The sequence below is a fragment of the Capricornis sumatraensis genome, chromosome 4 (genome assembly GCF_032405125.1).
Source record: "Capricornis sumatraensis isolate serow.1 chromosome 4, serow.2, whole genome shotgun sequence".
Lineage (NCBI taxonomy): Eukaryota > Metazoa > Chordata > Mammalia > Artiodactyla > Bovidae > Capricornis > Capricornis sumatraensis.
The window spans coordinates 16,500,296-16,572,384 of record NC_091072.1 but is presented as its reverse complement, the minus strand read 5'-3'; the positions used below and the strand labels follow the sequence as shown (position 1 = coordinate 16,572,384).

The following is a 72,089-nucleotide window of genomic DNA, read 5'->3' as shown; positions in this document are numbered from 1 at the left end:
AATGACACCCCACTCCAGTACTCTTGCCTGGGAAATCCCATGGATGGAGGAGCCTGGTAGGCTGCAGTCCATGGAGTCGCTAAGAGTCAGACACGACTGAGCGGCTTCACTTTCGTTTTTCACTTTCATGCACTGGAGAAGGAAATGTTCTCCAGTGTTCTTGCCTGGAGAATCCAGGGATGAGGGAACCTGGTGCGCTGCCATCTACGGGGTCGCACAGAGTCAGCCACGACTGAAGCAACTTAGCAGCAGCAGTAAGACTATTGGAGGCATCGCCATAGCCTTGGATTTGCAGGTGTTAATCTGTTTCTGGGAGAGTGCAGAACTGTGGCTGTGTGGATGCTGGGGTGGGCTGGATGTTGTGCTTCTGGGGATATTAGAGCCAGCCTGCCAGGTCACATGGCGCTAGGATGAGTTTGCAGTCCTCCCTTCATCCTACATTTGGTTCACCCTCCTTGACTGCCAGCTCTGTTCAGGAGCCCAGGTTCCATCACAGGTATATGTCTACCAGTCTCGCCGTCTAAATAGAGATCTTAACTGCTTCTTATACTTTGACTTTGCTACTGAAATTTCCCACCTTCTCAGAAAATTACAGATACACATGAAATATAGCCTATTGCAAAATCACAAATGTATGGTTCTCAGTAAAGAGAGTTGGAATTGCCAGGCTGTTGGCTTTATAGATAAGGCAGAATAGTTTCTCAAAGTGGTACCCATTTACATTGCTATCTGCAGCTCCTGAATTTCAACTACATCTTCATCAACACCTGTTCTGCCTGAAAAATAACCTTTGGTAGTACCATGAGAGCTCATCTGATAGTAATGAATTACCTTGTTTTTGCCTAACTAAAAATATTTTTTATTTTTCTTTAAAAAAATTTTATGAAGGTAAATTTACATATGTTCACGAGTACACATGTTAGGTCTCTTCAGTCGTGCCTGATTGCAGCTCTATGGACTGTAGCTCACCAGGCTCCTCTGTCCATGGGATTCTCCAGGATAGAATACTGAAGTGGGTTGCCAATCCCTTCTCCAGAAACTCACCTACAGATGTTTAAAATATGTAAATCTTTAGTGAATAGTGTGATGTTTTAATAAGTATAACCATGTAATATCCCAGTTAAGATCTACAGCATTGACATCATACTACAAAAGTTCTTCAAATCTCTTTCGAGTCTACCTTCCCCATCTCCGGAGCCCAAATGAACTACCATTTGGATTTTAATAACTGTAGATGCTGCTGAAAAGTGGAATAACATAGTATGTACTCCTCTGCGCCTGCTTTCTCTTGCTCAGTATGCTGTTTTGAGATTTCTCTATAATGCCACATGTATCCATAATCTGTTCCTTTTTACTGCTGAATACCAGTCCACTGTGTGAATGTACCACAATTTATTCATTCTCCTGTTGATGGACATTTGGATTGTTCCCAGTTTTTTCTATTATGAATAAAAATGCAATACATATTTTGTGCCAGTCTTTGGATGGACATGCGCTATCATTACTTTGAGGTGAATTAGTAGAAGTGAAATTGCTGGCTTTTAAGATAAATATATGTTTAATTCTATAAAAGCAAATGCTAATAACTGTCTCAACTTGTTGGACTGTTTTATATTCTCACCATATTCTATAAGAGTACCAGTTGATTTGCATCCTTTTCAACAACTGAAATTTATAGTCAATTTAAATTCAGAGATTCTAATGGGTATGTGCTTTTAATTTGCATTTCCATATTGACTAAAGATGTTAATATGTTTTATGTGTTCATTGGCCATTTGTACATTCTCTTTTCTGAAGGGTCTATTTTAATATTTTTCTTATTTTTAATGAGTTGTTTACTTTTTCGTATTGATATGTAGAAGTTTTGATTTGTACAATCTTGATGTGAGTTCCTTGTGTCATATGTCTATTTTGAATATTTTCTCCCCATCTGTGCCTTGCCTTTTCATTTTCTTAACAATCTATTTTGATGAACAAATTGTTTATTAATTTTGACAAAGTCCGATCTCTCAAGTGTTTCATTAATTGTTAGTGATGTTTATATTCTAAGTAATCTGCTTCAGTGTAGCAAAGATAATCTCCAGGTAGCCAAGAGCTTTTTATGCTAAGCTTTTGTATTTAGGTTTATAAACCATCTTCAGTTGAGATTTATGCATAGGGTGAAATATAGGTCAAAGTGTACTTTTTTCTGCTACAAAGATATCCAGTTGGAACAATAAGATCGAGAAGATTTTTCTTTCCGTAGTAGATAACAATTACCTTTGTAAAAAAAAAAAAAATTGATTCTATGTGTGGATCTATTACTTGACTTTCCATTAGGTCTCTTTGGTCTACTTCTCTGTCCTTAAACCAGACTATGCCAAAGCCTTTGACTGTGTGGATCACAATAAACTGTGGAAAACTCTGAAACATGGGAATACCAGACCACCTAACCTGCCTCTTGAGAAACCTGTATGCAGGTCAGGAAGCAACAGTTAGAACTGGACATGGAACAACAAACTGGTTCCAAATAGGAAAAGAAGTGCATCAAGGCTGTATATTGTCACCCTGCTTATTTAAATTATATGCAGAGTACATCATGAGAAACACTGGGCTGGAAGAAACACAAGCTGGAATCAAGATTGCCGGAAGAAATATCAATCACCTCAGATATGCAGATGACACCACCCTTATGGCAGAAAGTGAAGAGGAACTAAAAAGCCTCTTGATGAAAGTGGAAATAGAGAGTGAAAAAGTTGGCTTAAAGCTCAACATTCAGAAAACTAAGATCATGGCATCTGGTCCCATCACTTCATGGGAAATAGATGGGGAAACAGTGGAAACAGTGTCAGACTTTATTTTGGGGGGCTCCAAAATCACTGCAGATAGTGATTGCAGCCATGAAATTAAAAGACATTTACTCCTTGGAAGGAAAGTTTTGACCAACCTAGATTGCATATTAAAAAGCAGAGACATTCCTTTGTCAACAAAGGTCCGTCTAGTCAAGGCTATGGTTTTTCCAGTGGTCATGTATGGATGTGTGAAGAAAGCTGAGCACCAAAGAATTGATGCTTTTAAACTGTGGTGTTTGAGAAGACTCTTGAGAGTCCCTTGGTCTTCAAGGAGATGCAACCAGTCCATTCTAAAGGAAATCAGTCCTGGGTGTTCTTTGGAAGGAATGATGCTAAAGCTGAAACTCCAGTACTTTGGCCACCTCATGCGAAGAGTTGACTCATTGGAAAAGACTCTGATGCTGGGAGGGATTGGGGACAGGAGGAGAAGGGGACGACCGAGGATGAGATGCCTGGATGGCATCACTGATTCGATGAACGTGAATCTGAGTGAACTCCGGGAGTTGGTGATGGACAGGGAGGCCTGGCGTGCTGCGATTCATGGGGTCACAAAGAGTTGGACACGACTGAGCGACTGAACTGAACTGAACTATCTTGATTATAGTATTAACACCTTTATATTAAATCACAAAATAAGGTAACAAGAATATTCAAACATTGTTTCTCTTTTTCAAGATGCTTTCACTATTTCAAGACCTTAAAATTTCCATATAAATGATATTATCAAGAAGTTGTATACACCAACTAAGTGCATCTATAGTTTTCTAAATTTTACGTTTAGGTATATGATTGGTATTGATTTATTTGGCTGCCCTGGATCTCCATGCTGCTCAAGGGCTTTCTCTTGTTACAGTGAGTGGGGGCTACTCTCTAGTTGCAGTGTGCAGGCTTCTCATTGCAGTGGTTTCTCCTGCTGTGGAGCTCAGGCTCTCGGGCATGCAAACTCAGTAGTTGGGGCTCACAGGCTCCACAGCACAGGCTCAGTAGTTGTGGCTTGAGGGCTCTGGGCTGAGGGCTCAGTAGTTGTGGCACATAGGCTTAGTTGTCTCACAACATGTGGAATCTTCCCGGACCAGGGATCAAACCTGTGTCCCCTGCATTGACAGTTCAGTTCAGTCACTCAGTCGTGTCTGACTCTCTGCAACCCCATGGATTGCAGCACACCAGGCCTCCCTGTCCATCACCAACTCCCAGAGTTTACTCAAACTCAAGTCCATTGTGTCGGTGATGCCATCCAACCATCTCCTCCTCTGTCATCCCCTTCTCCTCCTGCCTTCTATCTTTCCCAGCATCTGGGTCTTTTCCAATGAATCAGTTCTTCACATGAGATGGCCAAAGTATTGGAGTTTCAGCTTCAGCATCAGTCCTTCCAATGAATATTCAGGACTGATTTCCTTTAGGATGGACTGGTTGGATCTCTTTGCAGTCCAAGGGACTCTCAAGAGTCTTCTCCAACACTACAGTTCAAAAGCATCAATTCTTCAGTGCTCAGCTTTCTGTATAGCCCAACTCTCACATCCATACATGACCACTGGAAAAACCGAGGCTGATTCTTAATTAGCCAGGGAAGTCCTATGATTGCTTTTGAATTACCTTTATATATATAATCAAATTTTATTTTTCTTTTTTCCTTGGTAGTGGTGGTTTAGTCACTCAGCTATGCCCAACTCTTTGTGACCCTGTGAACTATAACCTCCCAGGCTCCTCTGTCCATGGGATTCTCCAGGCAAGAATACTGGAGTGGGTTGCCATTTCCTTCTTCAGGGGAACTTCCTGATCCAGGGTTCAAACCTGGGTCTCCTGCATTGCAGGCAGATTCTTTACCAACTGAGCTACCAGGAAGCCCTAATTGTTGCTACACTATATGTTGAAAAGACTATGCTTTCTCCATTACATTGCCTTCATATCTTGGTCAAAAATTCATTAATCAAGTGACATTAGCCATATGGAGAACTAGTAAGCTACAAGCCCTCCTTCCCCAACAAAGACCCAAAGTTAACAACAATAGATGAAGCATAATACCTCTCTGAGAACAACAGAGACCCAGTTAAGAAGCTACAGCATCCAGAAGATAGCAAATCCAGAACAAATTCCAACACAAGGGGTAGGAGACACCGTGGCATCTGACATGGCCATCCATCCCCCTGTCCCTGATACAGAATTGCCTCAAGTAAGTGAGAGGAAGCCTTCCACACCAGGCCTCCTCCTCCTGGCTGAGAAGAGACCGTAGTTCATCAGTCTAATATTCTGGCTTCTCTGGAGACTTCCCAAGCAACTAGGTTCTGTTTTGCCTGACTCATAGAGCTGAAGGGACCACTGTTAAGAGATTAGGAGGTGCTGAAAAACAGAGATGAGCAAGACTGAAGCCGCAGGAGATGCCAGGGTGAGTAAGAGAACAGATTGAGTTTGAAAAGTCCGAGAACCTCCAGCCAGGCTGATGGTGAAGATCATTCCCTGGGTGAAACCAGTGAGCAAAGACTTGGACAAGTGGTTGTTTTTGCAAATGCCCAAATCATGACAAAAACTTACAAGGCATACAAACAGGGAGGCATTGGGTTGTTAAGGAAAAAAAATAAAAGTCCAAAAATGGACTCAGAAGAAACATAGCTCTATGAGCTGCCTGGCAAAGATTTAAAATAACTGCAAATACTTATATGTGGAATCTAAAATACAACACAAATGAACATATCTACAAAATAAAAACACTTATAAACAACAGACTTGTGGTTGCCTAGAGGGAGGGAGGAATTGGGAGTTTGGGGTTAGCTCCTGGCCCAAGGCTTATATAGCTGTCTCTCCTTATACATGGGTTATACATTCCAAGGGTGCCTGAAACCACTGATAGTATCAAACCCTATAGAGTAAGTCCCCTACATATGAACCTTCAAGTTGTAACTTTCAAATAGGCAAATGTACATCTGGTTCCAGCAAGACACCAGTACCTGTGTCATCAACATCAGATGTGAGTGAAATTGCAGCTTGCCCTCCGCCTCCTATAGCTGACTATCCTTCAGCTCTACCCTCTCCCACTTCCTGTCTCTCCTGCAATCAATAACCTTCTTGCCTGTTTACTCAATGCCAGCCCCCATAGGCCAGCTGTTGTACTGTACTACTGTACTTTTCAAGGTACTGTACTGTTAGATTTAAGATGTTTCCTTTATTTTTTTGCTTTTTACATATTATTTGAATAAAAAGTATTATAAACCTATTACCGTACAGTACTCTATAGCCGATTTTGTTTGTTGGGCACCTAGGTTAACTTTGTTCGACTGACAAATTGGACTTATGACAGCACTCTCGGAACAGAACTTGTTCATATGTAGTGGACTTACTGTATATGTTATGTTTTTTTCCTATACATACATAACAAGGATTAAGTTAAAATATAAATTAGACACAGTAAGAGTTTAACAATAACCAATAAGAAAATAGAACAATTATAATAATATATTGCAATAAAAGTAATGTGAATGTGATCTCTCTCTTGAAATATCTTGCTGTACAAACTTTATGCCATTTCCATCTTAGTCAAGCACTTACCCTGTACTGTAACCATAACTTTTGCAGTTTGAAACAGAAAACTAACACAAATTTTTATTTCCTTCTTCATAATTTCACAGATTAAAGATTCTTTCTTATTGTAGATCTCAGCAACCTCAGCATACAAGTTTTTCTTATTAAATCAAGAGCCTCACCTTCTCACTTCAAAGAAGCACTTTTTGGCTTCTCTTTGGCATATCCGAACTGCCAGCATCACTTCCTCTTATGGTTTGGGGCCATTATGAAATAAAACAGGGGTTACTCAAACACCAGCTGTGATAGCAACAGTCTACAGTCAATCTGATAACCCAGAAGGCTAAGAGGCGGGGTGAATTGGATAATGGGCTGATTCATATCCTGGGTGGATGGATCTGGACATCAGCAGATTTCATGACACTGCTCAAGCAATTTAAAAGGTATGATTTTGAATTTCCCTGATGGTCCGATGGTTAAGAATTCGCCTTACAATGCAGGGGACGACCAGGGTTCTATCCTTGGTTGGGGAACTGAGACTCCATGTGCCGCAGAGCAACCAAGCCTGCGTGCTGCAGCTACTGAGCTGGTGCGCGCCACAGCTAGAAAGTCCGTGCACCGCAGGGAAAGATCCTAAATGACGGAACAAAGATCCTGTGTGCTGCAACTAAGACCCAACACCGCCAAATAAATAATAAAAAGAGAAGATGTGAACTGTTCATTTCTGGGATTTTTCATTTAACATTTTTGGACCGTGGCTGAGCACGGGTAAGTGAAACCAAGGAAAGGGAAACCATGGAAAGGGGGAGACGATTGTATAAGCCCCCAAAGTTTTCGTGAAATTGGGCACGTGCACTTGGGACAGAACCAAGTGACAGGCATAGTCTCTAAGGATATCCCAAGAATCTAGGCTCAAACTGATGGGGAGGTTGCTGTGGCCATTTTCTCCTCAGCAGCCGTTGTACGCACCTGGGGAATCAAGGTTAGTTGCTTTTTCATCTCTTCTGCATTAAGTATGTTTGGTGAAATGCTACCAAGTAGTCAAATGATCGAAATCTGTGTATCTTGAAGCGCAAAGAAGGAAAAAGAGCCACATTAATATTTTAAATGAAGTAATTTACAGAAATCCAACCAGTCCATTCTGAAGGCGATCAGCCCTGGGATTTCTTTGGAAGGAATGATACTAAAGCTGAAACTCCAGTACTTTGGACACCTCATGCGAAAAGCTGACTCATTGGAAAAGACTCTGATGCTAGGAGGGATTGGGGGCAGGAGGAGAAGGGGACGACCGAGGATGAGATGGCTGGATGGCATCACGGACTCGGTGGACGTGAGTCTGAGTGAATTCTGGGAGATGGTGACGGACAGGGAGGCCTGGCGTGCTGCGATTCATGGGGTCGCAAAGAGTCGGACACGACTGAGCGACTGAACTGAACCGAACAGTTGACTCTAGCTAAAAATCATAGCCTAAGGGAAGATGTTAATTTCCCATAGCCCTTAGCCTAAGAATTGTCTTCTCTGCAAATATAATTCACACTTTCATGCAGAAATGGCCTTTCCTTGATGTCCTATGGCAATCCCAATAGGCAGTCATGTCTCCCACTCTCTAGCCCTGTGTGCAATTCATTTTTTCAGATAATATGGGCTCTATATCTTTGGGCATTTTCCCATAATATTGCTTATATCTAAATTGCTTCCTAATGCTGCCCACCAAATAAATTGCACCTTCTCTTCACTTCCTTTCAGACTTTTGATTTATTTTAAGATAACTTTAACTGACATTTATTGTGCACTTAATTTGTACTAGGCTTCATATTTAGCTTGCACACACTTCATGTCCTTGAAAAGCCTGATGAACAGCTATGTTAATCTCTGACTTTAACAAATGAAAATCTTAAGCGAAAGCATTTTAAGTAATATTCTTAAGGCTACATATCTAATGAGTGACCAAATATGGATCCAAGTCAGGTCAGTCTGACTTCAGAATCTGCAGTCTTAATCACTGAGTGATGCTATGTCATTCATCCTATTTTATTATTTAGCCTTATTCATTTCTTACCCAGGTCCCATTTGAACTACATTCCAGGTATCTTTTACTCTAAACATTTCCATTGCACCGAGATTTCAGATTTCATTTTCAAAATTCTTTATAGCTTCTTTTTAAAATTTCTTATATTACTTAGCTCTTTGAAAAAAAAGAGAGAGAGACTGTGCCTACACTTTGCTCTCTGCCATGTGCTATTTGAAAACAAGTCTCAGAACTCCAAGAAGTTCTGTGGGAGTTCAGCTGGAAATCAGAGTTCCCATAACACTGCGGATGTTCCTTGCAAACCTAGAAATTCTTCAGAATTCTCTAGAATGGTAGACTTTCTTCGGTGTTTCCTCCAGGAAAAAATGTCCAGGCTACCTCAGTAAGAAATAGAGCCTTCAGACAAGGCTGTTTGGACACAGTGGCAATCCTTGGTAGATCCACAGATTCCTCTAGAAATCTTGAGGGACCTACGCCCCTCATATTCATCTCCTGTCAGTAGACGGTACTCAGTAAATTCCTACCTGAGGACATAAACGTCCTGAGGATAATCTGCTCCAAGCTATTCTGGATGGCATGTCACCTTGTGTGGAATCTAGGACGAGCACCGTGTCTATAGAAGGTGAATCATGAAGCCTGGAATAGCCAGCAAGAGATCTGAATTCCTGGCTTGGCTACTTTTGGAAATAGCTGGCTTTACCACAGGCAAGTCTCTTCAATAGCCTGGGATTCAGAACCCTGTTTTCCAAAAGTAGATAAATGTGGGCCATTGAATGACTTCACATTATCATGCAATCCAAAGTCTGGTAGAAACAAGCATTCTGAAGTGTCAGTGATGGTGACTCTAAACCATGTTATATTATATATATAATTATATATATATATATATATATACACACATATGCATATGTTGGCCCCATAATCTACTAATTGTGACATTTATCAGTCCTGGAGAAGCTGCTGTGTAGGTGGACTTGGGCTTCCTACAGTTCAAGTCACAGGGCAGCTCTGATTTGTTTTGTTGCAGATGAATTTCTGTAGCCAGCTTGGACACTGGCCAAGGAGGCAGTGTCTGCTGCCTGCTGTACACAAAACTCTTGTCTTTTTGATGAGAAAGGGAGTGTTCTTTATCTTGCTCTCCCCGTTGTAGTACTGACAGGGGTCAGAGGGGAGAGACAGCTTGCGGGCTGAGTGCTGCAGACGGCTGTCCTCCAACGCCAGCTCCTTCCCTTGCTCTGCCAAACAGCCCTCCGTGGGGATGCTACTAGGCCATCCAAGGTTTAGCTCTGCTGACATGGGACTGGAAACTGGACAAGAAATGGAAATGCACTGTGACTTCCTCTGTCCTCTTCTGCTCCTCGAGCCAAATAGCAAATCAAGCTTGGGTTTTGGGGAAAGGGGGGTGGAAATAAGACTGAAGGAAAGAGGAGGTGTTGGTTCCTTCACTCCATTTCTCCATTCCTGCTCACTTGCGGTCACCACCTTAGTTACATGAAACATATGTTTCCAGGTAATCCAACAGATCTTGGGAATAACACCTTGGGGTTCTGTCTCCTTGGGGTCCTCCTGAAATGTTCTTACAAAGTAATGTGGGTTTTTTTTTTTTTTCCCACAAAATGTTTCTCCTTTCTAATTCAATTCTCCCTTTAGTTTGCTGTTGGAACCAGGGACGACGATAATTTCATTGGAAATTGAATCAGTTGCAAAGTACTAGGAATGCCTATGGTTTAAAACCTCAGGTTGGGTTTCTTGGAATTCCGGGCCAAGTCCCTTTCCCAGTTGCTCACAGGAAGTTTCAACTGATGTCATTGGAAATGGTATATGTGTACTTCTGTGTGTAATTTAGGTCACAGTGGGACCTTAAGGATCCAGAAAAAAAAAAAAAGCCTCTTGTTTCAGATCTAGTGACCTCACTATTCATATCCAGCTAATATTTGGATCCATGTGATGCTGATGAACCAGGAAACCATTCCTATCTTTCTCAGCTTGAGAGCACTATTAAAAAGATCTGCCCTTATAGGGGAAAACAGAGAGATTTTTGTTCACATATCATGTTTTGCAGGCACGGGTCTTTCCAAAACACTCTTTCACACATTCAGGATGCATATTTAGATTATCAGTTGATATAACTCAGAAGGAATTATTTATTCACCCCTTATAATGTTTTTACTTCAAATTTCAAGGGAAAATGATTGGAGTTATCCTCATCTAAAAGAGTAAAAATTTCTTAGTATATAACAAAAACAGTTATTGATGTGTTAAGATATATAGGGCAGACAGAGAACACCAAGACATATTCAGTGAGCACAGTCCATACCGTCTTCCAGAAATTTGCTAGAAGAGCATTATGTTGGGAATTCATGCATGTAGTTTGGCAAAAATTCCACAGGCAACCTTAAAACCAAATAGTAAACCAGACTTTAATCTATTTCCTTTCATTTAACCAAGTTCACAACTCGTCTTGCTTCATTCCAATTATTGTTGTTCAGTCTCTAAGCCATGACCAACTCTTTGTAACCCCATGGACTGTAGCCTGACAGGCTCCTCTGTCTATGGGTTTTCCAGGCAAGAATACTGGAGTGGGTTGTCATTTCCTTCTCCAGGGGATCTTCCCCAACCAGGGATCGAACCAGGGTCTCCTGCATTGGCAGGTGGCTTATTTACCACTGAGCCACCAGGGCTTCCTAGTCATTCCAAATAAACTCTAGTATTTTAATGACAGGAAGATAGATGAAGCTCCACATTTTCCTAATTTCCCCCAAGCCATTTTTATAACCTGTCCTTTTGTCTTCTTTCAACACAACCGTGCTAAATTGTGCATGTAATATCTTCAAGAATGGGATGAGAAACTAACTTCTCAAGGAGTACAAGTTAATATGTTCTACGTCTGTCTTCAACCCTAGTTCTTTTTTTTTTTTCCTTTTATTTGTCTGTCTTCTTTGGACACATTCAATCTCTTTTCGTTTCTTCTAAGCTCCCCTTTGAATTCCCATACGTTTGGCAGGCTCTCTAACAGCTTTCCTATTCCCATCCAGACAAGATACAGAATACTTTCAAAGCTGTGGCTCTAGTCTCTTTCTCATCCTTGAAGTGCAATATAAAGCAGAGGATGAACCTGGTAAATTTAGTAATTGCTTTTGTTGGATTAAAAGATCCAATCTGACAGTACTGGGTCCTTAACTTTCCATAAGTTTTCCTCACTCCCAGTGACCCTTTTTAAATTTCTGAAGTACTGGTGACTTTTTGTACTCATCCACCCTCCAAACTAAAAACAAGATCCCCAAATCCTGAGCAACTTCATAGTTCTAAAGCAGCCATAAAACCTATCATTCTGACTTGTTTCCAGTCTAGCATTATTTGACTCTTGTTCTGATTTAAATCTCTGGTTTGCATCAAAATCTCTGTGAAATTTAAGCCTTGTTTTTCTCCTTCTTACACATTACTGTTTTTTGTAGAGTATATCTTATTCAGTCTTGCAGGTATTTTTGCTTTGTTTTTGAAAAATAATTTCCTTGCTCCCTCTGGCCCACAAACTTCCCTGCTCCCAACACACACAAAACGTAGAATTTGTTCATTGGCCCTGCCTCAGCAGAATTTGTTCCCTGGGTTCCCTGTCTCATTTCAGAAGCTCTTGATGCCTCTGTTGTCTCAGTAACTGCTCATTCTATGGAAGTGGAGGTGAACCCAGAGCAGGGATGTGAAGAATTTCTAGTGTCTAGTCAAGATTCCTTCTTCAGCAATAGTGATCTTCTCAGTATTACCAACCTCACCTCAGAAGGCAGTGGGGTTCATTGATTCTGGGCTGTGAAAAGATACACTCCATGATGCAGGGATTCCTACCTGCTTTGTTCATAGCATTTGGAACAGTGACTGGCACACTGTCATTGTCGTTTTCAATAAATATGTTGTGAATGAATGAATTAGATATCTATGAATGAGGCATCCATTTATGAACTGAATTGCTTTCAATTCAAAAGAAAGTTCACCAATTTTAGATCAAAGGCATCTTCATGCTGCAATATTCGACATTTTAATTGTTCTCAATTTCATCACTAACAGAGGTCATGTAAAAACCAATCAACAATCAAGCAAAAAATGGATTTGTGCTTAGCCAGGTGAGGAACAAGAGACACTTCCAGAAGAACCATATGATGGCTACCCCCAAATAATCTGCCTAGTTGCTCAGTCATGTCTGATTCTTTGCGACCCCATGGACTGCCAGGCTCCTCTGTCCATGGGGATTCTCCAGGAAAAATACTGGAGTGGGTTGCCATGCCCTCTTCCAGGGAATCTTCCCAATCTAGGGACTGAACCCAGGTCTCCCGCATTGCAGGCAGATTCTTTACCATCTGAGCCACGAGGGAAGCCCAAAGAATCCCAAGTTCTGTTTAAATATGAATTGGTTGGTGACGACAAGACTGATAAAACTATATTTTCAAACTATTATTTGACTAATGAGTTTGATTTGAGGTCTATTACCCTCCATTTCATACCAGCAAGAGACTTTCTAAATTCAATGCATTAGATACACATTGGTGGCCTGAGAAATGACTATTCTTCCCAATTCCAGCATGCCATTATAACACTTTCTGTGACATCGAGGGTTAACAAGGGTGCACCTAAGTGGCGTAGAGATCTGGTAGGAACTCATGAAAACACCGCCATCTTACAAGATGGCAGCAGAGTGGATATGAAGGACGGAAATTAAGGAAAAAGCCATTGTCCTCCAATGAAAGGATAATTTTCAGTAATAGAGATTTCTGCCAGCAGTAATTACTATCCTTTGACTTCGTAGGAAACTGACAATCCCGACTTGGAATCTGTTGGCATACATGCTCTCGCCCCACCAGTCACAGTCATAGATTCAGTTTCAGAAATTCAGTGTGAGCACAGAGGCTGCTCAGACAGCTGTCTCAGAGAGGACGAGACTCTGAGTGTAAAGGAAGCTGAAGTCCGAGATCTAGGTTTTTTTTTTTTAATGTGTTTAAGTTTCATTCTTCTCTATCATGTCAATCAAAATTAAAATTTCTCTGAAACATTAAAATGTCTTCATTTTAACCCCAATTTGATACATTATATTCTACATTTTAAGGTATTACATTCTAAGATTTAGGTTTATATTTTATTTTCTCAATGTATATTTTTCTTAAATTGGGCATTTTTGAAAATTTATTTTTAATTGGGGGAAAGTTGCTTTACAATGTTGTATTGGTGTCTGCCTGAGGTCTAGTTTTATGGGCAACTGTCTTGTGATGTCCAGAAGGCAGTATGTGTGCTATTTTATTACATAGCTAACCAGATATATGCTTCATCTTTGGGAGGCTAAATGAATGGGATTTGAAATGAAGGTGGTAGTTTAAAAAATACCTCTGTATTTTACTTGCATGCTTGACTGTTCAGATCCCAGTTATCTTTCCTGAATTTCAAATGTAAGATTACTATGATCACAGCACACACAGAGACAGAAAAAATCAGTGGATCTGACCTCTTCTTCTGGTGTTGGAACATATATGGGTGAATAAAATATCACTGGGAAAAACCTATAAACATCCAATAGGTTAATAAGTTAATAAATCATGTAACAAGTGATTTAATATTTTATAATACTCAAAATAGTGGCTATTAAAAATTTTAAACAGCATGAGAAAATCCTTATACTTAACTGTTAAGTCAGACATGAATTGAATATACATGTAGTCACAATTGTAGTTCAAATATAAATAAGCCTAATGGGAAATACATTTTAAAAGTTAACATGATGGGATTATGGTTAACTTTTTTTCAATATATTTTAAAATTTGATAATTAATAGATGTAACTGTGAAAAAGGAAAACTTTTATTCCAAACGACAAAAAATAAATCATTAAGCATGTAAAAATGCCTTCAAAATTAACAAAAAGAAACAATGCAAAATATCGCTTCATCATCACATTGCTGGGAAATATTTACAAATGCAAAAAAGTTGATTATCATTTATCTGCACCATGAAAAGCAATTAACAATTAGACGACAAAAGCATTGCTTTGCAATGATTCAATACCAAAACGAATTCAAAATACACTTTTCAGTAATCAGATCAGTACAATTGTGAAAAACTACTCATATCCTCTTTTTATTGGTTTATTTCCCTCATAAAAGCCCATTACTCCTATGCTTTTTGGCCATAGCTGTGTAAACTAATTAATAACTTCAGTGGATCTATGTACTATCCTAACCACACACCCTCCCTCCCCCAAATAGTTCCCTGGTCCGAATTAAAGTAATTACTCTATTGGAAAAATAGTTCCAATAGCTTGGCTCATCAGCTCTGGTCTGATTATTGTGATTATAAGCTACGAACTGAAATCAAGGCTATTGGCCACATGCTGACTTAGTTACACAGTGTCCAAACTTTTTGCCTTCTATTTGCATCTATTTTTGCAAATGGAAATAAAAGAATAATTGATTCTAGTCTATACTTTTAAACTAATGAAATTTATTATTTCCCACAAAGTTTCCTTCATTATACAATATTAAAAAAATTTCTATCCTTGTTTCCTGTTCTTTATTGTTCCTTCCATTCACTCATTAAAAAAATTGTTTTTGGTTTGTTTCAGAATAGATTTAGATTTACAGAAAAAAAAAAAAAACCTGCAAAGATAATGTAATCTTTACATGTACCATAGCCCGTTTTCTCTATTATTTAATATTATTTCTCTATTCTTTAGTATGGTGCATTAGTTACAGTTAATGAACCAATACTGATACATCACTATTAACCAGGGGGCTTCCCAGGGGCACTAGTGGTCAAGAACCCACTTGCCAATACAGATAGATGTAAGAGACACGGGTTCGATCCCTGGATCAGGAAGGTCCCCTGGAGAAGCACATGGTAACCCACTCCAGTATTCTTGCCTGGAGAATCCCATGGACAGAGGAGGGTTGCAAAGAGTCAGACATGACTGAAGAAACTTAGCATGCATGCATTATTAACCAGAGTCCATATATAGGTAGTTCCTCAGTTTTCACCTGACATCCTTTCCTGTTGCAGGAGCTCATCCAAAATACTACATTACATTTAACTGTATTGTCTCCTTAGAGGCCTTTTGGCTGTGACAGTTTCTCAAACTTTTCCTGTTTTTGATGACCTTGAGAGTTTTGAGGTATACTAACTAATCTAGTATTTTGTAGAATTTTCCTCACCTGAGATCTGTCTGATGTTTTTCTTATAATCAGACTAGAGTTGTGTGTTTTGGGAGGAAGATCACAGAGGTGAAGGGCTCTTCTCATCACATCATATCAAGGGCACCTATTAACCCCACGACTCATCGCTGTTGACTTTGACCTCGATCATCTGGCTGAGGTTGCCCTGTCGAGGTTCTCCTCTGTAGAGTTACTTTCCCCTCTCTCATTCCATGCTGTTCTCTTTGGAAAGAAGTCACTATCCATAGATCATCCTTAAGGAGACCTATTCTCCACTTACTAGAGGGCTGAGCATCTACATAAATTATTTTGAATTCTTCAGCTGGGGGAGATTTGTTTAGACTCCCTACTCAATATTTTATTTCTATCAATATGGACTCTTAGATATTTATTTTATACTTTGAGTTATAATCCTGTATTACCTTATTTTGTTGCAGAAACTATTCCAGTTTGGGCCACTGAGAGATCTTTCCATTGGCTCTGGTGTCTTTTTGATCTTGTTGTTTGGTTGCTAAGTCCTATCCAACTCTTTGCGACCCCATGGACTGCAGCATACCAGGCGTCCCTGTCCTTCACTGTCTCCTGGAGTTTGCTCAAATTCATGTCCATGGAGTCGGTGATGCTGTCTAATGACCTCATCCTCTACTGCCCTCTTCTCCTTTTGCTTTCAGTCTTTCCCAGCATCACTTTTCCAATGGCTCCACTCTTCCATCAGGTGGCCAAAGTATTGGATCTTCAGCATCAGTCCTTCCAATGAATATTCAGGGTTGATTTTCTTTAGGATTGACTGGTTTGATCTTTTTGCAGTCCAAGGGATTCTCAGGAGTCTTCTTCAGCACCACAATTCAAAAGCACTGATTCTTTGGCACTCAGCCTTCTTATGGTCCAACTCTCACATCCTTTTAATGCCCCCTCATCCTTATAGCTTTCTTTTTTTATACTTACATTTTGATACTAAAAGATGTTCCAAGTTTCTCATCATAAATATTTTCTCCCCAGTCCTGGAATTAGCCATTTCTCTAAGGAGCCCAGATTCTGTCTATTGGAGAATGGTATTAAAAACCAAATCTGGATCTAGATATGCTCACTGCTCCTAGGGTGCTGTCCCTAAGCCCTTCCAGTTGACAGAGCAAGGAAATACTGGGTTTTCCAAGAAGTTCATTCAAATTTTTCAATAACTAACATCTTATGGAAAAACCCACATGAGCTTTTTGGACAACCCAGTATATGTGTTGTACAATTTGGTGTATGTACATATATCACTGTCTATTTCTATTTGTAACCATTTTCATTGACATTAAGCTAGATACAAGTTTATGTCTGTGATTTTAATGCTAATCTATTACTACATGAATCATTCTAGCCTCCTTTTCTTGTTTATCTGCAAACTTCCACCCCAACAGTGAGAAAACTGGGTCTTTCCATCCATTATCTATGTACTTAGTTGTTCAATTCCAGTATACCTGCACAATGTTGTCAGAATTGTTACACCATACCCAGGTATTTATCTTTGAGTTGAGTTTTGGGGGTTGCATGAGTTTGAACTGAATATTTTTTATATACTCTTCATTACTTAAATTGCATTATATTTACCTCACAATTTAAACATTTCCTATTAACAAGTGGCTTGTTGGTCTAGGGGTATGATTTTCCCTTAGGGCATAAGAGGTCCTGGGTTCAAATCCCCAGACAAGCCCACCTTTGTTTGCTTCTGATAAATAATTGAGCTTCCCTGATAGCTCAGTTGGTAAAGAATCTGCCTGCAATGCAGGAGACCCCAGTTTGATTCCTGGGTCAGAAAGATGCACTGGAGAAGGGATAGGCTACCCATTCCAGTATTCTTAGGCTCCCCTGGAAGCTTAGCTGGTAAAGAATCTGCCTGCAATGCAGGAGATCTGGGTTTGATCCTTGGGTTGGGAAGATCCCCTGGAGAAGGGAAAGACTGCCCACTCCAGTATTCTAGTCTAGAGAATTCCATGAACTGTATAGTTCATTGGGTTGCAAAGAGTCGGACACAACTGAGTGACTTTCACTTTGTTTCTGTTACCATAAGCCTATGATAAAAGATGACATTAGCAATGGAAAACATCATAAATAATTTTATTTCACTCGTCCTCCCCCAATTTAGATATAAAACTGATTCTGGAAAGATACATACTCAAGTTCACACAGATGAGTAACAGTTATAAGTTAGTATTTGGTACAAGGGTATATGTGTTAAAATTGATGTTTGATACACTGTCTTTAAATTTCTCTTGAAAGATCATAAAGATACATGAAAAGGCAAGAAATTGCAACTCTGCTGGAAAGTAAGTATAAGAGAAGAAAGATTATTAATTGAAATTTCAGTAATTGTAGCCCCAAGGAATTGGACAGAGAAAAATTGTAAAGAGTTTTCTTTACTTATGCACAAAACAAATGCAGATGGACCAGAAGATGATAGGAAAATATTTTGGCTCATCTTCTCTGATGATTCTAATTCTGTAACAAAGGAGCATCAACGTCTAAAAATAAGTCTCCTCCACATATCATCATTATTGGAAATTACTTTTAAGATATCTTTCCAGCAATAAAACCATCAATAAAAATGTTGGGATCAATAAAAAATTTAAAAACATGAGCAAGTAGATGCTTTCCTGGATGAAAAGCAAAAGAGGTGATAATTACAAGGAAGAAGTTGTTGATATGGAAAGAGGATAGATGTTTTACCTATATTGGGAATCAAAGCAAAGAGAACACAGAAAATTATCTGTTTTTCAAAGTCTGGGCAGCATAGTAAGTCTCATAACTGAAGTAAAATTGTTATTGTTTACATAAAAAATAATTGGCCATCCAGAAATGCAAAATAATCAACTAAAAAGCTCCTAGAGTTAATAAGAGAGAGCAGTAAGGTGACAAGATATAGAACACCACAAAGAAATTAGAATCTTTATTTGTTTATTACATAATGAAGAAGATTTCAGTGTCAGTGACATTAGGGAACTGCTCACATATTCAAAGGAAAAGCACAAAGGAAAATAAACAGTCTTCACAATCAAAAGGTTAGAAGATACTGCTATCAATGGGAAGGATAGATTTTTTTTATTGGCGTTTAGCTGCTTTAAAATTTTGCATTAGTTTCTGCTGTACAGCAAAATGAATCAGCTGTGTGTATACATATATCCCCTCTTCATCACCACAGAGCATTGAGTAGAGATCCGGTGCTATACCGGAAGTTCTCATTAGTCATGTATTTTATACATAGTAGTGCATATATGTTAATCCCAATCTCCTAATTCATCCCACCCACCCCCTCTTTTCCCCCTTGGTGCCCATACATTTGTTTTCCACATCTGAGTATTTCTACTTTGCAAATACGTTCATCTGTACCATTTTTTAAATTCCACACATATAGGTTAATATATATTTGTTTTTCTTTTTCTGACTTCACTCTCGTGTATGTCAGTCTCTAGGTCCATCCACATCTCTGCAAACGGCACGATATTTCGTTCTTTTTTATGGCTGAGTAATATTCCATTGCATACATATGCCACACCTTATTTATCCATTTCTATATTGATGGACATTCAAGTTGCTTCCATGTCCTGGCTGTTGTAAATAGTGTTGCAGTGGACATTAGGGTGCATGGATCTTTCATAATTATGTTCTTCTCCGGGTATATGCCCAGGAGTGGCATATCTGGGTCATATGGTAGACTTTGACCACACTGCACTGCCTTCTGCTTTCTGCACTACCTTGAGAAAAGGAGTACCAATTATGTTAATGGCTAACATTTATATTGTTCTTATGAGATAGTTATAAATGCTGTATGCATAGTAACACACTTAATCCTACTGTAGACTTAAATCTACAAAGTCAAGAAGCTGGGAGATCTCAGTCAAAAAAAGAATGAAATATTATTTGCAGCAACATGGATGGACCATACTAGCAAAGTAAATCAAAGGAAGACAAATATCATACGACATCATTTATAAGTGGAATTTTAAAAAATAATACAAATGAATTTATTTACAAACCAGAAACAGACTCACAGACATGGAAAACAAATTTATGGTTACCAAGAGGGAAAGGTGAGGGAGATAAATTAGGACTTTGGGGTTAACAGATATACACTACTATATATAAAATGGACAAACAATGAGGATTTAAGAACTTACTGCATAGCACACAGAATTATATTTGAAATCTTACAATAACCTATAAAGGAAAAGTATTTTAAAAGAATAAATATATATAACTACATCACTTTGCTTTAAACCTGAAACTGACAGGTGTACATTGTAAATCAGCTACAGCTTAAAGTTTTAAAAATGTTGGGAGAACTCCAAACAGGATCAACCAAAAAATTCCATACCGAGACACATCATAAATAAACTTCTGAAAACTAAAGACAGAAAAAAAAAAATCTGGACAACAACCAGAGAAAATGGACACCTTATCTATAGGGAGGAACATTTTAGAATGACGGCAGGTTTCTCTTCTGGCGGTACTCATTTATCTCCACCTTACAGGTAAATCAGCAGAGGCCCTGAAACTCTCAGGAACCTTCTCCTGGTCACCCAGCTAGTAAGTGAAGATGCCAGGCTGTATGCTGGCACCTTGTAAGCTTACCCTGGGCTTAATGAAGCCACAACGAAGCCTCCACTGTTTCAAAGATTCACATGCATTCAAGCCCCAATCACCAGAATACCGATTTATACGGGGTTGTGGAGTCAAAGCCCCAGCGGATAATAAAATGTGATTCTATCCGGAATGTTTTTCATATATACATGTGTTTCTTGGGAGTCTCCTTGTAGTTTCCGAGAAACTAAGAACTGGCGGAGAATTCTAGTGTTCTAGATCCCACAGAGACTCAGCTTAGAAATAGTAACGGTATCACATACTATTTACAGACTTAACAAGAACTACAAGGCACCTGTAAAATAAAAATAAAATACCGACAAACCAACTGAAAGAAATAAAAGAAGATTTAAGGAACTGCCCTTCAGAGAACATGAAGTCAATGTACTTCTTCCTGTTCGTCCCTCCAATTACAACTAAAAATCCTGGACATTATGTACAAAGCAAACAGAAGAAGACTCTGAAAAGTACAAAAAAGGCAGACAGGCTAGGGATCTCCGAACCTGCAGAATGATAAGGTGGTGAGTTACATTAATGGGCTTTTTGAGTCTGTTTGTCTGTTTGTTTATTGCTTCTTACTCCCACTACTGGAGCTAAAGAAGCTAGTAGTCTGGGACCGCCAAGTACAGACAAAAAAAAAAAAAAAAAATCTATCCCCAACAAAAGCCTGTTATCTATATCCAAAGGAAGAAGATAGAGGCAGCCTAGAAAGAGAAAATGTTGAGATCATCTGCTCCAGCCAAACACAAAACAACAATGAAAACTTCCATCCCCAGAGTTGGCACCAAGGTGTCCCACCTTGTAGACACCTTGCAGAAGCAGTGTCTAAAAAGCTAGCCATGGCTTTTGTTTTCCAATGAGAGGTAAAGAGCCCTACCCAGCAGAGTAGGAGAGATCCCATGAAGTCCCCTGATTTCAACTCCTGCCCAGCATTAATGAGTTATCTTTTTTTTGTAAAAATTTTTTTTTATTTCTGTGGTTTTCTCGGGTGTTAGTTGCAGCACACAGACTAGCTGCGGCACGAGGGCTGAGTTTCTCTGCTACATGTGGGATCTAAGTTCCCGAGCAGGGATCAATCTGTGTCTCCTGCACTGCAAGATGGATTCTCAACCACTGAACCACCAGGGAAGTCCTATCTCTTCTTCTCCTTAACTGGCGGTGTCAGAAGGAGCCTGATGGAGAGGCAGGACTTTCCTTTCAATTGAAGTACAGTTGACTTGCAATATCATGTTAGTTTCAGATGTACAACACAGTGATGCTTTTATAAATTATACACCATATAAAGTTATCATAAAATATGAACTATATTCCCCGGGCTGCATATTACATCCTTACAACTTATTTATTTTGTACTCATTCATCCCCTTCCCCTATCATGCCCGTCCCCATAGCTTTCTCCCCACTGGTAACCACTAATTTGTTCTCTATATTTGTGAATCTGTATTTGGTTATCTGTTTTATTTTTCAGATTCCACATTTAAGTGAAAACATACATATATGTGCTTCTCTGTCTGACTTATTTCACTAAGCATAATACCCTCCAGGTCCATCCATGTTGCTGCAAATTTTTTTGTTTTAATTATTCAATTGTATTCTTTTTAATGGCTGAGTAATAGTCCAGTGTGTACACATATACCACATCTCCATTATCCACCCATCTATTGATGGTCACATAGGTTGCTTCCATATGTTGGCTATTATAAATAATACTGCTATAAACATTGGGGTGCATATGTTTTCAAATTACTGTTTGTCTTCTGTGGATACATACCCAGGAGTGGGATTACTGGATCATATGGTAATTCCATTTTTAATTTTTTTGAGGAAACTCCATACTATTCTCCATGATGGTTACACCAACTTACATCTCCACCAACAGTGCAGGACAGTTCCCTTTCATCCACATTTCCATCAACACATCAGTTCAGTTTAGTTCAGTCACTCAGTCATGTCTGACTCTTTGTGACCCCATGGACTGCAGCATGCCAGGTTTCCCTGTCCATCAGTGACTCCCGAAGCCTGCTCAAACTCATGTCCATCAAGTCGGTGATGCCATCCAACCAGCTCGTCCTCTGTCGTCCCCTTTTCCTCCTCTTTCAATCTTTCCCAGCATCACCAACACATATTTGTCATCTTCTTGATAATAGCTATCTTGATAAGTGTGAGGTAATATTTCACTGTGGTTTTGATTTGCATTTCCCTGCCAATGGCACCCCACTCCAGTACTCTTGCCTGGAGAATCCCAGGGACGGGGGAGCCTGGTGGGCTGCCGTCTGTGGGGTCTCACAGAGTCGGACACGACTGAAGCGACTTAGCAGTAGCAGCAGCAGCTGATTATTGATGCTTAGCATCTTTTCATGTGCCCTTTGACCATCCGTACATCTTCCAGGAAAAAAAAGGCATGTTCAGGTCCTCTACCAATTTTTTAATTAGGTCTTTGTTTGGTTGGGTGATTGGTTGACTTTTGAAATTGAGTTGTAAGAACTCTGTATATATTTTCGATATGAACCCCTTATAATTTGCAAATACCTTCTATTTTCTCCCATTCAGTAGGTAACCTTTTTGCTTTGTTGATGGTTTCCTTTGCTATGCAAAAGTTTTAAGTTTGATTAGATCCCATTTTGTCTATTTTTGCTTTTGTTTCCCTTGCCTGAGGAGACAGAATCCCAAAAGATGTTGCTAAGAGCTATGTCAGAGTGTACTGCCTTTGTTTTCTTTCAGGAGTTTTATGGTTTCAGGTTTTATATTTAGGTTTTTAATCCTTCTTGAGTTTTTTTTGTTGTTGTTCTTTTGTACATGGTATGAGATGTTCTAATTTCATTCTTTTACAAGTAGCTCTTCCGTTTACCCAGCATCACTTTTTAAAAAGACTATTTTTTCCTCATTGTATATTCTTTCCTTGTTTGTTGTATTAATAGCTTAATTGGAGAGTCGGGACATGTAATATCATCCTTCAGCTATGAAATCACCCCCACCATAGTGTCAGTCAAGGTACTGCTAAGAGTAGAATATGAAGCCTGTCCAGCAGTAACAAGGACCACCCTCCACCTCCCAACCCCAACCCCAGTCAACACCCCCCAAGCCCACCCACTTTGGTGCAAACAGCGCTGAACGGGGACCTTGATTTTACCTCCACCTGGAAGTAACACCTTCTACTGCCAGAGCAGTGTTAGACAAAGCCAGCTAAAACACAAGGTTTAAATAAAAGCCAGAGTCTCATGATACAAAATGTCCAGGATTCAATCAAGAATGACTTGTCATGCTATGAAAGAGGAAGATCTCAAACTGAATGAAAATAGACAGTCAACAGACTCCAACATAGAGATGACAAAGACGTTACAATTATTAGACAAAGATTTTAAAGTAGCCATGGTAAAAATCCCATCATCAAGCAATTACAAACATGTTTGGAACAAAAATGCAACAACTGAAACGCAAAGCTCAGTGGTGGAGCCAACAGCAGAGCAGCACTGACAGAGGCATGAGCACAGGGCAACGGAGCATCAGAGATTACCCAGTCTGAGCAAGACAGAAAATGGACTGGAAAAAAGTGAACAGAGCCCCATACTGTGCAGCGACAACAAAAGATCTAATATGCACGTCATCAGGTTGCTGGAAAGAGAAGAGAAAGGGGAAGAGTTGAAAAGTATTTCATGGAGATAATGGCTGAAAACATCTCACATTTTGCAAGAGAGTTAAATCTACAGATTCAATAAGCTAAAGTGAAGCGTTAGTGAAGTATTGTTCAGTCAAGCCCGACAAGCTCCTCTGTCCATGGGATTTCCCAGGCAAGAATACTGGAGTGGGTTGCCATTCCCTTCCCGAGGCGTTTTTCCTGACCCAGGGATTGAACCCGGGTCTCCTGCATCGCAGGCAGGTTCTTTACCATCTGAGCCACCAGAGGAGCACCTACAGATGCTACTGAACTGAACTGAAGTTACTCAGCTGTGTCTGACTCTCTGTGACCCCATGGACTGTAGCCTACTAGATGAACTCCAAATAAGATATACCAAAGTAATTCTCATCAAAGGGCATCGCAGTTAAATTTCCAAGCACTGAAGAAAAAGTAAAAAATATGGAAAGTAGCCAGAAAATAATGCACACTACCTATAGGGGGAAACAAGTTGAATGAGGACAGATTTTTTTGTCAGAAACCGTGAAGACCAGGAGAAAGTGGCACGATATTTTTCACGTGCTGAAAGAAATCAACTGTCAATAGAGAATCTTGTACTCAGTGAAAATATCCTTCAAGGATGAGATGAAAATCAAGACATTCAAAGGTGAAAAAAATTTAAAATTTGTCACCAGCACAGGTACCCAAAGAGAATGGCTAAATTAAGTTCTCTGAACACAGAATAAATGATAATAGAAGGGATCTTGGAATTTCAGTAAAGAAGAAAGAACATGGGAAGCAATATTTGGGTAAATACAACAGGTTGAACGTCTCTTAAATTTTCTAAATTATGACTGATGTTTAAAGCAAAAGTTATAACACTGTCTGGTATGGTTCTAAGTGTAGGCAGACAGAAGATTTAAGAAAATTATATTGCAAATGAGAAAGGGTAAAGGAACATGAGGTAAGAGGTAAAATGACACACCAGTAGACTAAGATAAATTGCATACACACCACTAAAGCAACCACTTAAAGGACAAAGATTGGCAGAGTGAATTAAAAAACATAAGACGCTATGTGGTGCTGACCAGAAACATTAAAAATAATGATATACTCAGATTGAAAATAAAAGGAAAAATGTATATCATGATAATATTAATCAAAAGAAAGCAAGAATGCCTATATTAATATTGAAGTGAACTTTACAACAAGAATAACTGCCAGCAACAGAGAAGGACATTCAGTTCAGTTCAATCACTCAGTCGTGTCCGACTCTCTGCAACCCCATGAACTGCAGCATGCCAGGCCTCCCTGTCCATCACCAACTTCCAGAGTTCACTCAAACTCATATCCATTGAGTCGGTGATGCCATCCAGTCATCTCATCCTCTGTCATCCCCTTCTCTTCCTGCCCCCAATCCTTCCCAGCATCAGGGTCTTTTCAAATGAGTCAGCTCTTTGCACGAGGTGGCCAAAGTATTGGAGTTTCAGCCTCAACATCAGTCCTTCCAATGAACACCCAGGACTGATCTCCTTTAGGATGGACTGATTGGATCTCCTTGTAGTCCAAGGGACTCTCAAGAGTCTTCTCCAACACCACAGAGAGGGACATTACAGAATGACAAAACTGTCCATCCACCCAGTGAAACTGAAAAGTGAAAGTGAAGTCGCTCAGTCGTGTCCGATTCTTTGTGACCCCATGGACTGTGGCCCACCAGGCTCCTCCATCCGTGGGATTCTCCAGGCAAGAGTACTGGAGTGGGTTGCCATTTCCTTCTCCGGGAGATCTTCCCACCCCAGGGATCGAACCCAGGTCTCCTGCATTGCAGGCAGACGCTTTACCATCTGAGCCACCAGGGAAGCATCCACCCAGAAGACATAGAAATTATAAAGTAGTGTGTTGCAAACAAAAGAGTTGGGAAATATGTGAAGCAAAACTGATAGATCTGGAAGGAGCCATAACAATCCAAAATCTACTCACTCCTGGTAGAGACTTCATCATCCCTTGCTCAACAACTGAAGAAACAACTGGACAGGAAAAAACAGAATATGGAAGAACTCAACACCATGAGATAGTAGGGTTTCATTGATATTTACAGAACATTCCACCCGGTGTCAGCAGATTACGTATTCTTTTCAAGTACTCACAGAACAGACACCAAAATAGACCCTGGGCTATTAAACAAGCCTCAACAAATTGAAAAGCACTGAAATGCTACAGAACACGTTCTCCAACCACTAAAGAATCAAACTAGAAATCAATATCCAAATGCTAAAAGAAGTATCTCCAAACACTTGGAAACTGAACTACAGGTATTTTTATAACACGTGAGTCAAACAGGATGCCTCAAAGGGAACATAAAAGGTATATTCAATGGAATGAAAGCAAAAACAAAACATGAAAATTTGAAGGAGACATTTAAAGCAGAAGCAAAAAGTAGAAGGGAAATCAGCAGCACCAAGTGCATACACTAGAAAAGAGGAAGGTCTCATAACAATAATCTAAATTATAAATAAATCTAAATAAATAAAACCGAAGCAGGAAAATAAAGATAAGAGCAGAAATCAGTGAACCTGAAGACAGAAAAAACAATAGAGAAAGAGACAAAGAATTGGTTCTTTGGAAAAAAAAATCAGTAACTTGACAAACCTTAAATAAGCTGCTCAAAGAAAAAAAAAAGAAAGACACAACTTTCCAATACCAGAAATCAATACTGCAGACATCAAAAGCATAATAAGAGAATAACTCTACACATGGGTCTGACAACTTAGACAAAAACTCCACAAATTATTATAATTCACTCAATATGAAATACATAATTTGAATAAATAACCTTATAAGTAATTTAAAAAATTGTGTTCATGACTTTAAAAGTCCTAAAAAGGGGATCTCCAAGCCCAAATAGTTTTCCTGAGAATTCTACCAAATATATAAAGAAGATTTAGAAGCAATTCTATACAATTTCCTTGAAAAAATAGAGGGGGAAAAAAACATGTCTCAATTCATTACATGAGACTAGTATTATTCTAATACCAAAATTCATAAATTGCTAAAATGCAAACATCTATACATTAAAAAAATAAAGAAAAAAGATAAATAAAATTATGAAAATAATTGACATAAATGACAAGTATAAGAAAAGAAAGTTATAGACCAATATCTCTCATGGATATAGACACAAAAAAATTGTTAAAGACAGATTGGTGTTGATTTAGTCACTAAGTTATGTCCAGCTCTTGTGACCCCATGGACTGTAGCCCATCAGGCGCCTCTGTCCATAGGATTTCCCACACAAGAATACTGGAGTGAGTTGCCATTTCCTTCTCCATAAGATAGATTAGCATATAGAATTCAGCAATACATGGAAGAATTAAACAAGTATGTCCAACTGAGATTTATTCAAGGATGCAACACTGGTTCAATATTCAAAAATGAATCAAGGTAATATGCATATTAACACTAAAGAAGAAATATCACATGAGTCACGTTAATCAATGCAGAAAAATGATTTGAACAAATCCAACACTTGCTCATGAGAAAACTACTCAGCAAAACAGGAATAGAGGCAAGCTTCCTCAAATTGATAAAGAACACCTATGAAAAACTTACAGCTAACATCATCCTTAATGATGAAAGAATTAAGTCTTTCCTCCTACCAAGCTCAGGAAAAGGCAGCTATCCCCTCTCACCACTCTTATTCAGCATAGTACTGGAAGTTCTACCCAGTGTAGTAAAGCAAGAAAGGGGAATACTGATAGACAAGTAAGAAAGGAAACTGTGTGACTGTCTACCCCAAAACGGAATAAGAAAAAGCTATTAATATACAGAGCAATCTGAATAATCTTTAGAAAGTTATGCCACATGAAAGAAAGCCAGTCTTACATTCCATACTATGCAATCCCATCGGTATAACTTTCATTGGAAGGACTGATGTGGAAGCTGCCAATACTGTGGCCACCTGATGCGAAGAACCTACTCATGGGAAAAGACCCTGATGCTGGGAAAGACTGAGGGTAGGAGGAGAAGGGGGAGACAGGGGATGAGATGGTTGGATGGCATCACCGACTCAATGGACATGAGTCTGAGCAAACTCCAGGAGACAGTGAAAGACCGGGAAGCCCATGCAGCCCGTGGGGTCCCAAAGAGTCGGACACGACTCGGCAAATTAACAACATTCTTGAAATGAAAATAATGGTAGAAATGAACTACAGTTTCATGGATGTTGCGGATGAGGGAGGAGGAAGACTGGGAGAGTGGGGTTTGGGTACAAAACAGCAACCTGAGGGAGCGTTGTGCTGATGCTAATGGTCTGCATCCTGCCTGTATCAATGTTGATATCCTGTTTGTGATACTGACTACAGTTTTACTAGAGATACCGTAAGCAAAAACTGTTACACAGCTTCTCTCTGTATTATTTTTTACAACTGAATGTTCATCTATAATTATCTTAAAATGAGAAAGTTTATTTAATGAAAAAAAAGAAAGATATGTAACTACATAGCACACGCCTAGACAAAACACCAAATTTTGCCTAAGGAATATTTTTGTCCTAATTGATATGCAGACTTTGTACAAGATAAGTCACAATCCCTTAAAATTTACATTATAAACTGATAAAATGTAAAACCTCTCTATATTAAAAATGCATAACATTAAGAGAGAAACAAAATATTTAAAACATTCAAACAAATAAGAAACACTCTAAATGCTCCAGTATGTCAACAGGTAAAATTATGGACAGTGTATAACAGAGAAATGCACCTGGTCTATAAATAAGCATTATGAGATATTAAATATCCCTAGTTATCAAAGAAACATGAAATAAGACAATATTTCACATATCTTAAGTGTCTTGCAAAGCCCTGACCAAACTGTGAACCTTCCTGCTCCACCTGGAATCCGATTTGCTAGATCATTTTTCCTTAGTAATCTAAATGAATTCATAACTACTCTTTCTGAATACATCCATTAGAATAATTTACAAGACACTGTACTTCCCTTGACTTCTTGGCTTAGAACTTCCTAATTTGTCTTCTTGGTCTTCCTTAGAATAACACTAGGATATTAGTTGGATACTTTCTAATTCTCAAGATTCTCCACCTGGAGTGAACAATGAATGGAGTCTAGGAAAAGGGTTAAAACCCAAACCTCAGCAAGGTTGCAGGTGTTTGTAAGAAATGATACCTCCATGGGCACATTCCATAGCTCTCCCAGCACGGGGTGTGACACTCAGCAGCTTATGGCTGGTACTCACCAGCTGTAGGCCTGTTTCTACAAAGACAGGGTCCCTCTCAGGTCCCCAATTTTTGTGGGTTTCTTTAAAATATTTATGTATTTATTTGGCTGCACCTGGGTCTTAGTTGTGACACGTAAGATACAGTTCCCTAACCAGAGATTGAACCTGGGCCTGCTGCATTGGAAGCATAGAGTCTTAGCCACTGGACCACCAGGGAAGTCCCAGGTCTCCAAATTTTGAATGTTCTTTGTGGTTCTATTTTTGTTCCTAAGATGTATCTCCACTTGTCTTGGTCAGTTTAGGCTGCTAAAACAGAACATCGTGGGGCTTCCGCGATAGCTCAGTCGGTAAAGAATCAGCCTGCAATGCAGAAGACCCTGGTTTGATTCCTGGTTGGGAAGATCCACTGGAGAAGGGACAGGCTACCTACTCCAGTATTGTTGGGCTTCCTTGCTGGCTTAGCTGGTAAAGAATCTGCCTGCAATGTGGAAGACCTGGGTTTGATCCCAACCAGAACATCATGGTGTGTGCTAAGTCACTTCAGTCGTGTCTGACTCTGTGACGCCATGGACTGTAGCCCTCCAGGCTCCTCTGTCTGTGGAATTCTCCAGGCAAGAGTACTGGAGATGGTTGCCATGCCCTCCTCCAAGTGATCTTCCCAACCCAGGGATCAAACTTTCATCTCTTACTTCTCCTGCATTGGTGGGTGGGTTCTTAACCACCAGTGCCACCTCGGAAGCACCCGGGAACATGGTAAAGTGGGTACTTAAACAACAATGTTTATTTCTCACAGGTCTGGAAGTTAGGAAGTAGAAGATCGAGGTGTAAGCCAACTCGGTGTCTGGTAAGGGTCCACTTCCTGGTTTGTACCTTCTTGCTGTTATTCTCACATTACTGCTTATAAGGGCAGCAATCCCATTCAAGAGGGCTCCACCCTCATGACCTAATTACCTCCCAAAGATCCCACCCCCAAATACCATCCCACTGGGAAATGAGAATTCAACAAATATTCGGTCTGTTGCACCCTTACATTGAGTTGCTACCAGACTGCACGAAGTTTCCCTCTTAGTCCATGACAAGTGTGGAGAAAAATTTTGAAAGGTATTAGGCATCTTTGCCTGAGGCTGGCACAAATGGAGACACTTACATGCCATGAGCTTCAAGACTCTCAATCCAAGTCAAGCCACCCTGACCCACACGGAATCCCTGATCTTCCACTGATCTTCTACTGATGTTACACTGTCAAGATTAGAAGGTCAGATTCAGATGTAGAGAATTCCCAGATTCCTCAGAATTCTAAGTCCGCCAGTGGCAGCAATGAGAGAGCCAGTCTCCTCCTGCCCAAGACCTGGACCGCAGCCTGCATCCCTTCTTCCTTTTCCCGCATTGGCTCCATCCTGTGCTGGAAGGGACCTTATGAGTGTCCATGTGGACACTCAAGCCACCCAGCTCTGTACTCTCCCCACGAGTATCCAATCTTTGGTCATGGTTCCTTGGGTGTAGGGATAGGCGCGTCAGCTTTGCCTTCTGCTCTTTGGGAGCACGGGCCCAGGAAGTGCTTGGGCAAAGAATTCTGAGATCCTAGTACCCAGAGATGGTCACTGTATGAACAGGTCTTCTTAGCCCAAAGACCCTGCCCCATCAGAAGGAGTTCAACTAAGAGAGCAGAGTGAGGCTCTCTGAAGCGCAGGGACCACTGCAAGCACTCCTCTTGCCAGATCTATGGGTGATTTTGTAATTCAGACTGTTGACTGTTTAACAATGTACAAGCAGTCTGATTGGTTTCATCCCCATCCATACCCAAAATGGTCTGAATGAATCACTGTACACATTCAGTCTTTATCTTCTCAGTATCTTTGGCATTCATTGGGAAAAGTGAGATAGACCTGGAAGATCTGGTGTGGATGCCTTTTCTTTCTTTTATGTTTGGAGGAAGGGTGGGATAGTGGGGAGATAAAAGAGGTCAGAGGTTCAGAAGTGGAACATGACTCTGTTCCTGGCTTCTGTCGCAGGATGATGGAAGGCACAACACTGCTGAGATGGTAATGAAAGTGTTTCTCTTTTATTTATGCTCCATCTCTATTTTAAAAGTATGAGAGCACATTCCGGTTCAATTTATTACACTTCATTTTGCCTTTCTTAGCTCTTGTCATTATGCAATCTTTCACACATGGCAATTCATTTCATTTCAGTATGGTAGGTTGCTTTCAAAAGTAACTGATTTCTAATATTTGATTCAGTAATAACTTCACATATCCCTTGTATAAATGGATACTGAATACTTTTTAGGTACCAGGTACAGTGTTATAGGCTGGGACTATAACAGTGAACAAGACAGTCTGCTTCTGTCCTAATTAAATTTACAGCCTAGTGGGGGAAACAGACCAGGGAAAAAAGGGGGGAAATTATCTATTTTAATAAGTAGCTCTGAGGAGGGACATAACACAAAAGACTGAAATGCAGAATAAAGAGTGGGATTGTTGGAGCTATTTCAGGTTTTCGCTCCAAGAAAGATCCTCTTTTTAAGAGGCTGTTTCTGACCTCTTGAGTAAAACTAGCAATCATTCCTCTCCAGCACTTATTTCCTTCTCATCTTTATTTTCGCACACATATACACATATAATTCACTTACTTATTTTGGTTTCTCTTTCTCTGCTTTATGTAAGTTCTATGAGGTCAAGGACTATTGCCTTTCTACAATGATGGCTGTCTTTGTCTTTTTCTTCTGGGACTAGAAGGTCCTAGAAGAGTAGGTGTTCAATAAATGCTTGTTGAATGAATGAATGAATGAGGCAGTGAGGAAATGACTTTCAGAGAAAGAAACATTTAAACTGAGGCCTAAAAATGGACCTAGTGATGCAGGGTGATGGGGTAGGGGGAGCAGCAGGAGGAGACCTTTCCAGATAAGAGAAGACAGCAGATGCAAAGACCCTGAGGCATGAACGCAGTTAGACTAAGGGAATTAAAGAAGCCCACGTGCTGGAAGCATGTGCTGGGCAGCAGATGGAGCCATTTGGAAACACGGGCATGGCAGGTCTGTGGTGTGTTTCCAAACCAACGTAAAGACTTTTTTTTTTAAACTTTTTATTTTATATTGGAGTATAGTTGATTAACAATGTTGTGTTAGCAACATTTCAGTTATACATATGCAGAACCAGAGATCAAATTGCCAACATCTGCTGGATCGTGGAAAAAGCAAGAGAGTTCCAGAAACACGTCTACTTCTGCTTTATTGACTATGCCAAAGCCTTTGACTGTGTGAATCACAATAAACTGTGGAAAATTCTTTAAGAGATAGGAATACCAGACCACCATTACCTGTCTCCTGAGTAATCTGTATACAGGTCAAAAAGCAACAGTTAGAACTGGACATGGAAAAACAGACTTCCAAATCAGGAAAGGAGTACATCCAGGCTGCATATTATCACCCTGCTAATTTAACTTATATGCAGAGTACATCATGTGAAATGATGGGCTGGATGAACACAAGCTGGAATCAAGATTGCCAGGAGAAATATCAATAACATCAGATATGCAGATGACACCACCCTTACGGCAGAAAGTGAAGAACTAAAGAGCCTCTTGATGAAAGAGGAGAGTGAAAAAGTTGGCTTAAAACTCAGCATTCAGAAACTAAGATCATGGCATCTGGTCCCATCATTTCATGGCAAATAAATGGGGAAACAATGAAAACAGTGAGATACTTTATTTTTTTGGGCTCCAAAATCACTGCAGATGGTGACTGCAGCCATGAAATAAAAAGATGCTTGCTCCTTGAAAGAAAAGCTATGACCAGTCTAGACAGCATATTCAAAAGCAGAGACATTACTTTGCCAACAAATGTCCGTCTAGTCAAGGCTATGGTTTTTCCAGTAGTCATATATGGATGTGAGAGTTGGACTAAGAAAGCTGAGAGCCGAAGAATTGATGCTTCTGAACTGTGTTTTGGAGAAGACTCTGGAGAGTCCCTTGGACTGAAAGGAGATCAAACCAGTCCATCCTAAGGGAAATCAGTCCTGACTATTTGTTGGAAGGACCGATGCTGAAGCTGAAACACAATACTTTGGCCACCTGATGTGAAGAGCTGATTCATTTGAAAAGACCCTGATGCTGGAAAAGACTGAAGGCGGGAGGAGAAGGGGATGACAGAGGATGAGATGCTTGGATGGCATCACCGACTCAATGGACGTGAGTTTGAGTAAACTCTAGGAGCTGATGATGGACAGGGAAGCCTGGCATGCTGAAGTCCCTGGGGTTGCAAAAAGTCAAACACGACTGAGTGACTGAACTGGACTGATACATATGCATCTATTCATGTACACACTACTATATTCAAAATGGACAACCACCAAGGATCACTGTACATTTACCGGGAACTCTGCTCAATGTTATGTAGCAATCTAATTTGGAAAAGAATTTGAACAAGACTGGGTTTTATTGTCAACATGCTGGTAAGAAATATATGCAAGACACGAATATAATAACCTGATTTGGGTTTAAATAAAATCTTAAACAGGCTTCCCAGGTGACGCTAGTGGTAAAGGATTCACCTGCCAATGCAGGAGACACAGGGGATGAGGTTTTAATCCCTGGATCGAGACGATCCCCTGGAGGAGGGCATGGTAACTCACTCGCATATTCTTGCCTGGAGAATCCCATGGACAGAGGAGCTTGGTGGGCTACAGTTCATAAGGTTACAAAGAGGCGGACACAACTGAAGTAATTTAGCAGGTCTAAGGGTCTTACATATTATTACACATAGGTAAAATTAAAGCTTAATTGATAGATTCTATCTTCCAATAATTTTTCTTAAACTTTACTCTTCCATATAACCTACTTTATTATAAAACAAGATGTCGCAAATTTTTCATTAAAGTTACTACATTACCATTGAATGGGGTTCCAAAGAGTACACCATGATTTTAACATATCCTTCATCTTAAAAAAAAAACAACCGAGACACGTTTCCATAGATATTTAAGAACCACAATTGATCCTTCAACATTTGAAACTGGTCTTTGGAGGATAACAGTAATCCAGCCATCTGTGAGAAGACCTGGACTAGGGGATATTCTAAAGCTGGGGATTCAGCTGAGACATGAGGAAGGAAATCTAGCTTTGAGGATGATGAAGTCTAGATGAGCATGACTGCAGTGGGAAATATGCAAAGAAGATAAAGGCAAGAAAAAAACTGCAAATAAAAAAATGAAAGAATCTGAATATTTGGGAAGCTGGAGAGAGCGAATTTAAAGATGTCTTTGAAGCTCTAAGAAGAGGGATATGGTGGACACCACTAATCCCCACCAGATCCCTTTTATGTGAAACTACATCGATGCATTGGGTGTGGCCCACTAAGACCCACAGTTTTACTCTTGCCTGGAGAAATGTCTTCAAGGACTGCCCACAGCAGAGGCATGGGAGCTGCCCCACTCTCAACTCCAGGGACGTCACATCCTCACTCCAGGGGCAGCTGATGCTAATGACTGACTGATAGGGCACCTCAAGATCACTTGAGGTTGGAACCTCAAGATTCCAAATATGGAAACTCTAGGTGCCAGCCGTACCCACATCTTTACCTTACCTTCTGCCCCCACCCTATCATTTCCCTCACTTCCTTACAGATTTCTCCAGGGAGTATTTGCTCAGTAAATCACTCACACAAGAATCCCCTTCTGAGGCTCTGCATCTATTCTTCCTGACCTCAGGGACAGGAGGAAGTTAAGACTGGAGTGACAGGCAGAGAAAGGAAGGGAAGAACAGAGTGTGAATTTGGACTTGATCGAGAGGTCCTATCAATCTTTTGCCCAACAGAGTCTGAGTCCCGTTGGAACATCCGTCACACTGGACAGGCAGGATGACAGCTGGAGGGGGACACTGCGAGATACTGGAGAAGGCAGGCATGTTTCAGGTACATTTGATCCAAATCTGACTTTCTAATATCAACTCTTTACCTCGAGAGCCAGATACCCATTGAACTCGCCCTCAGTGCTTTCTCTTGAGTGACCCAAAAGTTTAAATTGAAGGACTTTTCAAACAGAGACTGGAAGGCCGCTGAGCACCTTAAGGGTCAGCAAAACCTCCCCAACAATTTTTCAAGTGTTCTATTTTTGGCACAACTCGATTTAACTCATTTTGCAAGTGCTCTTCCCTTCAGTGTCTAAGCCCTTGGGTATTTCAAAGGAAATTTAATCCATATGTTTCTGATTCATTTACATTTTAAGTCATAAAAATGTTATTTTTATAAGAGCTGTTTGATATCCAAGAAACTTTCTGAGCCTTTTTTTTTTTTTAGTCTCTTTAAAGTCTTGTTGGTTGGAGCCAGGGAGCAGACATGGTGTATGATGCATCACCCGAAAATGTGATCCAGACAGACGCAACCATAGGCTGACCTCAGAGCAACGCTCGCCCCATCAGCCAAAAACATAATGGCACCGGGATGATCAACAAAGTTGGTCTGGACACCAGAGAATCCTTGAGAAACACACGGGAAGCCAATGGTAAATGATAATAAAGATTAAAGTGGAATTCGTTAGTGTGTCATTGATGTGTTTGGGCATAAAATGACCAGACTATCAGACATTACAGCAAAGCTATCATTCCTGGCAGCTTCCAGGAAGATCTGCAGACTCACTGGACCAAGTCCCATATCACGACCCAAATACTTTCCGTGAAGAAAATCATGCCTTTTCTCAGCACTGCGCATAACAACAAAACATCAAAATATCAACATCCAAGGGGCTTAAGGTAATTTATTACATATTTTTACTGCAGAGGACTAGGCAGTGATTATAAGGATGACATAAATATACATTTCATGATATACCAAGATGTTTGTAAGACGTTGCTAAATGAGAAATAGGGTGAAGAACCTACACGTGGTCATTAGGACCACATGTTTTGTTATGAAAAAAGATATCTAAAATGTGTTTATATATACCTACATTAAAATGGGAATGATGTCTGGTTGGTAGGTTTGAGATGTTTTCCTTTTGTTTGCTTGGTTGTATTTCCTTTAACTTTTCTACAATTTGCATTGTGTGCCAAAAAAAAAAAAAATACTTTGTCCACACTTAAAAAATTGGAGTAGTATTCCTGTAATATGGTAAGAGAGTATTGCCCTCTTTTTCTCCTCATTTCAGATCCGGAAGAACAATAGCGCGTGGGGTCCAAGCCGGAGGGGGTGCCAAGGCAACCACTGGATGATGGAATCGTCTGAGAGTTGATGGAATGCAATTGTTCAGCTGGAATGGCTGAATCTATGGTGACCACGCTTTCAGAACCCCAAATTGGTCACACAACCTAACATGTGGGGGGCTCACGACAGGATAGATTATTTTAAATCAGAACGGTTCTCAAAATTCTGGGACAGAAAGTTGCTCTGGCTACAGGGCACGTTGCTTCAGAAAGGAAGAAAAAAAATCCTGAAAGGTAATCTAAGGCACGCTCCGAAGGAAAAACTACTGGCTGGTAATTTGTAAAACTGTAGCTGCTGGACCTCGGCATCCACTGAACAAGAGGGACTCTTCTGATTGGCCCCCGTGCAAATACGGACAGCACTTCACATCCAAAGCACTATCCCCTTTCACGTCTGTTGGCATCTGGTCAGTTGCTGTTCAAAGCCCTCCTTGTACAAAACGTGCTATGGTTGCCAATATTAACCATCTCGCAAATTCTCCCAAAACCTGTAAAACGAATGCTTTCTCCTGAAAAGCCAGTCTCTCTAATATCATCAGCACCCTGTTTACTCTCTTCTTTACACCATCCCCACCAATCGCAGGGCTGGCTCTGAATCACAAGTCATTTTCTCTTCTGTTCAGCTGGACTCATAAGCGCCACTTTGATCATAAAGACAGGATAAAGCAGAACAGACTTATCCTTTTCTGAGGGCCGCCCCCATTAGTAGAGAAAAGTTAAATAATCCTTAATGCTTTCATTGTTTAAAAAAAATTTGAATCCACAGACTTCCACTCAAAGGGAATAGGGTAAGTGGAGAATTCAATTAATTATCATAGAAAATCAAGTTATTTCAAAACCCTGGAAAGACTTCCTGCTTTGACATTCTGTGATGATTCTATTTAAATATATTGTATTCTCACCTTCTGGAATGGCTGGATTCATTTTAAATAAGCATTAACTTTGAAGCTCAAAAATGATGAAAAGTTTAACCAATTGGCCTGTCATGGTTAATCATACTCTGCTACCCATCTGCTCGACTCACAGGAATATGAGCTCTCAGTTCCAGGTCCTATGGGACAGTTCTCAAAGGCTGGCCAACCTCTCCTCCAAAAGCTCGCATTTTTCTTTAAAAGTTCACAGGGCCTTGGTTAAAGATGGATGTCATGGAGAGATAGCGAGATCTTTCTTGAGTGCTCATTGGAAGGACTGATGTTGAACCTGAAACTCTAATAACTGGCCACCTGATGTGAAGGGCTGAATCATCTGAAAAGACCCTGATGCTGGGAAAGATTGAGGGTAGGAGGAGAAGGGGGCAGCAGAGGATGAGATGGTTGGATGGCATCACCAACTCAATGGACATGCGTGTGGGTAAACTCCGGGAGTTGGTGGTGGACAGGGAGGCCTGGCGTGCTGCGGTTTATGGAGTCACAAAGAGTCGGACACGACTGAGTGACTGAACTGAACTGAACGGATGGAGAGATAATGTCTACTCCAAATGAGACCTACATCAATTAACCTCAGAAGTTCATCCCATAGCAAAACAATGGGATGCTTACATGCTCCCCTGATCTGAGAAAAGGTGTGTGTGTGAGAGAGAGAGAGAGAGTAGCGGGGTGGAGAAGGAGGGAAAGAGAACGGGAGAGGAGAAACTGATTTGGTTTTTGAGGTCTTCCCTGAGGATTCTACTGTTGTCATTGTACAACAATGTTTTGGATTCAAATATTACCAGATCAGTGGCAACCAGCCTTAGAGCTGGTATGAAATATTGTTTCACACTGTAGGTGCCTAGTAAATAGTAATCTTATCATATTAACTCATGATTCACTCATTCTTTCAACAGCTAACTCAGGAACCCAGTAGAATGGCAGCCAGTAGGCACAGAAAACACAGAGAAGCAACAGGAAATCTCTGCTTTCAAGGAGTAAATACACTAGCAGTTAGACAGACAAACTAAGGGCGGAACGCATACAATGACAGTTGTACTTGGTGCTATGAGAGGGAAGGTAACTTTCCCAGAAAAGTTGGTACTTGAGTTGTTTCTCTTTTTCTTTTTTCAGCCATGCCCACGGCTTGCAGGATCTCACTGCTCCGTGATCACGAATCATACCTGGGGCATGGCAGCAAAAGCACGGAATCCTAACCACTAGGCAACCAGGGCGGAGAAGGCAATGGTACCCCACTCCAGCACTCTTGCCTGGAAAATCCCATGGACGGAGGAGCCTGGTGGGCTGCAGTCCATGGGGTCGCTAAGAGTCAGACATGACTGAGCGACTTCACTTTCACTTTTCACTTTCATGCATTGGAGAAGGAAATGGCAACCCACTCCAGTGTTCTTGCCTGGAGAATCCCAGGGACGGGGGAGCCTGGTGGGCTGCCTTCTGTGGGGTCACACAGAGTCGGATACGACTGAAGCGACTTAGCAGCAGCAGCAGCAGCAGGCCACCAGGGTAAGTTTAAGAGGAGAATTAGGAGTTAGTCAAGTCAAGGGTGGGGGGCACAAGAAGAGTCTGTCCAAAACACTGGAAATGAATGGGTGAATGGGTTTTTTTTTTTTTGGTGTTTTTTGGTCAGTGGGTACCATTTGGTCAGTCCACAAAGAGTTGGACACGATGTAGCAACTAATACTTTCACCTCACTTTTCAGTGTATATAAAGGTCCTAGTATCTGGCCCTTGTGTGCATGCTTGGTCGCTCAGCTGTATTTGACTCTTGCAACCCTGTGGACTGTAGCCCGCCAAGCTCCTCTGTCCATGGTGATTCTCCAGCCAAGAACACTGGAGTGGGTTGCCATGCTCTCCTCCAGGAGATCTTCGCAACCCAGGGATCAAACCCACGTCTCACACACTGCAGATGGGTTCTTTACCATCTAAGTCACCAGAGAAGCCCTTAGTGTGTGTTAATTCTGTTTCCATTCCCTTTTCTTGGGAGCAAGGGTCTGAACAGTGGAAATGGGATAGTGAGCTCACCATCTTGCAAGCACTGCCCATGCACAGGGAATGCTGATTTTTTGCTTAGTCGGCCTCATATAAGTCAGCCAAGCCAGACTCGGTCTGATCATGTTCCTTTTTACCAGCTGGAGAAAAAGTAATATTTAGTTACAGCTCTTGGGTGCCAGGAGAGAGCTAGTGTTCGTTATTCCATTTACACCTGCAGCCAAGCTTGTACAAAAGAATAGAATTGTTATAAAAAATATCTCCCCTGAGAGCAAAGACCCTTACAGTTAATGAGCTAATAAATATTGCCAAGTGACCCTTTTCTTGCCAAGTATTAAATCGTAAAGAGAGGGGGAAGGGAAGGATGAGAACCGTGTGTTTGCTACAGAGTAGATTGGGCGCTTCTTCTGACCAACTTTTATTACTACTGACCATATTTTAGGCGTGTGGGTCCACTCCTCCCCCAGGCTGCCTGACGCTGCGAGTTCTGCAGGGCAGAGACCTCCTTCTTCCAGGCTGGCGTCCGGTGGACCGCACAGCGTCCTTCTTCATCTAATGGGCCTTCGCATGTATGCTTCTCCTTCTGCTGCCAGAGTGGAGGATGGGGGTGAGGTCCCTGCTGCAAAATTAGCCATTTTCAGTCTCATTGCCAAGTCTCACTTTCCTCCAGACATTGTTATGAACACTTGTTCTTTTTTTAAATTGATTTATTTTAATTGGAGGCTAACTACTTTACAATATTGAGGTGGCTTTTGCCACACATCAGCATGAATCTGCCAGGGATGCACATGTGTCCCCCATCCTGAAGCCCCACCCTGCTCCCTCCCCACCCCACCCCTCTGGGTTGTCCCAGAGCACCAGCTTTGGGTGTTCTGCTTCGTGCATTGAACTTGCACTGGTCATCTATTTTAGGTATGGTAATATACATGTTTCAGTGGTAATCTCTCATATCGTCCCATCCTCGTCTTCTCCCATAGAGTCCAAAAGTCTGTTCTTTACGTCTGTGTCTGTTTTGCTCTCTTGCATATAGGGTCATCGTTACTGTCCTTCTACACTCCATATATATGTGTTAATATACTGTATTGGTGTTTTCCTTTCTGACTTACTTCAGTCTGTAACATAGGCTCCAGTTTCATCCACCTTATTAGAAGTAACTCAAATGTGTTCTTTTTAATAGCTGAGTAATATTCCATTGTATATAGGTACCACAACTTCCTTATCCATTCATCTGCCTTTGGATATCTAGGTTGCTTCCATGTCCTGACTATTGTAAACAGTGCTGCAATGAACACCGGGGTACATGTGTATCAATTCTAGCTCCCTCAGTGTGAACATCTGTTCTTAATGCATGCATGCTGAGTTGCTTCAGTTGTGTCAGACTCTTTGCAACCCTATGGACTGTAGTCTGCCTGGCTGCTCTGTCCATGGGATTGTCCAGGCAAGAATACTGGAGTGGGCTGCCATGCCACTCTCCAGATTATTCTTAATAATCTGCTCCAAAACTACATGAATTTGGAACTTTCAATCCTAATATGTCATTCTAGATACCTTGGTGCTTCCAATTCCATTTATGTCTGTATGTATCCCAAGTGGCACTAGTGGTAAAGAACCTGCCTGCCAATGCAGGAGACATAAGTGACACAGGTTCGATTCCTGAGTTGGGAAGATCCCCTGGGGAAGGAAATGGCAACCTACTCCAGTATTCTTGCCTGGAGAATCCCATGGACAGCTGGCGGGCTACAGTCCATAAGGTCGCACAGAGTCAGACACGACTGAAGTGACTTAGCATGTATGTATGTTTATACATATGTATTATGTGTTCATGTATGAATGTATATATTTTTGGTAGCACAATGATTCAGATACTATCTTCCAATCACTTTGATTATCCTGAGAACAAAATCCAAACTTCTCACTCTGGTTCTAGGAAGCCCTCCAGGCTCTGCCTTCTGACATACATACTCCCTCTCAGTCACACCTTCCTAACTTGCCACCTCCCCTCTGTTCCTCAAACATATCAGGCATTTTCTCTCTCAGCACCTCCGCACTCCCCGTATCCTGCACTTGAATTCTCTCCTTCCTGATCTGCGTCCTTCCTGACCTTCAATCCTCAACTTTCATACAACTTCCTCAGACTGGTCATTCCCAACCTGCTCTCCAAAGTGACCATTCAGCCTCTTGCCACGCCTCCTAAATTCAATTTTTTTTTTTTGTCTAGTTCCATCAAAAGTATCTCGATCATTTCTTTACTTGCTTATTTTCTTTTTTTAGAATTTGCATGCTTTAACTATATGCCCTTCCCCTAGAGCAGTTCCTGGGACAAAGAAAGGGCTCAGTTAATATTCATGAAATAAATTAATGAATGATGACCTGCCTTCTTATGTGGGGCTCAGTGATATCCCCCAATCCTCCCTACTATCTATTTTTTGGTGAAATTCTGTGATGTCTGGCAGTGAGCAGTTTGGAAAGGAGCAGAGGTTTCTGTGTCAATGTGGGTCAGGTTGTATCCTGAGAACAATCTGGCTTCCTGGAGCACCTGTTGACAGGGCTGAAGCAGGAGGCTACCACAGGCACCTGTATGAGAACACAGTTAGAGCTCTCATAGGAAATAAATAGCAAAATTATGGAAAGTGACTGGCAGCAGAGAACCTGACACGATGCCTCGAAGCTCTGAAGGGAAAAAGTCAAAACTGTTGAAAAAGTCTACATTTTAATTGGCATGTCATATATCTCCCCCAAGCAACACTCGTTTGAGAAGAACGAAAAAAAATCTTCCAACATTTTTTAGAGCTGAATACCAAATACTTTTGCTTTATTTTCATACAGTGGGCCAAATTCTCACTCTGTGTACACATTCAAAATGCATGTGCGTGAGGCACCGTAGCTGGAAGCTAAACAGCTGCAGCAGAAAAGATAAACACACACATCTCTTACTTATGGTTGTATTTACACTTGTAGCTTTCAGGCAACTTAATTATTTTATTTTAATGCATATGTCCTTGTTAGGAGTTATCAGCACCTGGTAAAATGTACTCGGCCTCATGTGTTGATTTTAAAGTGCAGCATGTCATATTTGAAGTGGATAACCAGCAAGATCCCACTGTATAGCAGGGAACTCTGCTCAGTATTACCTGGCAGCCTGGATAGGAGGGGAGTTTGAAGAAGAATGGATACATGTATACGTATGGCTGAGTCCCTTTGCTGTCCACCTGAACCTATCACAACATTGTTAACTGGCTATGCTGCAATGTAAAATAAAAGTTTAAAACAGAAGAAAAAAAGTACATCATGTCAGGCAAAAGAAATGGTAGAAATATTTTTGTCCTCTTTGTTTTTTTCTAACACATTAGAACAAGATTCCTGAGAGCTTACATGACTCCCACAAAGTTCTAGAAGCCCAGAGCTGAGACAAAGTGGAGCACATGCTATAGAAATGTAAATGCACATTAATTTACTCATTAGCATATTTAAAGTGAAACTCCAAACTCAAGCCAGTAATTCTGAAATAGAAACATGCAATTCAATTAATGGAGGGACTTCCTCTACCTTATGTATTAATTTATTCCAGGACACAGAATTTGGATGTGCACTCATATATACATACATCACATGCATAATACATTCTGACCTTGATTTGAAACTTGATAGTTACTAAGTTGCAATGCTAGCCAAGTCATTTTTTTCTTCTGTGACTTGGTTTTCAATCTGAGAATTAATGAGTGGTGGTAAAGCTCCTAACAGAAGTAAGAACCACACACAGTGCTATCTTAATGTACACCTCTTCAAAGGACTAGTGGAAAGCTACAAATGGAAAAATGCCGAAGTGGCATGTACCTCCCACCCACTTTTCTTGTAGCTCAGTTTTCTAAGAAACACTGACATTATTTATAAAAAGTATGAACAATCAAGACGGTATAAAAAATGCCAAGTTGCTTAAGCAGAGGCATTTTAACTGCACAGATGGCTGGAAAGATCAAAGGCCGCATATATAAAGTCATTTTTAAAAATTTCACGAAGACATTAGCAAACTCGAAATCAGCCTAATTTTAAAAGTTGTAAATGCTCAACAATAGCTGCTGTGATTGTAAGAAGTGAGAAGGAGGGGAAAGGGAGGAAAAGAAAGTGAAAGAAAAAAGTAAAAAAATTAAGTAGCTCTCTTCACAAATCAAGGCAATTAAAGAGACATCTTCTGAGAACGAAAAATGAAGCCAAGAGATGAGCTCTTGAAGCTAAAGTAACTGACCATGATATCTGGCTTCTAGAAGCTGGACACTGAGATCACCCACTACTGGTGGCAACACCAGACTTTCTATACAGAAGTGACTTAGAAGCAGCCATCCTGCTGGAAGCAGTAGCTAGGAGCTTCTCTGGAAGCTGCATTTGCAGAAAGCACAACCCTTTTACAGGATGTGTGGATGGCCTTTATGTGGATGGCCTTAGGGCATTGATAAAAACTGGGGGGGGAGGGGGTAGGGAGAGATAAAAAACACCCTTCACATACTGACAACTCTTCCTTTAGACCTGCCATTGCGTTTTGAATACACGTGTACCCCCTTGTATACTCTTTATGATGGAGAAACAACAGATAGTGCAGAAACAAGTGAGGTGAAGAAAGATTCCTGTCTTCTTAGGGCAGAAGGGACCTCAGACATCACCCAGTATGTGAGCTGCAGGACATACGAGGGGGTGAAACAAATGCTGACAGCTATTGAATCTGGGTGACAGGAACACGGGGGGTTTGTTACAGTATGTTGACTAATCTGTGTATATTTTTATATGTCATGATAAAAATGAACGAAGGAAAGGAGGATGATGGAGAGAAGAGAGAAAGGAAGGAACGGAGGCGGGGGGAGGGAAGAATGCAGCAACGTAGGGAAGGAAGCAGCAAGATAGGGAAGGAAGCGAGAAAGAAAGAAAAGAGAAAATAAAAGAATAAAGAGAGGGAAAAAAAGTGAAGAGGAAGGAAGGGAGGGAGGGAAGCCCAGCTGCAAGTCTTGTAGAAGGGAAACACTGGCAGTTTCCCCCCAAACCAAGGATGAAGCATGACCACAGCAGGAGACTCACACTCCACACTCTGTGCATATCTGTGTAAACCAGGACTCACACTCTGACCCTACCTTTAACACGGGTCTTTTACTTCGGCAGAAACTGGTCCCACCACTGCCTCAGCTCTTGGGAAGCAGGGATCCCTTTTGAAATGTTCACAAGGGAGGGGCTGGATCTGTCCAGAGGCAGAAACCAACGTGAAATCAACATGGCCCCTGTGTGTTCAGTCCTGGGTCCAGCTTCTCTTTGCCCCATGAGAGGCCAGCCCAGCACATCTGCCTCCCAGATGCACAGCTTCATCACAATCAGACGGCCTCTTAGTTTATGGCTTCGAGTTGCAATCCTTGTATAGACTCTTTTATTTCTTGAAAATCCTTCACTACTCGACAGTCCTAGAAATGCATGTCAGCTCTTCACAAGCCAAATTAATCCCCTGCCATTTCAGATGCCAAGTCCAGAAAGTGTTCAGAAGGAAAATCAAGGGAACTTGACTTGGTGAGGAGAAGGAGTTAGCTCTTTGTGGCAAACTGAAACGAGCAGACAGACCTCCTCGTATTCCAACCCAGGTGTTGTTTTTATGTCTGCTGCTGAGCCCTACAATGGCTGAAAACCCACTGGGAATGTGGGTGAGATCCCTTGAAAGTAATTTTGTATACGAGTAGCAGTAGTGTTAGTCGCTCAGTCATGTCCAACTCTTTGCAAATCAATGGACTGTAGCCCAGCAGCCTTCTCTGACCATGGGATCCTCCAGGCAAGAATACTGGAGTGGGCTGCCATTCCTTTCTCCAAGGGATCTTCCCCACCCAGGGATGGAACCGGGGTCTCCTGCATTGCAGGCAGATTCTTTAGCGTCTGAGCCACCAGGGAAGCCAATTTTATATCTAATCAATTCACTGAAAGGTTACTAGAGTCTGCTAGGTGCCAAGTACTGTGCTATGTGCTAGAAATAAGATACAAACGACCCCAAGAAGGTCAAAGTCAAGTGGGTAAGATTACAAAAGAAGTCAGCAATGATAATCCACTGTGACATATGTGATGAGGTGTTTACATGTGCGTACTCACATGAAGACAGAAAGAAAAGGCTACAAAGAGGACATGGCATTTGAGTTGAGTCTGGAGGGATGACTAGGCAGCACCTACTGATCTGATCCCATCACTTCATGGCAAATAGATGGGGAATCAGTGGAAACAGTGGCTCACTTTATTTTTCTAGGCTCCAAAATCACTGCGGATGGTGATTGCAGCCATGAAATTAAAAGACGCTTACTCCTTGAAAGGAAAGTTATGACCAACCTAGATAGCATATTGAAAATCAGAGACATTACTTTGTCAACAAAGGTCTGTCTAGTCAAGGCTACGGTTTTTCCAGTAGTCATGTATGGATGTGAGAGTTGGACTGTGAAGAAGGCTGAGCACTGAAGAATTGATGCTTTTGAACTGTGGTGTTGGAGAAGACTCTTGAGAGTCTCTCGGACTGCAAGGCTATCCAACCAGTCCATTCTGAAGGAGATCAGCCCTGGGATTTCTTTGGAAGGACTGATGCTGAAGCTGAAACTCCAATACTTTGGTCACCTCATGCAAAGAGTTGACTCATTGGAAAAGACTCTGATGCTGGGAGGGATTGGGGGCAGGAGGAGAAGGGGACGACAGAGGATGAGATGGCTGGATGGCATCACCAACTCAATGGACATGGGTTTGCATAAGCTCTGGGAGTTGGTGATGGACAGGGAGGCCTGGCGTGCTGCGGTTCATGGGGTCGAAAAGAGTCGTGCATGACTAAGCAACTGAACTGAACTGATCTGATGGTTTGAGAAGAACAAAGCAGGAGGAAGAGCGAGGACCAAGGTCTGGGGCCACATACCGGTGTGAGACGTGCACCCGGCACAACCCATCCTCTGGGTGGATCAGCCTTTGCGCAAACATTATTATGTACCTTCTGCATTTCCTAAGCTGAGTGGGGTGATGCACACAAGAATCGCAAGTGCTCCCTGCTCAGAAGAGCTCACAGCAAAGTCTGCTCAGAACTGCTCCCAAGAGTGTCGGCTAGACTTCAGGTTGAAAGTGAGGAAGCAGAAAGGTTTCCCTGGGCAAAAGAGCATCTCTCACAGGACACTAGAGCCCTGCCAGGATTTAAGAGCTAGCGGAACAGAAGGGCCAGCTAAACCTTAGGGACAGTTTCCGAGTCATCACAATACAGTTCTGTTGGTCCTTCCTCATCTGTTCCGCTGGCTTCTCCTAGACACTTTCCCTTCTAAAATCTGTTCCTTGACCACCCTCCCTGCCATAAACACCCAGATTCACCAAAGACCTCAAGCTGACATCCCCCTAGACTGCCTTTCCCAGCAATGCCTCTTACTCCAAATTGCTTCCCTTCCCCGCAAAGTCCTCCAAACCTTCAACTGTGCAGACCTCAGCTCGATGGTAAGAAGATGAGCAAAGAGAGTAGTAGGATGTGAACAGACAACAATGCTCTCACATCTCCCTGTGAACCAATTATTTTTTTTAAATAATACTTAAATTTTCAAATTGTAGGTGTCATTTCAGGTAGTCTGGAAGGGATGTTTAAGGCAGGGACTTGTTTCAGGAGTCCTTAGATTCTACAACCAGAATACAGGCTCCCTACTCACAAATAAACTTGGCCCTGGGAATGAAAAGAAGACACAGCTCTCCCACCAGAGAGAATAGGCAGCCTCTGCTGTTTTGTGTTTGGGATCCACCAGTTCATGGCGGGTCCTGGCTGGCCTGGGTGAATCTGTAGCCTCTCCTCGTAGGACCAAAGAGCTGGTTTGAAGGTGATGGTGGGAGAGAGCTGCCCACGACAAGGTAAGCATGGCTCTGGGACCCAGGTCTGTCCTCCCTGAGCAGTTCCTGACCACTGGAACCCAGCATATCAACCAGGGACTCAGAGAACCCCGGGGACCCAGACACAGCAGCTTCCTGTCCCCCCTTTGCCCTCCACCCCCAGGCTTGCTCAATCCTCTTGTTCCTTGCCCAGGAGCCCAGGCACTCCCGTGGATGTTCAGGGAACCCTGGTGCAGACTCCAGCACCCCCATCTGCCGCCCACCAGGCCCAGCTCCTGCCCTTTCGCAGAATTTTCCAGGAATCCAACCAGGACTTCCTAGCAGGCCTCCGATCCCCAGGCCTTTATCAGTGATGTGCCAAACCCCATATCTTCTTCTGGGACCCAGCCCTCAGCACAGCCATCCCTGGCTCAAATCCCACCCCAGCTGGATTTATCTTCAGGGAGCTGAAGCGCCAGGCCCTCCTCAAAGCCTCTGGGTAAACACCCGCTGATAAAACTCAGCCGCATCCCAGGTGGTGGCTCGTGTCAATAGGGGGGTGAGGGTCCCGGAGGTCCGTCCTCCAGCAGCGGGGTGTGGGTGCACCTCTCCATCCGCCAGAAAAGCCAGCCTCGTGGGAGACGGTGACCACAATCCTTCCAAACCAGAGGATTGGGCGTATGGAACGTTTTCACCTCTTTGCTTCTCCAGTTTTGGAAAAAATAGACCAAAGTCATCTCCAGGGGTGAAGGGAGTCTTATCAAGCTGAAGAGAACTCAAGGAAACCTCAGCCATCTTGCAGGCTCCTTCGACTGTTTTCCGAGCATTCACCCTGATAGCCCCCACTGGCCTCGCTTCCCTCCCACCAGTAAACAAGCGGCTCTAATTAAGCTCGGTCTGTTGGATAAAGGTATACAACCTTGAAGGGCCCATAAAACACAGCTTCACTCTGAAGACTTCAAAAAGCGCGAGGTCCCTCTGTCAGGCCCGAGACAAGGTTAATTTACGTCGTTGCTATCTTCCTCTGAAGGACTCGAGTTACCCCACATCTGTTCTCTGTCTAATCTTTGGAGGAACAGTGTGGTGGTCTTGGCAGCTCAAGGCATTGACTGGTCTCTTAACTGTTTCCTGCCTGACACGTCCAGGCTTTCAGGTCGGAATTGCTTTCGCCCCTGTGAAAGCTGTCCATTCCCTTTCAGATGATGAATGTCCTGACCATTCTGTGCTCCCTGACCTCAACTCAAGGAAACTACCTTGCTCCCCGGACTGGCTGACTTCACACCGAGAGAGACTGGGAAGACTGGCAGGAGAAGAAAGCAACTACCCTTTCATTTTCAAAACGAAGAGCAAAGACGATATGAGAGGGGAAATTATGCAAGAAAATCTGGATGTCAGACAACGCTGTTTTTCAGTCTGTGGTTGCAATTAGAATTTTTTTGAAATTAAACAGAAGAAAAATATCAGAGTGTATTACATTAGTAAGGGCATTCTTTTGTAGAAATTTTGCTTTAACTGTATAAGCATGTGAGTGTATATTTTCTGGGGTATAATTTAAGATCCCTTCCCATAAGTTGCAGCCAAAGGCGCTTGCAATTCTGGTGGAGTATATTTGGAGCTGTCTCGGTGCTACAGCTTTTAACATTTCTCCTCAATGTGACTGTGACCAAGTCTGTTTTCTCATCTGCAAATTGAAAGTGGTAATAATATGCACCATATTAGAGTGGTCAAGAGGCCCCAATAAGATAAAATGCATGTGAGCTTTACTTCAAGGCTCTATCCCAATCAAACTCCACCTTACATCCCAGGAAGGGCTTCACGGAGCATGCCCAAGTTGGGTACCAGATGAGAGAAAGGGAATCACAGAGGAAGCCTCAGACTCAGGTGAGCATCAGGACCTCACCTCACACGTTGCCTCATTCATTTAACAATATTCATTGGAGGCCTTCTATGCATTTGACTATAGCGATAAATAGACAGGCTTTGCCTTCGTGGAGCCATCAGACTAGTGGCAGGAAGCCAAATTAAAAGAAAAAAATGACTGTGTGTGATACGAGGCTGAATTATATGGGGGAAAATTAAATGGTCTACAAGTAGACCAGTGCATTTGTTACCAGTTTTATCTAAGATCCCATGCAATGTTTTAGCAAGTTTGGGTGGCTAAAATGGTGGAAAACCACTGTATGTCTGTATTACTTAGAAGTGTTGGGGTATGTGAAGTAACCCAATAACCTTTTTGCAAAGGACACCCTTGGAATGCTCTTGATTTCTAGGAGATAAATACATGGAATTTGTTACCTGAACTAGTGGTAAAGCCAAAACATAGGTTTGCAGCAGGCTTAGATAAATACCTGGATAATAATGTTTAACAGCATTTAATTTTTTTTAATATTTTATTTATTTATATAGCTGTGCCAGGTCTTAAGCTGTACATGCAGGACCTTTCAGTTGTGGCATGTAGGATCAGTTCCTTGACCAGGGATCAAACCCAGACCTGCACTGAGAGAATGGATTGTTAACCACTGAACCACCAGGGAAGCCCACTGAAGGTAGAACTGTTCCTCAAAGGTGGTATGCATTAACCAAACTAGGTGAGATTTACATATACAAGAGAGACTCAAATAGATACATGTACATGTGTGGCTGAGTCCCTTTGCTGTCCATCTGAAACTGTCACAACATTGTTCATCCGCTATACTCCAACACAAAAAAAAAGTTAAAAAAAAGAATTTCAAATTTAAAAAATAAAATTAGAAAATTAAACCCTTGGAATTTCCTCGGGGGACAAAAAGGCAATGTGCATTAACCAAACTAAGTGACATTTACATATAAAACAGAAATTCAAATTTTCACTAAAAATTAAAAAAAAAAATTATCATCCTATGGTCTAGTATAGAGTCAGTGAATTAAGGCTTGTTAGTTCTGCCTGACGTCTGTTTGTGTAAATCACGTTACAGTGGAGCTCGCCCAGGCCCAAGGTTTACACGTGTCTAGGGCTTCCTTCCCCTCAGAGCAGCAGAACTGCATTGCAGTCACAGAGCTGCTACGGCCTACAAAGCCTAAAATACCTGCAATCTTGCCCTTAAGGTGTGCTAAACTCTGAAGGGAAGAGAATATTTTTGTCAATGAAACTAATAGATTATCTGCTTGGAGGAGAAAATTGAAAGTGAGAAGTTTGCTTCATGAGCATAGGAGCAGAAAAGGTGGGCTCGCTTGGGTAATGTGAAGGACTCATTCTCAGCCGAGGAAGCATAAGACGTGGTTGTCTGTTACAGAGGAGCCATGTTAGGATGGTTTCCTTTAGATGTTTTTATGTGAATCGTTTTTAAAGTCTTTATTGAATTTGTTATAATATAATGTTCATTGGACTATAATATAATGTTCATTGGAAGGACTGATGTTGAAGCTGAAACTTCAATACTTTGACCACCTGATGAGAGCTGACTCATTTGAAAAGACCCTGATGCTAGGAAAGATTGAAGGCAGGAGGAGAGGGGATGACAGAGGATGAGATGGTTGGATGGCATCACCGACTCAATGGACATGAGCTAGTAAACTCCAGGAGTTGGCCATGGACAGGAAGGCCTGGCGTGCTTCGGTCCATGGGGTGGCAAAGACTCGGACACGACTGAGCAACTGAACTGAACTGATAATACTGCTACTGTGTTAAGTTTTGGTTTTTTCGGCCAAGAGGTCTCAGCTCCCTGACCACAGATCAAACCTGTAGGCCCTGCATTAGAAGGCGAACTCTCAACCATTGGACCAGCAGCAAAGTCTCAGGGAGCCATGATACTAAAATCCACCAGAAAAGCTTCTCTGTCCTCTGGGCTGTGCCTGAACAAATCTGACCACTATTTAGTTTTTCCTGACTTTTGTTATCATGCCTCCATTGCTGGAGAACCCCCATCAGATTTATGTAGCATGCTAATCCCTAGGCTTCACGTAGCGTGAGCCAAATCAGTCCTGTTTCCTCCCTGCACAGAGCCTGCCTCATCACTGACACATCTGGATGGAATACAGACGGGACTCCGAAGTCATGAAGTGTAACACAGCTATGCACTCAGGATGCTCTCACTGGTGGTAAAGGATGGCTGTTCCTAGAAGCACAGCAATTTCTGAAAATCATCTTTAGCTCTATCACCCACGTTACACTTCTAAATCTTCTTTCCCCATCTTCAAAATTCCATTATGCTGTGTGTGAGATTTCCTAATAACACGGGCAGACTGTCCTTCTCATTGTGAGTCATATTTCTCTGGCTATGGACAAGCCTTTTCTTACATACATCAACTCAGTGTCTTCTAGTTCTGTTCGTCCCTCCTCATCAAGACACTATGGCTAAGGAAATAAGAAAAGAAAAAAAGGGAGCAATGAGGAGAAGATGAGAGAGAAAGGAAAGAGGGAGGGAAGGAAGGAGGGAGAAAGCAAACAGGAGGAAGACGAAAGACAATGAAAGGGAGGAAGGGAAGGAAAAAAGCAGAAAAGAAACAGAGATGAAAATTCCTAATTTGTTAATTTTATTCCTGCCGTATTTCCATATATAAATTGTTGTGTGCTGAACTGCGTCCCCCTGCCACAAAAAAAAAAAAAAAAAAGATGTTGACATCCTAAGTGCCAGTATCTCAGAACATGACCTCACTTCCAAACAGTGTTGTTGCAGGTTTAAGATCAAGTCATACTGAAGTATGGTGGGCCCCTCACCCAATATGATTGGTGTCCTTATAAGAGGAAAGACCCTCAGAGAGCACCAACCAATCACAGAGGAAGAATTGGGGTTATGCAGAGTGGGGCATGCCAGTGACAGTGGGCCATCACCAGGAGTTAGGAAGAGTCAAGGAAGGATGTCCCTACACATTTCAAAGGCAGCGTGGCCCTACTGTCATCTTGATTTCAGACTTCTGGCTTCCAATACTCTGAGACTATACATGTTTGTTGTTTTAAGTCACTCAGTCCAGGTGCTTTGTTACAGCAGCCTTAGCAAACTGAAAAAGAACTAGGTTGAATCTTGTAGCTCAGTGCCAGACTGTGTGCCCCCTCATCTATTTCAGGGCATTGGTTTTATAGCTGAACCCATTTCTCTTTTTCCAGTTTTTAGGGGCTCCTCTTGTTTGACCTTACTTACTTTCTGCATGTGGAGGGCAGTCATTTTGCTGAAGAATTGTTTCCTGTCTACCTCAATAAATGCTTTTTGAACAGTGTTGCACAAAGTGCTGTGTCTTGTACAAGAGCATTTTACTAAAAAAGTGAGTGGAAGTACCTTTTCTTATACATTCCTAACACATGTCGAGTTCTTTCTTCCATGGGTGCGCAGTGGGTTAAGACACTAAAACTCGCGTCCATACTCTCTAAGGCCTTTCCTTTCTTTAACTGTGAATTCCCGCACTTCCCATTAGCCCCAGCTTCTGAAACCAAGCCACGCTCCTCCCCCAATCAGACAAAACCCACGTAGACAAATATCCTTTAAGACACATCAAGACTCACGCAGATTCTGGCTCCAGTCACTGGTAAAGAACAGTGATGAGGATGACAGGAATCTTTGGCTTTTTAAGCCATAAACTTAGCTCAAGAGTTCTGATTCATAGCTGGATACGAAACACTGTGGGAACGTTGATTAGCAGGTGGTCACATCAGGTGGATGAATTGCTTCTCCTTTCTCCAGTTATTCACAGTTCATTTTCCCTTCAGAATATTTTAGGTAAGGGCTTGGAACGCTAACATGTTTGGGTTTTAGATCCTGGAAGGAGTGCAATGGAATTTTTTGGCAAGCTCTGTTGAGTGATTTATGCACTGCTCCCATTGGATAATTTGTTTTACGCATGCGTGACAAGACTGATGCTCTGGAAACGCTTGTTTCAAATTTGCATGTGTTGGCCCTTCCGCATCCTGCACTTGAATGAAAAAAAAAAAAACCCTCTGCAAGAGATGGTTATACGACCTCCTCCTCTTGAGATAGATCCTTTCTCTCCTTTTTTTATTTTTTCTCCCACCAGCAAGAGTCATTAAGAAGCCAAGAGTAGGAATGCAGATTTTAAGATTGGCAGGAAAATACCCAGCTAAAATAACTTGGAAATATGTTGGGAATTTCAAAAGCACGATGTGTGCAGAAAGGATAATCAAAACAAGAATCGCTGAGGCAGCTAGGAAGCGTCAAAGCAAGCAAACTCCGCTAAGGGTTTGCGGGTGAGGGCTTCTCTTTGATGAAACAGGCCATTAATGGCTCTTACACATCTGAGCATGAATGTCACCCTGGTTGAGCAGAAAGAGGACTGTGAACAAATCATATCCGAAAGACACTGAAGGTGGTGGTGTAAAAGCATCAGCCTCCTTGGAATAACTCTGGCCAGAGCCACCCTCTAGGACAGTGGCAAGCTAGCTAGCATCATAAGAATGGTATCGTCACAACGTCCTGCAACTCAGAGCTGGAAGATGGCAGACATATTCCACTGAGCTTTTGATGGGCCGTTGAGTCTATTCAATGGGTACCCCTGCCAATAAATAAGATTACCTAGTCCTGATCGTTTATTATTAGTTGGGAACCCCATAGGGTGTAGGGTCAAGCTCACGGGGCCGGTGCTAACAGGGGTCACATCCAGCAGCTTGGTTTGTCAACAGGAACCCTGGATTCACATCAAGAACTAAGGTCTGGCTTATGAATAATCTTTCTTCATCTGAGATAACAAGTGATTTTTCTAGGGTCAGTCACCATGATTAGCACCCTAGGAGAGATCAATATACCCAGACGCATCTGGATAAAGGCAAAGAAAGATGAACCTTGGTGCTCTTGGAGAGGGCATTGTATCAATTAGGGGCCATGAGGCAGACAGATGGTGCATTAAGAGTTTAAGGAAGTTGAGTGAAGAAACGGGGTGAAGGGAGCCATCAAGCCTTGTTGACACGCCAGGAGGAGCCACACCAGAAATCTGTCACCACCTGGAGTCTGAAAGGACACACAGAGCGGGTGGCAATCTTGAAGCCCAGAGCATTAGAGCCGTGGAAGGTTTCGCGAATCCTTTTGCCGTAAATGATGGAGCCGCTGCTACAACTGCGATGAAGCAGGAAGGAACTAGGAAATGAACAGGTGGCTCCTTTCCCTTCCCAGCTGCAGTCTCTGGAGGTACTTTTCCTTTAGTCCAAACTCCAGGCAGCCCTCCTTAGCCTCGGGACAGAAGACTGGAGAATGAATTGGTGGATGAAGGAGAGGCAAACAGAAGTAATTTTTGGCACAGGCACCGAAAAATGGAACAGGCCTCGCCTTTGTATAAGGTTGCAACCACAGGTCATCTTGGACTGAAGCACTTTCGCTCTGCATAGGGTCACTTGTGGGGTTCATCGTCCCCCCACACATGCTCACTCTATGAGCTGTAATGCATTTAGGTAACGTAAATGCAGGGTGAATGGGTGTTCCCGCTGGGAAGAGGGGAGGACAACATGGAAGCTCCCTATTTATATAGAAGCTGATTCGGGGTATGGAAAAGTGGTTTCTTGGCTTCACCATGTGGCATGAGGGATCTTAACTGCCCAACCTGATATCAAACCCATGCCCTCTGCAATGGGAGCATGGAGTGTTAACCACTGGACCACCAGGGAAGTCCCAGAAATGTAGTTTCCAGAGAGGAAACATACTAATTCTAAAAAGCACTGAAAGCCTCCCAAAGCTGGGCTAACCAAGAGCATAGGAGGTACCTGGGCTGGTGACAAAGACTAAAAACCAGGGCTTCTTGGAGGTTCTGATAGGAGAGCTGACTTCTGCACCATCCATGGCTAATGTCAAGGATATTCCAGATCCTGTCACTCTGAGCCAGCAATGTGCTTGAGGAAAAATGTCTGGGTGTGGGAACATGAATCAGAAAGAGTGTGATCTCTGCACCCAACACAAGTCACTACTGGGACCTACCACAGCACAGATATTACCAGCAACTGCAGACAAATCTTCACCAAACTGGCATAATCCATCTTCAACCACAAACTCAAGAGGCAGCAAGAAATAAAAGCAGGTACTTTCCTGGTGGTCCAGTGCCCAAGACTCCACTCTCCCACTGCAAGGCGCCTAGGTTCGATCCCTGGTCAGGGAACTAGATTCCACATGCCATAACTGCAACCTGGCAGAGTCAAATAAATAAATAAACATTAAAAAATAATAGTAACTGTGATAGTGAGCTGATCAGAACCCGATTCTCTCTCCACTGCCTGTGTATCACAGGCTGGAGAAGAGGCCCACTGACTCAGCATCTGGAAGCTGACTACTCAGATAGGCAGATAAGATTCACACGGAGAAGACAAGAAAGTGAACAAAGCTGGTATAACGTGCCAGAGGCTTTCAGAGCTCAGAGAGATGGCTGCAGGTGGTCCCGGAAGACTCATAGAGGCTGGGAGCAGAGCCGAGCCCAACAGGATGAAGACTGTTTAGGGAGGTAGAGGAAGATGTTAGGAGAAAGTCTCATCCCAGCCAAGCTTCCCTAGGTGGAACGCCGAAGACGCGCTGGGGAGATGCTGCGTGACTCATCGGTCCAGAAAAGAGTACACTGAACATGCCTGAGCTGGAAGAGCTGATGAAAGCAGTGTTTACAGAAAGTCACTCTGGCCATGGGGTCCCAAATGGACTGCATTTGGGAGCAACTGGAGGTATGAAGCGGAGATGGTGATGGCACCCCACTCCAGTACTCTTGCCTGGAAAATCCCATGGATGGTGGAGCCTGGTAGGCTGCAGTCCATGGGGTCGCTAAGAGTCGGACACAACTGAGCGACTTCCCTTTCACTTTTCACTTTCACGCAATGGAGAAGGAAATGGCAACCCACTCCAGTGTTCTTGCCTGGAGAATCCCAGGGACGGGGGAGCCTGGTGGGCTGCCGTCTATAGGGTCGCACAGAGTCGGACACGATTGAAGCGACTTAGCAGCAGTAGCAGCAGCAGGAGGTATGAAGACAAGTTAGGGAACTATTCAAGCTAAGAAATAGTACAGAGATGGAGTGATGGGGCTCATACACCTGTATCTCTACAAAAAACCACCTGTCTCTGGAATTTGAACTTGAACTTGCCAAATAGCATCAGATCACTTACCAGCGTAATATAACGAGGATCCACTGGTTGTCAATTTTCCTTTTCTTCCTGTCATGCATACCCTACATCTCACTCTTATCTACCAGTCCACTCACAAAATAAATGCAGGAAGTTCCCTTCTGACTAATACAACAGCTTTAGGCTTCCCTGAAACAACAAACACAACAGCATGTGTGTATGTGTGTCCTTTCCCCAAAAACATCCCTTTATGCAGGGAGTTAGACAAGGAAGCAAGAGATGGAACTGGATGTGATAACTACATGGCTAGAAGGGCACGAATAAAGAACTGTAGGAGTTGGGACTTCTCTGGCGGTCCAGTGGTTAAATTTTCCTGCTTCCAATACAAGGGGAATGAGTTCAATTCCTGGTTGGAGATCTAAGATCACACATACCATGCAACCAAAAAGAAAAACTGTAGGAGTTAATTGATTATACATAAATCATGCCACTTTGGGGTGATTTACTGAGAAAGGGGACAACCATTTTCAGATCAGCAGAATCAACCGTGGTCTGCAAGGCTTTCACAGGAATCCTGCGCTCCCTCCCTTCAGGTCACCTCCTATACAGAAGGTCTGCTGAACTAGCTTGCTTCCTTCAGTCTAGCGGGTCTTTTCTTCTGGTGGGATTCCTTAAAGCTGCATTTAGTTAGCCTCATCCTATGATTTGCTGTGATCTCAAAGACAGTCACAATTATTCCTCCTGATTCCAAGAAGGTATGCCAGCATCTCAAAAATCTTTGTTATTGTTCATATCCAGCCCTATTGTTCTGACCATCTGATGATTGATATTTGTGCAGGGTCTGAGTTCTGCTACTCTTTTTTTTTTTTTCTTTTTTGGGCTGTGGTCCAATAAAACTTTATTTACAAGAATAGGCATAGTTTGCACATTTTGCTATAGAGAATTTACAAGAGTTAAAATGTATTCTAATTTTGCCCTTATTTCTACTGCATGGTCCTTTGGAAACCCAGTAAAAAAAAAAACACATGTAAGAATTAAAGATTTTAAAATTAAATTAAAAAAAAAAAAAGGCTGGAAATGGTTGCCATGATCATCGGGACTTGAACTTGAAGCTGTCTCCCTAGCTGCTGAAATCGCTCTTCAAATGAGTTTGGCTCCTCTTAAGCATCAACAATACTTGCTGACTCAGACAGCAGCTGAAGCAGGGACCTTGCTAACCTCTGTCTCTTTCTGAAGGCCGGTTGGTACTGCTTCTGAGTGAGGGCTTTGGAATCATGAAACTTTGTTGAATACGATGATAACACTTAATTCCTGCCAGTTGCCCTCTGGTCAGAAGTATAATTAGAGGTCTGCAGATGGTCTGGCAAGGTTTCTGGAAGCAGTAGAAACCAGCAGCTGAGTGCACAGCTATATGAAATTAAAAACTGTTTCAAGATATGGACCATATGTACACGTACAAATCCATTAGGGAACACGGTTAGCTCTTTGCATTATATGAGTATTAAATGCTATGGGAAATCAGGGACGATCAGAGAGAAACACTGGAAAGGAAAAGAGAGAAACATGAATCAAAATCTTAACCTAGGATGGTTGCTTCTCAGATTTAGTAGGATATACTTTGGTTAAGAAAACAGAGAAAACAGACTCAAGACTAACAACTCAAAGACTGGTCAGGGAGAGTGAGTCAAACAGCAATGCCTCTTTTCTCAAATCCTTAAATGTATTAGGGTCTTGTTTTAAATTAGAGAGAGACCAAATTAGTCTTTTTATGACTATAATTCAAAAGTCTTTATTGTAATAGCATGTGGAGCACTATGGTTTTCATTTTAGGAGTATTACAGATTTGCATAATATTGTGGGAACAAGGAGTATGAGCCTTACACCCGTAGAAGAAATCAGTGATAAGAAGTTAGACTAGCAGAGAAATGAATGATCAAAGGGAATCTTTGAAAAGACAGTAAGATATTGAATGCATTCAAGGAAACCTGTTTACCAGCTGTTTGGCTAAAAGTTCATTTTAAAATCAGGGATGTGGCCTGTACTATTTGAGACTCTATGTGTCTTCAGGAGACGGACACTAGCATTAAAACTGAAAATCTTTCATCAGTTTCCTGAATATTGGGACAATATCGTGTTCAGTTGTAATCCATATGGTTAGCATGTTCAAGGTCAGGTTTCTTCCTGGTTTCATGAGCCATCAGGGACCCTCTTCTTTTAGGTGTGTAAGCAAAGGTGATTCTTTCACGAATCAGGGTGCAAGCCTAGCTTTTACACACTTTTAATGATCTCTGTCCCGAATCAGAGAAGGACCTCTCTGGTCTGAGTTAGACTGACACTGAGGCAAGTCTGCCGTATGCCTGCCTTGTCTGCAATTCGAGGTGATGCTGAGGTTTTCTAGGAAGAATGGATCACACTTTGAGACATCCGCCTCCCACCGAGTTCAAAAACAAAACAGTAATAGACATCAGAAGGATCAAGACAGGACCACTGGGAGTGGCGAAGAATCGCTCCCAGGCAAAAGGTATTGTCCGCAAAAGTTTTCCTTTGGCTCAGGTTAGATTTCAAAAGACATTTCTCTAAGTGAAAGTTAATATTAAATTAGAGTTCAGAGAGTAAACTAAAATTTTTAAATACTGTAATCTGAAGCCTTCTCTTTAGGGTAGCAAAACTGAAATCCATATGCTAGCAGATGATCTTTGACTCAAACCATTTTAAAGGACCAACATCACACTTTGTAATATTCTGTTATTATTAACTCTATTCAAAAACATGTTTCTCACAGGTTCTTTGCACATTGTTAAATGTGCAAAAAATGGAGAATTTTCAAGGACCTTGAGCCTCTCTGTTCAGTTATATAATACATGGGTGGGACAGTATAAGGATGGCCTGACATTCATGTCACGCTAAAGAATAAATCCCTTAGAATTTATTCCCATCTTTTTTCTTGAATTTTGGTACCTGGTTCTTTTATGCAGTGACAGCTTCTATTATCCCAGTTTATAGTTCTAGTCTGTCCCCTATATCCATGTCTAGCATTCACCACAAAGTTGCTGAAGTTATTGTTGAACAAATCACTGTTGAATCTAGGAAATTTCCACCCTAAAGCAGCAAACTAAACACTTACTATGTGGTGGCTCAGACGGTAAAGCGTCTACCTACAATGCGGGAGACCAGGGTTCGATCCCTGGGTCGGGAAGATTCTCTGGAGAAGGGAATGGCAACCCACTCCAGTACTCTTGCCTGGAAAACCCGATGGACGGAGGAGCCTGGTAGGCTGCAGCCTATGGGGTCGCAAAGAGTCGGACACGACTGAGCGACTTCACTTCACTTCATGTCTAAGTTACCGGGAAACAGAAAGATGAAAACCCACATGCCTCATTAAAAAAAAAAAAAAAAAAATTCAGGCGGCAAATATTTTTTACCTTTCAATTTTTTCTTCTTTTTGCTGGAGATAATCGGAGTTTGTTCCTTAATTTCCTTTAGAGTTTCTCAAGCAGCCTTCCTCCAAAATCTAACACCTGGGGCTGATGCAGAGGTGACTGGAGCAGCGGACGGTGAGCGTGAGGGAATCTTGACTCACAGCCACGGCGCTGGTGAGAAGCGGGTCGGAGGTGGGCGGGGAGGCGGGGAGGCAGAGGCAAGGGAAGAGAAGGTGGAACCTGGGTGGAACTGAGAGGAGACGTGGGTCGGGGGAACGCTGCACGAGCGCCAGCCTCGGTGGCAGCGGTGCTGGCGGGACCACCACGTGCATCCTGGGCGGGGTCTTTGGCGAGGGACCAGGAGGCGCCTGCGCAGCACTGCCCAGACCCCGCCCCTTGCACGCCTCACTCCATCCTCTAGGCCAGATGGTGAGGAAGTCCGGCAGTTCCCGAGGCTCTCTGCCTAGCTGACAGTAGACACAGGGCACTCACTGCCACAGAACTCTCAGACCTTCTCAACCAAGTCATAACCCAACATCCTGATCTGAAGGCTGATCGTTTGGGCATTGATACCTGTCGCAGCCTGGTGGCCGTGATCGATAGTGTCACGACCAGCGAGCTGGACTTTGAGGAATTCTAGTGCTTATGGAACGACATTCAGAAGTGGCAGGAAATATACAGTTTGACCGTTGCTGGTTTAGGGACCGTAGGCAGCGGGGAACTCCCCAGGGACCTTTGAGGCATCAGGACTCTACTTGAATGAGGCTCTCCACGACAGTATCGTCCGAAGCCACTCAGATGAGGGAGGAAACGCGGGAGTTGACAGCTTCATCAGCTCTCTGGCCCAGCTGGTCAGTTTTCCGAGCCTTCAGAACTCTTGACAGAGGTGGCACTGGCCAGATCCAGGTGGACATGCAGGAGGGGCTGCAGCTGTCCGTGGATTCCTGAGCGGGAGCCTGGGACCTGCCCTCTCATCGCCTTCCTATGGGAGTTACCCTGGACTCTCCTGGTTTCACGCAGGGCTGATCCTGTCCGCGGACACACCTTCAGGAGCCTTTCCATTCTCCTAGCCCCCTGCACCCAGCTTCTCGAGCCAACAGCCAGGACCCAATGTGCTTCAGCAGGCCGTGCCCCCAGGGTCACCCCACCCCAGCACACCCCATCTCACCCCCACTGCACCCCCTCTCCTGCACCTGTGCCATGCTCAACGCTTGTGTTGCTTCCACACCACAAAGGCCCTCCTCTCAGTTCTGGGAAGATCTCTTCAGTCCCTACACATCCATTTCATTACCACCTGGGAGGCGAAATCCAGGCCATCACAGGCCCACAAGCCTCAGTACCTTTGTCTGTGCTCTGCTCCCAGCCTGCCAGGCCCAGGAAGAAACATATTCACCCCAGTTGCTGCTGTCTCTAAAAAAAAAAGTGCAAACTTTTCTCTTGTAGTCGCTATAAACTCTTATGCATACCTCCAAGCCTTTTTTGAAGAATTCACAGACAGCTCAAGATTCTAAGCCTGTGTTATTTTGAGCTACGATTCAGATTTACATAATTAGGTCAAGAAAGTTCAATAGCCATTTACTCGCTCATTACAAAAATCTATCCTCTCCCCCTTCTTTGCCCTCAGGAAAGGATGAAGCTGTGTTGAAATTAAAGGATCTGTAAACAAAGGAGACCCTGGATCAGATGCTGCCTAAGTATTGGGTTGGCCAAAAAGTTCATTTGGGTTTTTCAGTAAGATGCTATGGAGAAACCAGAATGAACTTTTTGGCCAAGCCAATACCATGTACCCAGGGTTTTTGCTTTGTTCCTCACAGTTCTGTCATACACCTAAAGAAAGAAGAGAACTGTGAACACTCTTCCTGAAAATAATTAATGATTGATTTGTTGTGCTTGGAATGTGTAACACAGGGAATTCCAGAAACTCTGACTACCCTTACCTGTGGGCAGGAGAAACTGTACATGTCTTTCTGAAGAAATGATCTCTGCTTGAATATCCTGCTTGTGATCAGGAGAGTGCTGTTTTAGATTTAAAGCCTGCTCTGCAATTCCACCCTAAAGAGAGACTCTATTTTAACAAACAAGCAAAGATACAGACTAAGAAAAAACTCCCTTATCAAGTGTATGTTTGTAGAAACCCACATCGCTTCCTTTGCAGGAGTAGCCTTTGGCAATCATTCTCATTGTGTCCCTGATGTTCATTAGATTGGATAACCTTGGATGAATCAATAGCCTGTAAAATAACACCCAAAAGTAGTTTGCAAGATTTTATAAATTCAAACATGTCAGACATTTAGCATCATGTCTGGAATAGCAAAGCTATTCATTAAATACCAGTTTTCTTTCTTCTCTTTTCTCCATATGTAGCATTTAAAACTTACTGTGTATACCACTTGGAATTTTATGTAAGCTTTGGGAAAATACTGTTTAATATGTGTGCTTTAGGAGAACTGTGAAAGAATTTACCCCAGTTACACACCCCATTTACATGGTGAACAAAAGTGTGTAACACTGTGTGAAAAATCAGGGCCAAACCCCTTTGGCAGGTCTTGAGGCTAGTTAAATATTCCCCACACTAAAACAAGCACGTTGGCCTGCTCCGCCTGATCAAAGTGATGGGAGGTTGAAACCAGAGTACAGAGCACTTTAAGAATCTTGGGCAGTATCAGGCGTCAAAAGAAAATTATTATCTGTTTTACCTTCCTTCTAATAACCTACTTAAAAATGAAAGTATATTTGGATGAATTCCAGCTGAAAGAAACCCCCCTCTGAAAAGAGGATTCTGCCAGCTTTTCTAAGCCTGTTGTACATATACTCCATGGGATACTGTGCCATATGCTTGGCATGAAAGATTGAAGTGAATAATGGGAAAAAGAAAAAGGTTTCTTCGAGTTAAAAAATTTTTTCTCTGAGCAAAAAGTGATCATGAACTTTTGATGTTGTAATCATTCTGACTAAAGGATACCATGTCTAAAGGGTTATGTTAGGCCCAACATAGATGTGTCTTTGTTTTGAGTCAGGGTTTAACATATAAAGGACTTCCAAAGAACAACACCTGGACTTCCCTGGTGGTCCAGTGGTAAAGAATCTGCCTGCAATGCAGGAGACCCAGATTCCATCCCTGGGTTGTGAAGTTTCCCTGGAGAAGAGAATGGCCACCCATTCCAGTATTCTTGCCTGGAGAATTCCATGGACAGGGGAGCCTGGAGAGCTACACTCCATGGGATCACAAAGAGTCAGACACAGTTCAGTGACTAAGCAACAATACTGAACTCAACAGACTAAAGCACTTCAGCTGATATAATAGTTCTTATCAAAGGTTTAAAAAGTACTTCAGTCAAGGCTGTTAAGCTTGGGGAGAAGAAAAAAGAGAGAGAGAGAGAGAAAGGGACTCCTCATGTGTAACTGAAAATCTGTGGAAACACACACCTATTACCTCTTTACCTCCTTCATCTAAATCTCCCCCTGTAGAGGCTTGATGATGTAAATTCATTCCAGATACAAACTTGGACTTCCTGTTATGTGTGGAGTTGTCAGAGAAATATTTGGGACATGCTCATGCTAAAAATGTATTCATCATTTATCTGAAATCCAAGTTTCCCTGAACATCCTGTGTTTATTTGCTACTTTGGCAACCTGACTACATGTCATGCCTTGTGGTAAGCTCTGGGTTTAAAATACCATTACTTATTTCAAGGAACTCATCCCCTTCAAAGACTCTCAGTGACTCTACTGTGCTCAATGGGTAGAAACCCACCACAAGAGAAACTCCTTGATTCAGCTCCATATTCTACAGACCAGGAAGCTGGAGCCTTAAGAGGTCACCTGACTGGCCCAAAGGCACAAAGTTGCTCCAAGGCAAAGGTGGTACTGGGTCTCACATTTCAAGGTTCTTTCCAGGGTACCTCTGTCCATTGGCCTCTTTGTTGCAGGAAGAGGGACCCCTTCCAGGGCCCGAAACTGGGCTCTTGTCTAACACTCAGAAATGAATTGTACGAGGAGACACATGTGCTGACAAAGCAAGAGATTTTATTGGGAAAGGACATCCGGGTGGAGAGCAGTAGGGTAAGGGAACCCAGGAGAACTGCTCTGCCGTGTGGCTCACAGTCTCGGGTTTTATGGTGATGGGATTAGTTTCCGGGTGGTCTTTGGCCAATCATTCTAAGTCAGAGTCTTTCCTGGTGGCGCATGCATGGCTCAGCCAAGACGGATGCTAGCGAGAGGGATTCTGGGAAATGGACGGACACACGGTGTCTCTTTTAGACCTTTCCCGAACTCTTCCGGTTGGTTGAGGCTTATTAGTTCCCTATTCCTTATCAGGATCTCCTGTCATAAAACAACTCATGCAAATGTTACTATGGTGCCTGGCCAGGGTGGGCGGTTTCTATCAGTGTGCTTCCCCTAACATCTTCACTCTTGCTCCTGAATGCTCTTTGTGTTAGGATAAAACAGGAGACTGACGTTGACTTGGTGGAGAGAGGGACGCTTCTAATAGAAATAATCTGATTTCTTTTGATGAGAAAGATAACTGCATTTTAGTCATTCTTTTACACAGAAGAGTGTGTAAGAAAGAGTCAAATGGGACAGAGCATACATTCGGTTATACATGTTCTTGTTAAATGAATCACATTAACTTATAATCTCACCTTATGTAGATGAGACCATTATCCCATGATAAGAATATCTCTCATTGAAATGGTAAAAGTATACCCTTGAGACTTCGACCTCCAGGGGAGTGGATTCTACCTGCCCGGGCATGTTATATTGAATTGAGGTCACAGTTATGCAAATAACATTCCAAACATTTTTCTCCCACTGACCTAAGGGGGCAGTTCAAGCTCCCACCTCTCCCATTGGTGAGGAACTCTGACTCCTGGACTTGGAGAACTCTCCAGCCCTAGAATGAAGTTGTTATTGTTCACGTGCCTTCTGTGATGGCCCCAATCCTCTCCCACCTTCCCTCACCCTTGCCCTTAGTCAGCATGACAACACTTGACTAAGAAATTCTACTTGAACTTTGGTTGATTTCAGAAGAGTGGCATGACTTAAATGTTGACCATTTACTGATTAACTGTGAAGACAGAATTCCTCAAAACCGTGAAATAAAGTTTGAAGCCAAAAATTTGACCCAGGTAAACTGTAAATATATTTTCTTAGGATCCTTGACATTTATGAACTTTTCTGTGGGATCACAGCTCTAGATAATGAATTGCTATGCACTACATTTTGGGATATTTCTTCTCCTTTGTTTTCCTTTCCTCAGACCTCCTGGACATTAGAAATTGGTCTTTTCTTTATCAAGCATGTCCATACATGTAAATTATGGAATTGTTGATGACAGGTTTGTTATTTCATAGTTGTAAAAAGATCCCTAATAAGCATCATCACAAACATATGATAATAAGAACATTCCCAGGTGGCCATAGTGGTAAAGAACCTGCCTGCCAATGCAGGAGACTTAAGAGATGCAGGTTTGATCCCTGGGTCAGGAGGATCCCCTGGAAGAGGGCATGGCAACCCACTCCAGTATTCCTGCCTGGATAATCCCACAGACAGAGGAGCCTGGTGGGCTACAGTCCATGGGGTTGCAAAGAGACAGACATGATTGAAGTGACTTAGCACACACACAAGAACATTCGGAATAGGACTGAGCACAAGTTAGAAATTCAAGAGAGATTGATGTAGGGCTCCCCAGGTGGGTCAGTGGTAAAGAAGGCACCTGCCAATGCAGGAGACACAGTTTCATCCCTGGCCCAGGAATATCCCGCAAGCCATGGAGCAACTAATCCCATGTGCCACGACTATTGAGCCTGTGCTCTAAAGCCCGGGAGCTGCAACTACTGAACCCACGTGCTGCAAATATATGTGCCTGGAGTCCACGGTCCACAACAAGAGACGCCTTCATACCACAACTAGAGAGGACCCCATACTCATCACAACTAGAGAAGAGCCCTCAGAGCTACAAAGACCTAGCGCAGCCACAAAAATAACTAAATAAATAAGCAAATTTTTTTTTTTAAAAGAGAAACTTGTTATATCCTTTAAAATACTATGAGAGTCAGTGCAGGTATCCCCTGATTTTCAAAACTTCACTCTAAGGCACTCTGCTTTTACAGAAGACCTGCATGAGTACTAACTTTCTCTAATGGAAAGAAATCTGAAGGAGATTTTTGCTTTGACCATAAAAGGCAAAAAGCAAAACAAGTGTGCAGCATTTGTTTGTAGAAGCAGAGGGGTGCCCGGAACAAGGAGGGTGGCCCTACCAAGCTTCTTCCCCACAACCACACTGAGCACCCAGCCGCTGTGGCTTTGAACTGTGTCTTTGAGCATCTGTACTTTATCTCCATGTATTTTGCGCTTCCGTTAACAAGACATGTCCTAATATAATCACTTCTTTGCTTTACACCGCTGTGGCTTGTGAAAGGTTCCATTGAAACACTCTACTTTCTGATAGCAAGGGAAACCTGTAAAGGTGTACTGGAGGAAGTAGAGATGCATGGAGGGGGTAAATGAGATTATAGGAAAGCAGAGGAATAAACCAGAGGTTTATTCCCTGGCAGTCCACTGCTTAAGACTCAAGGCTGCCAGTGCAGGGGGCCGGGAGCTAATATCCCACATGCTGTGTGAGATGCTGCCAAAAGATAAAACAACACAAAGATAAAGACAGAAAAGCCAGCGTTTGTTTAGGGTGAGTTAATGCTACTATCAGCATCCCCAACAAAGAGGGCCTAGCCTTACATTCAGTTACTTCCTATCATAACATTTAATATGAATTAAAATAAGAATTAAAAACTATCATCATATCATTTGTTATTATTACTACCTAAAATTCCATCCATCTAAGTGTCCCATTGCCAACAGGAACCTCAGAATAAGCAGCCTTCACTGAGTTAAACCTAAAATTATTTCCGAATTGTCATCCTACCCACTTCCTTTTAAAGCCAAGCTTAATCTTGTCGTTGATATACTTATCGAAACCCTTTTTAGAATTCATTTATCTCACAAAAGCAATTCAATTGAGAATGAAAAATATGTTTAGTTTTTTTTGATAGAATTTCTCACTGACTTTCTGTTTCTGAGAGTACATCCATTCTATTTGCTAGAATGTAATTATTTTCCTTATAGAGGTAATTACTTTGAAGTGGACCTAAACAAGTGTCCCCAGATAGCCGTGTATTACTGCTACCTTTAGCTGACATTCAAAACAATGGGTACAAGCAGCTTTCTCAAAGATGGTGCTATTATTATCACTAACTTCGCATTTACTAATAACTTTAACTAATTAGTATTTAACTGGTGAATAAATGCCTCATTAAACCAATTCTGATAGGTTCATGATGCCATCTAGTGGTCAACCTTCAAAATACCATCCCAGGGGCCATTTTCTTTCTGCCCATCAAAATGAAGCCTTTATTCTTGAAGAAGTAGCTCCAGATACAAAATAAGAACTGTTGGTTGGTACCCCGGCACTCTCAGACAAGGCCACGATGGCGTTTCTAACATCGAAGCAGTCTTGGTGAAAATCAATTATCATCCTGTGTGCCTTAGGTTCCTCTTCCATTTGGGGGATGGAGCCAAGGCCACTTGGAAAAAGGCGAGTTGCACAAAGCGCTAATTCAATGCACTAGCTCACTCTCGTTAGTGCTATACTACACAGCTCATGCTTCCCAGCTGGGGAATCTAAGTATAAGCACTCAGTTCTCTTCAATACCTTAGATAATAAATGATATTTATGCAACCTTTTTTATTAAATAAGACTCCTATGTCATCTAATCCTAGCAGCTACTTTGTGAACAAAATGGAATGTACTCGTATTACCCTGGAGGGAACTAAAGTTAATGAAAATTAAGTGACTTGATCAGAGTCAGGCACCTACAAAAAGCTCAAATTCAACCATAGGTTTTCAGAATCTCAGTGACCCTTTCAATAAGCCACCAGCATAGTAAAAAGCTGATAATTCATGACAAAGGAGACCTTCCTTCAGAAATACAGAAGACTGACTATATACTTATCTATTAATGTGATTTACTGCTTTAGAAGGTATATAAGGAAAAATACATGGATATCTCAATAGATACTTAGCAATTGATAAAATGCAATGCCCATCCTTGATAGCAGCAGACATCTCAATATAGTAAAAGGATGCCACCACAGCTTGGTAAAGGTTACAAAAAAGAATCCTATCACAAACCCCTCATGTAGCGGTGACACCTTATCACTGTCTTCTAAATCTTGGCTTTTGAGTTTCAAGGATTTGGTAGAACACAGAGCAACTTTTCCCCTGAAGTGGTAGAATAAAAGGTTACATATCCGCTGAGACAGAGCCCTTCATTAAGTCAGAAATGAAGGGGAAAGGAAAATAGAAACAGTAGAAACTGTAGCAACATCCGAGGCATCCGGGAGCCAGTGAGCCGGCTACTCCCCATGGACCGTCCTCTCCGCATGGACCGTCCCAGGTAGGGTTCCCCAGACAAGGCCTCAGAGCGCCCCCTACTGCAAGAGGGTGCAGGAGCAGTTGACTAGAAAGGTGGTGAAGGCTCTTCCGCAGCCCCGGCTGGTTTCCTAGGAGCCCAAGGGATGTTTGTGAAGGGTGGGATAATTTTAAATCCACTTCTGAGGGATGCAGGAGCAGCTAAGAGAGCCCCCAGATCTGGAGAGGGCTCACTGTCAGTAACAGTGGTCCTTCTGAATAAGGACCAGATGGAGCCGTGGATGTCTCAAGACAGAGACCCCGATGGTCCCCCAGGACGTAGTACCCGGGATCCCCTGTGGAACCTACACATAACCTAAGAAAAAGTGTAAAGGAGATGTGCAATTTAAAAAAGAATATGCTTCTACCGAAAGAAAAATTAAGATCGGGACTTCCCAAGTGGTCCAGCAGTTAAGACATTGCCTTCCTATGCAGGGGGTGTGGATTCGACCCCTGGACAGGTAACAAAGATCCCACAGGCCTCACAGCAAAAAAAAAAACAATCCAGATTCCCAGGATCTTGTCTTCTTTTGCTATCAGAGGTGATAACTTCAAGGTTAGTTCTGTTGTAATTATTCCAAAGTGTAGCTGAAAGGCTGAACCAGTAAGGAGAAATGCAAGAAGCCCCACACAGATGGCAAGGCTCAAAAATTACAATTATATCCAGAAAGGGAATGCTTGAATATAATTCTCTGTTCCTTGAGAAGAACAAAGAGAACTCACATAAACCTCACTTACATGGTTATATTTGGAAAACACAAACCAAGCCAAGTGAGTTCTGTGCAACTGCTTTAGTATTAAATGTTGTATATAATTTTAGTCATTAAGAGTCTTATTTATTGTAAAAAAATGTTTTAGAAAATACAACTGAGAAAAAGAAATAGAAACCATAATATGACCATTGTTAACAAGTATCCTTCTAGACATTTTCTTGTGTAATGTACAATTTTGCAAAAAAGGAAATTGTATCTAATTTATGCTTGTCTAAGTTTATCTTCTCTTTAGATCACTTTTACCACTTCATGTATGGTGAAGATCTTTCACACTTTATTATCCTTCAAAACTATAGTGTATTCTATTATCCCTGTACATAAATCTCCCTTTTCTAATAAATATTCAATTATTTCCAATTTCTTATTTGTGTACGAAACAGTTCAAAACACATCGTTGTTCACACTTGTTAAACTATGTGCTTATGACAGAGTTTTCAAAAATGGAATCACTAGGTCAAAGGGACACATATTTTAAAGACACACTTTAGACAGAATTCCCTAGCGGTCCAAGGGTTGATACTTCTCCTTCCAATGCAGGGGGTGCTGGTTCATTCCCTGGTGGGGAGTTAAGATCCCTCATGCCTCACAGCCAAAACAAAACAAAACATAAAACAGAAGGAATATTGTAACAAATTCATTAAAGCCTTTTAAAGACTGGTCTACATCAAAAGAAATCTTAAAAAACAAAGACACACATTAGAAAGAAAGTGAAAGTCACTCAGTTGTATCCCCATGGACTCTGCGACCCCATGGACTATACAGTCCATGGAATTCTCCAGCCCAGAATACTGGAGTGGGTAGCCTTTCCCTTCTTCAGAGGACCTTCCCAACCCAGGGATCAAACCCAGCCCTCCCATATTGCAGGCTGATTCTTTACCAGCTGAGCCACAAGGGAAGCCCAAGAATATTGGAGTGGGTAGCCTATCCCTTCTCCGGCAGATCTTCCTGACCCAGGAAGTGAACTGGGGTCTCCTGCCTTGCAGGCGGATTCTTGACCAACTGAGCTATCAGAGAAACGTATACCTGTTTGCACTGATGACAACTCTCTGTGAGAGGAATTTTGTCACTTTAGGAACTGCTCTGTGCAGAAATTATGGGTTTTTCTTTTTTTTTCTCTCTATTTTTTGGCTGTGCCACTCGGCATGCCAGGCCTTAGTTCCCCAACCAGGGACTGAACCCACACCTCCTGCAGTGGAAGCATGGAGTCTTAACCACTGGCCAGCTAGGAGGTCCCATTATGGGTACTTCTATGTGTTCTTCCAAGGTTTTGTCTGCTGGGATTCTGGTAGTGATGTCAGAGGAAGCTGATGAATCAGACTATCACATATGAAACACAATCACCTGTGAGTGTCCTCACTTCTTCCTTTCACCCTAAATACAGACAACTTCAGCAAACTCCCAGCCTACTGGGAATCTCTAAGTCGTGATCTGACCGCAGCCAGAGACTTGTACATGTGCTTATGTTCAGTTGCTCAAGCGACTCTTGTGACCCCATGGACTGCAGCCTGCCAGGGTCCTCTGTCCATGGAATCTCCCAGGCAGGAACATTGGAGTGTTTTGCCACTTCCTTCTCCAAGGGATCTTCCCAACCCAGGGATTGAACCTGCATCTCTTGTGTCTCCTGCATTGGCAGGCGGATTCTTTACCACTGTGCCACCTGGGAAACGGCCAAAGACAGCCACCAGCAATTCCTCCTCTCATTCGGTGCATGTGCCTCACCTCCCATACAAAGGTGAGGTCTCTTTCTCCCAGTCTTATATCTAGGATAACCTTGTGACTTACTTTGACCAATAGAATACAATAGAAGCACCATCATGACAGTTCTGAATCTGGGCTTTCAGAGACCTGACATGTTAGAGCCGTCAATCACCACATAGAGACCTGGCTCTCCTGATGGGGAATGAGGGAGGAATTTCATCCTTCTGAATAGTCCAGTCTTCCCTACCAGGACCCCAGACCTGTGAGCAAGGGCGCCATATGTTGCTGGCCAAGCTCTCCTCCGAAATCAGCCTCATGCGTGATCTCAGTAGATGCTGTGTAGACTAGAAAAACCATCCAGCTTAGCTTAGCTTCCTCCTTGGAAGAAAAGCTATGACCAACCTAGAGAGCATATTAAAAAGTAGAGACGTTACTTTGCCGACTAAGGTCCGTCTAGTCAAAGCTATGATTTTTCCAGTAGGCATGTATGGATGTGAGAGTTGGACCATAAAGAAAGCTGAGCACCAAAGAATTGATGCTTTTGAACTGTGGTGTTGAAGAAGACTCTTGAAAGTCCCTTGGAATGCAAGGATATCCAACCAGTCCATCCTAAAGGAAATCAGTCCTGAGTGTTCATTGGAAGGACTGATGCTAGAGCTGAAGCTCCAATACTTTGGCCACCTGATGTGAAGAACTGATTCATTGGGAAAGACTGAAGGTAGGAGGAGAAAGGGATAACAGAGGATGAGATGGTTGGATGGCATCACCAACTTGATGGACATGAGTTTGAGCAAGCTCCGGGAGTTGGTGATGGACAGGGAAGCCTGGAATGCTGCAGTCCTTGAGGTCACAAAGAGCTGTACATGACCGAGCAACTGAACTGACGAGCCCAGCCAAGCACAGAATGATGAGAAATAAGAAAATATTATTGTTTAAAGCCACTAAGTTTTGGAGTGGTTGTTACATAGCAATAGGTATTTGAAACACCAGTTACTTGTAGTTTTTAAAGGCTATAGAGATGATTTTTACACACAGCTGTGGAAAAGACTACTACCCTCCCCCCTTACTCTATATTCCTTATTATTTTCTTAGTCAGAGACCTCATGGGTTTTAGCTATTTAGATGCCATTCAGAATAAAAAATATATTTCCTAGTCTTCTTGTGTCCAGTGTGGGCAACTTGACTAAGTTCTAGCCGTAAGTAGATTATCAGACGAGACTGCCAAGAAGTTTCTTATGAGTCTTCAAAGGGACGGGTACATTCTTCTCCCTTACCCAATTTTTTTTTCCTCCTGGCTGATGCTAAAATAATGACTGAGGCTCAGGCACCCATATTAGACCCTGTGTGCTTAGTAGCTCAGTCGTGTCCAATTCTTTCAACCCCATAGATGTAGCCTGCCAGGCTCCTCTGTCCATGGGATTCTCCAGGCAAGAATACTGGAGTGGGTTGCCATTTCCTTCTCCAGAGGATCTTCCAGACCCAGGAATCAAACCCAGTCTCCTGCATTGCAGGCAGATTTTTTACTGACTGAGCTAGGAGGAAAGCCCCATGTTAGATCCTAAGGCACCATAAAAATGTTGCAAAACAAAACAATACGAATAATTTGGCCCTTGATGTTGATCCAGGCCATAAAAGTTCTAGACTGCCTATTGTTCTGACTCTTTTTATGAAAGAGAAACAAACTTCTACTTTGTTTCAATCCACTGTAACTTGAGGTTCTCTGTCACATGCAGCCCAAATCAATTCACAGAATTTTCCAAA

General features: G+C 42.1%; 1 pseudogene; it reads left to right on the top strand.

Annotated features, from left to right (window-relative positions):
• The first annotated feature begins 28,017 nt into the window (after positions 1 to 28,017).
• Positions 28,018 to 60,338, top strand: LOC138078058 (calpain small subunit 1 pseudogene; annotated as a pseudogene).
• Positions 60,339 to 72,089: the final 11,751 nt, after the last annotated feature.